Genomic DNA, 72,089 nt, shown 5'->3' with positions numbered 1-72,089 from the left:
CTCAACACATTGGAAGACAGAAGAGAGCATCAGTTCCTATGGATCTGACATTATAAAGCACCTATGAACCAAGCAACATGAATTCTGGTCCCTGGTAATAGCAGTACCTGATCTTGAGGGCAGATCCATCTCTCCATCCCTTGATGTTAGTATTTTTTAAAGTCAAATATAAATGATGAGTGCATTTGAGTGCAAATGCTATTCTTTACTCACTGCTTATTACACACACACACACACACACACACACACACACACACACACACACACACACATATATATATATATATATATATATATATATATATATATATATATATATATATATATTGCATTGACCTTTCCTCATTTCTCTCCTTCTGCACTTCTCCACTACTGTCTAAGAATCAGCATTCTACTTTAGGATTGAGTCCACAGGGCTCAGTGGCAGTCTTCCTGAGCTTGGTACATTTCCCTTGATAAAATGACATTCACTGCCTTGCACAATGCTTCATACAATAGATTTTCATTCTTTTTTTTTAATGGCTGAAGACTATCCCATTGTGTATATGTTGTACATTATCTTTACCCATCAGTCAACTGATGGGTACTTTGATGGTTTTCTTCTTTGCTATTTTGACTGGTGCAGCAATAAACACACCAATAGAGATTTGTCTCTTTGATAAACTGATTTGGTTTATTTTCCATTTCTGTCACATGGAGAGGTTGCCAAATCACAGGATAGCTCTAGTCTTTGAAGACTTTCATGTTGTTTCCACCAATAGCATGGAAGAGTTCTATCTTGTCAGAGCTTTTATTTCAGTCATTGTTAGTTATTAAAGTCATTGTTCCTGGGGTAAGGTGCTATATGGGTGTGGCCATGGATGTGATTTCTCCCAATGACTAGAGACACTGATGGTTTTGCCCACCAGTTGCCATTTGCATGTATTTCTTTGAAAATGTCTCTTTGGGTGTATTGCCCAAGTATGAAGCAGATAATTTGTAGGTTTTTCCCTGTTTGGGCTTATTGCATAACCCAGATATTAGTCCCTTGTACAGTTTGATACACTTTTGGTTTGGAGGCCATCTCTTCATACTGAAGAGTTTTTCCTTATTGTGTATACATCAGTGAGGAAGATGGCATATCATTTGTTGGTGTTCTTTGATTTCCTCAGTGTTTATGATAATTTAAAACTTTTTTATGGTTGTATACTAACTTTTGGATGTTTTTCCTGTTTTTGTGATGAATGCTATTGGTATTTTGTAGTGAATATATTGTTATGCAAATTTTAATATATATATATTTTTTCCCAATAGACCAACACGGTATCATTTGCTTGTTGGTGCTAGGCAATACTGTCCTCAGTGTTTTATAGTTACCATTGCTGAGACCTTTGGTGAAATTTATTTCTATGGATAATTTAGTTTGTATCCATTGGATTTCTTTACTGGGTTTTATTTCAGATAACTCACTGATATTGTGCAGCTGTGCTTCTGATGGCTATAAATCAGTGTTGTATCCTGAGTTTATTTAAGATCTTGATGGAATACTTGGAGGTTTCCACTTTCAAGATCATACCGTGTGGAAGCAGTGAGAGTTTGACCTCTCTTCTAATTGAACATTCTTTCTTACTCTTTCCTGGTAATCCTGGATGGGATTTCCAGCATTGTAAGTAAAGAGGGAAAGTCCACATCCCAGCTTCCTCTCTCGTCTTGCCAGCTCTTCATTGTCAGCGATGTTGGCTGTTCACACGCAGCTTTTATACTTGACATTTGTTCCTTTCATCCTCAGCGTGGTCAGTGTCTTCACTCTAAAGAGGAGCTGGTTTTCTCATACAATTTGTCTCCGTCTCTAGAGAGACCATCTGTTTTCAAGTGCTTTCTTTTGCTGCACTTTATCATGTCTACTGATATGCTACGTGGGCAGAACAGAGCTGATTGTTCTGAATGTTTTCAGTGTGCTCTTGGATTTGGGTTTGAATGAATCTGTGAAGCCAGTTCATCTCCACCATTAGGCAGTAGTTTTCTCTATTGGTTGTGCCTTTGGTTTGGGTACCAAGGGCATGCTGGCCCCAAAACGTATAATGGGGACAATTCTTTTTTCTTTCATTTCATGAATAATTGGAGAATCTGGTGTTAGCTAATCTTAAATGTTTGGAGTCAAGTGGACCCTTCTTCCCTGACTTTTGCTTTGAAGGACTAGTTTATCACATTGGAGATGCTCAGCCCCTGCTGGAGACATATCTTTCTTTCAATTCCATTCTAGTTAGAGATATGTCTATTTACAAAAATTCTTTTTCAAAGAACCACTTCTCTGTCTCATCAGAAAATTGGATAATTTCCCCATGTTCTATTTATACTGTACTTATTTCTCAGTTTATTCTAATTGTTCTAATTCTTTCATATGCAATGATTGTTTATTTGAGATTTTTCTCCTGTTTATTTATTTATTGATAAATAGTTCACTCAGGCCAATTCTCCTGCTTCACTTGCTCAAGGAATGGGATTGTGTGTGACAGCCATCGTACCTGAGTTCGCTCTGCTTTTCTCATGTCAGCCTTCATCACCGTAATCTTTACCTCCTTCTCCTAGACTGGTACAACATACTATTGTATTTAAGCATTTTTTTTCATGTCAATGTTAACAGATATTTCTTCTTTTGGACCATAATCTCTTCTGTTGTTCATTTTATTTTCGCCACTTCACTGGCAACACGTTAACAAAGAGATGGATTGGCAGACCCGGGACTCTTTAATCAAGATGATTCAAATGGCTGTCACTTGGCAATTGTTTTGTGCTGAGACATTTACAATTTTTTACCCATTCTGATATTTGTAAAAGGTCGTGAACTGTGACTAACTGTCACTAACTATGCAGTCTGTGCCTTGTTTAAAACACATCCTGCCCTCTCACTTTACCCTTCCCCCATATGGTACTTAGCATTTTTCTGTATATATGAGTTCATGTGGCATTTGTCTTCTGCCTGGTTTGTCTCACTTAGTGTAGCGTGAATACGGTGCATTCCAGATTTTCCTTTTCCTCCTTGAGGAACTGATAGCATCTCTTTGTGGGTCTGTGGAGTGTGCTCTCAGTTACTCCTTCCTCTCCTGACTCCACCTTAAATATATTCTATATCTTGAGTGTGAATCAAACCATAATGAGTGTGGGAGCAACTCCTAACATTTATGTCTCTAATATAAGCATAAACCCATCATCTCTTCCTTCCTTTATGTCTCAACTTGGCATAATTAGGGCGTGGCCCTAGCAATAGGAGTGCCTAATGAGTTACCATACTTTTTCAAGTTCCAGTGTGGTCTTATAGTATACTTTGTAGTGCTGTGTAGGATTTTGATTCCCTTGGGGCTGACATGACATAGTTCCTGGCATCCGTGATGCATCTGTCACCTTTAGTCCCTACGGTTAAAGGACAGCAGTTTCACCATATCTAATGTACTTATTAAGTTTGTTTCTTTGTGTGGAGGTTAGTTCTGGTGATGGAAACATGGAACCCAGGATTTAGTTGCCAGATAGTCTACTGTTAAGATACATCTACAGCTCTGCCTCTTATTAATATAATCATAATATATGCATGTGATAGGAAGTACAGAGTTTTTTCCATAATTAGCACCGCTTATGTGATGATTGTTGAGGCATTGGTCTGTGTACTTTAGTGTAAAATCTGAACAGCATAATCAAGATGAACTACTGGAGAGTTTTTCACATCCTATAGAAGAAACAAAAACCACAGGGTGATATCAGGATGATTCATCTTTTGGATTTCCCTGTTGGTTTTTGCAAAATATAATACCTGCATGGTTTTGTACGTTATTATGCTATCTATCAGTGTGATAGCTCCTGCAGCCTGTGCACAGAAGGGCTGGTAGTCTTAGAGTCCAAACCTCTTTGCATCACCTTCTGGTTGTGCCCAACTGGATCCCTAATCCCTCATTTGCTTTATGTCTTTCTCTTGCTCTTTTACTTTTCTTTCATGTGAAGAAATATGAAGCTGCTTCTGTTTGTAAAGATATTTTAATAATACTCATTTATCTCTGGACATTCTCACAAATTAGTATTCATTACATTATTTCATATCCTAAATGAAATGAGTCCTAAGTGTAAAACGGCAGTAGCCTCACTCCCTTAGAATACCCCTAGTCCTTTTCATGGCTGTCAACGCACACTCCCATACCGTTATACATTCTTATTCTTTCTCCCATTCTCTGTGTACATGTTCCTAGAGAGAGGGTTTAACTTGCCTCTTGTATGACTTTCATTTCTTCATTTTGTTACATAAATAGACTTTCATTCTTTAAGGCATACAGATCAAATACATTTCTGTTTATGCATGAATGCAGTAGGTCCTACACCAGGTGCCAGAATGCATCTTTGAAGGCTACTACCTAAGTTTCAAATTGGACATACCAAAAAACTAGGTGATCACTTCAAGTTCTCATAAGCAACTTGAAATCACATGTCAATTCTGGATCTATCTCATGATATCTAGAGCCACAGAAAAATGGCTTTTCTCATGATGCTATCATGATATTGGCATCTTGATGCTTGGGGGAAAACACCATAGACAAACGGAAAACAAGGCAAGCTCAACCAATTCATGTGCTGGTTCGGAAACCAAGATAATGAAAGAAGAAATATCATTGCTATTCTCAAGAAATCAGAGGGTGGCAACCTCATTGTATATTCAATGCTTTAGGAAAGGAGTGTTTTGGCTGGCACTTGTGCTGCTGTGAGCCAACATAAACCAATTTGAATTGATTATCTCAGGCATTCTGTCGCCTAAGGATTTATCAGCATTGACAACACTTGTTATCGCATGGTTACTGAGAGGCAGGAAACCTGCTCAGTTTAATCCATATGGGTCAGAGGTAAGATGCTGCTTACCTCCCCCACAGAAGATTTGAATGATGGCCTGGAGAAATACTTCTGACCATGCTTGAAATGGAAGCAGTGAGAAGCTACAAGAAAGACAGCCTCCCGTCAGCAAGATGCCCACAAGGTTCTGATAGGAAAACAACTTCTCTCAAAGGTGTAAGTCAATAAAGCATAGACTCCGATCCAGAGAGTGTGGATTCTAAGAATCAAAGCTACATAAAAATATTATTGACATTCTTCCAGCACAGGTAGAGTCTTGAATTGTTTACTCCCAATTTAATTAGGCATCAATTTGGGATAGGAGATACAACAGTACAACCTTCAATTCGATGCAATTTTAAATCTATTCCTTCTGATGTCAGTCAGGATATAGATTGGCCCTGTCTGTAGAGGATGATTTTCAGGAAGATATCTGTAGACACTGGGAACCAAGTATTTCTGTTTGAGATTTTTGAAGCAGGGCCACTCTAGTCCAATTGGTTTCCAACTCATTACATAGCTCTGTCTGATCTCCAACATGTGGCAATCCTCCTGCCTCAGTCTAGATGTCCCTTTTTCTTAGAGTGGATGAGAAATGCTTCTTCTACTAGACTTTCTCATGTTTACACAGGATGCTTTTGAATAGCTCAGATGTCACGTTGCAAACTCAGGAACAGAATTGACATCAAAGATGACATTTCCCCTAATGCTGCTACAGGGGAACTTTCAAAATAAACTCATGCTCAACTGAAAATAACCTGTAACTTCTCAATTTTGCCAGAACTTAGAAATTTAGGATTATGTTTGATTTATCTCTCTCTCTGTCTCTCTGTCTCTCTGTCTCTGTCTCTCTCTCTCTTCAGTTTTAGAATGAATAACATCACATGAAACCTCAAGTATATATACATATATATATACATACATATACCTTCTGGCAGTAAAAAGGGTTATATTCCTTTAACTGGTAAATAGATAAAGAAATGAAAAAATGGAAGAACATTAGGGTGGTGAGAGAAATTAGCAGCTTGGCATCTGTAGCAGATATCTCTTTACTGCCAAATATTTATTAAAAAAAAAGTATTCTTTGCTGTCACATTTTATTAGTTCTTGCATTGAGCAGGGGAAAGGTCTCTTAGGAATATCACTTTTTGACAAGAAATGATCACGGTGTCATTTTTCTTTCTCTTTGTGGAAAGACAAAGTAAACATTCGTTTCAGTAATTGTGACATCTTCTAATTTCAAACATTCTGCCTATCAAAAATAAATTGTAGTGTAAAGTAGCATAGATACTAAGTGTCACTGCCCACAACTAATTCTCTGGTATTATACGAGGCAAAGCAACTGAAACTCAGACAGCCAATTTCAATTTCAGTATGATTTGGACATGTAAATAACCAGTGAGTGAACTGTGGGCTTTTGGGGGCTTGCATGGTGCATGACTGTGAGCATATTTAGCCCCATGAGAGTTTGGACTCTCTCCCACTGCCATTATTAAAGGAATTTGGTTGCTTGTTTGGTGATTAATTAGCCTTGTGTACATTCAACTACTCAAAAGTCATTATTAGACAACTATGAAACACAGCATTTACCAACTAATGTGTACTGATCCTGGGAAGTTCCCTGTTATCTTTCATATTTCTCCTTTCTATGTATTTGACACCCAGTGGGTATGTTCATTTTTTCACAATAGCGATGCACAAACTGAAGCAGGGTATTAAAACTACAGATCAAATCTTTTACTTCCAAGGTTATAGGAATCCTAACACCTCCTATCTAAGGTCAGTAAGTGGCAATTGATAATGTCATGGCAAATATTTTGACATACCATAATGAATCATCTTTACCTCTTCCTTACTGAGCACATTCGGTTGGGAATGAAGGTCCAAAATGATTGGGCATTGTTCTCTGTTCGTTGCAAGCTCATGGCTGGGAGCCAATAACTAATGCAATATTCCTGTTTCCTAACTCAGTTAGACAGGATGAAGGAGTTCTAGATCTACCATACCAGTAACCATTGGCTATGGTTACTTGAAATGTATGGCATACCTGTGAATTGCTGAAAGTAGATTTAAAAATAATCCACACAACAACAAGCATAGATATATGAGGTCATGTATACAGTAATTTGCTTGCTTTAATCACTTTAAATTCACAAAATATAAAGTTAGACATTTCAATGATACGTTTTAATTTATTAATTATCACTCAATAAAGATGAAAATGATCATAGAAGAGCTTAAGAAACCAATATTAAAATAAACAGTATAATATTCATTGCAAACATCTATTTCCTCACATGGTTTTAAAGGTGTTTGGTTCCTACATGGCATACATAAGTAGGCATTAATGCTTTCCAGTGTTCTCTTTTGCCATGTCCCCACTGCATCCCTTGCCCATTTCTTTAGTCCTCAGGTAGCCGGGACTGTCTACAAACACCCCCTCTAAAATACCTAGACTACTTTTTCCATATTAAACACATGTCTAATAATAATACTCAAGCCCATTTCCTTTTAATTCTATTCCTTTATATATCCCTCCTCTTATTAACCTAGCTTCCAGCATTACCTCATTCCATAGAGGAGTCATGACTCCATTTCCGCTTCTTCTCAGAAATTTAAACTCTAGGTCTTTAGCCAGATTACATTACAAATTTTACACCAATTTTGAACAATTTGGATACTCTTTTCCTTCATTCCATCATTTCAATGCAACACTAGTGTTGCAAACAAAGCCTACATCCCTTATAGAGTCAGTCTCATAGGTCGGTCTCAGACTGCTAGGGCCAAATAATCTTCCGGCATCATACATATGTGCCATGATACGCAACAAACTAGACTTATTTCCTACTGTTGGTGATACTTCCCACGGCCTTGCACTAGGTAGGCAAGGGCCCTAGTGCTGAACCACACTTTCAGTTGTTCAAATATTCTGTCATCATCTGAACCTCCAAGAGGAAGTATTGCCTTTTGGAAAGACATACAGCCGTTAAGGTTACCTTATTGCTTTACCTGTTAACTGAGACTTCTGGAAAAACTCTGTCATGCAACCTCCCACCCCTTTGTTGTTGTTGTTGTGAACCAATGAGATTTAGAAGAATTGAGGCATCCTCTAGTATATGGTAAGAATCTCTTATCCATATCCTTCTCACACAAGCATGGGAAATCTGAGGAGGTATGGAATGAAATATGGCCATTTTTTCCCCATGGAGATGTGACACTGTAGTCAAAGGCAAATAGTTATGATGAAGCCCACTCTCATAACTCCAAATTGCACGGGTGTGACTTCTGAGATTTCTCAGGCACTCATTATTGGCCTACCAGGCTGAAGAATATAGGGCAGTGGACCCTTCACCAATGGTTGGTGCTTCTGTGTTAGAAAAATGCTTTAGACACAAAGACAAAGGGAAGATGTCATGTGACAAAGGCAGGTTGGATTTGTACATATGTGAACCAGGAAATGGCAAAGCTATGCCAATAATCACTAGCAAACCAATAGAATTTGGGAGGGGACAAGGACAGGCCCAGGTCCAGATGCTCCATGGAGAGTGCTGCTTTACCAGTGGCTTGGTTTCAAACCTCTGTTTCCATGGTGTCTGCCGAGGCTGCTGAGGAACCCAAAATGAGCGCCACGAGCCACTCTATAATAAACGGTATATAAAGGGGAGATTTTCACTGTTAAATCAAAGTCTGGATTCTGACTTAGCACTGTGGCTTTAGACAGGTTGCTTACATAGTTTAAATTCCCTCGTGCAGAAATTTGCGAGTATAAATTGTAGCTTCTGCATAGGGATGCAGCCTGAAGAAATATAATAATGGAATGAAGTGTGTGTCATGGGGCTCTTGCTGCAGTTAAGAGGTGTGTGATGTTACCTACGACCCACTCTCGCTCTCTATAGATCGCTGCAGGACTTACTGCATCAGGCAAAGGCACTTAACAATATAAAACAGAACCACCCAACCTTTGCTTTCCCCACAGAGCAGTAAGAACTTTTGTGACTACACTTCTGAAAAAGAGTGACACGATTTCTTGGAGTCAAGCCAACAATCACTATTTCAGAAGCACACTGGCATGTCCAATTCTCTCTAGCAATAACACGTCACCTTGGGAATTGGATATTGCATAAAATATCACATATGCATTAGCTTGGGATGTAAGAAAACATCCTTTCCCCCTTAAAAGAAATCCCCAGTGCTGAATTCAAGAGATGTACATTTGTATGGCATATGAACCTGCACTGTGAATTCACCACCTTGTGAATTCCTACTTTAGTTCTTTCTTGATATGTTTCAAACAGGAAAGGAGGTTCGTATATATGGGATTCAGTCTTGGGGTGCTTAGAGAGACACAAGACAATGGAAAAAATACTGTGGAGGCTACCAGGTTCTTTTTCTAGCAACTTAATAGGACACCTCAGGAGATGGAGATTTCCCGGAAGGCATCCATGGTAAAGACAAGAGAACCAACTATAAGGCTTCAGCAAATTCCTCAGGTGATGAAGGCGAAGGAAGTGTGAGGTCACATTTGAGAGATGCTAATCTGTGTAAAACAGAGAGCAACTAGACACACACACACAGACACAAACACACACACACACACACACACACACACACACACACACACACACGCACATTGAGATTTGGAATTCTTATGTAGTCTAACCTGGCTTTCAATTCACACTTCTCTTGCTTCATCGGAAGCAACACTTCATTCAATACCAAATACTAGTGTTACAGACTGTAGACTCACACCTGGATTTAGTTTGGAAATTTTTTTTTTTTTTGAGATTTGTGTGAAAACCTTCCAGTCTAAAATACTGCAATTTGGGTCCAAGCTCGTAGATAAATAACATGTGTAAAGATATAGCAGCATCCTTCCAAGTGGTACCTGATTTACATCAGCAGGATATATGGATAACAGATACTAAGCTGCTAATAGTGCAGCTGAAAATAAGCCTTACAGATGAAGCTCATTGTATAAAGATGAAATCTGGTCTAGGTCCTAAAACATGTTTTGAAGGGTTGCTCTTTATCACTGCTATAGGTACAGTTTTCAAGCATTTTTTTAATCTTAGGCCAAATTAAATGAGCCTCTCTAGCTATGTAGACCAAGAGTGCAGGCTCCCAAATTGATTCTAATGGGTTTCCAAAGCTGAGGATTTGTGTTTGGACAGAACAAATTTATCAAAGTCCACCTGGCCAAAGATTGACCTTGGTTACAGAAAGAAGTTTCTATATTTATAGATACCAGCCCAAAGGATTCATCACACAACATCTGTGTATTCGCAAGGCAGCAGGGAATGACGTGGAGTGTTGTGCACTCTAAACTATATAAAAATATTATTTGTGGGAAATGGCCCTGATACAAAAATCTCAGAGGAAACAAAATGCTGCACAGATATCATTGCCCCCGTAAAAAAGGCAAAGAGAAGGAGAAATGTCGGCACAACTCTGAAATACATGTGACTTCTCTAAGAGGAAGGAATTAGCCCGTGGGACATTTATTTAGAAAGTAGCTCATTTTCTATGTGCTTAGGCATAGAGGCTGAATGAAATTGGGCTTACATTGTTCTTGAGTGAATCAAGATTTATTTGCACTAATAAGCAGAATACGAGTCTGCCTGTCAATTTTGTTCTTACTTTCTTTAATTATTGTTATCCCCAGAATATTTACACAGCTAATCCTATCATGATTGACAGGCTAAACACTGCCCCTTCTGTCAAGAACACAGAACTCTGTACACATTCTTGTCCTAACCAAAAAAAAAAAAAAAAAAAAAAAAAAAAAAAAGAATGGCAGGAAAGTTGATGATAACCTGCTCTGGTTACAGTCATTTTGAGATAGGAAGGTAAAGAAGAGAAATTAATTTGATCCAATAGAGGAACAGGTCTGATTCTAGCATGGCTAAGTATGAAGGGCTGTTGGACTCATGGGCCCTCGCTGGGAATTTTGAACACCTGTACTCTTAGCATGAGAGAAACTGAGGCAGGAGAATTACCAAGTATTTGAAACTATCCTGGGATATATAATGAATTCCAGGCCATCCTATGATACAATAGAATACAATTCCAGACTATGTCTCAAGAAGCAAAAACAAAAACAAGTGAACCACAGAAAAGAACTTAAGAAAAAAATTTAAGAAATGTGTGTCTCAGCCAACTAAATCTCTATCAACATACCTATATACGTACACAAGTAAGTGCATTGAAGAGTATTTGAAATAAAAGGTCTTCATTCCTACAATGGTGCTTTGTTTGAGCCAGTGATTTTACTTTGTGGGCTAAAGGATTGTCTGAGGAGGCTTAGAGGACAGGCTTTAGCCTTTGGAAGGAGAACAAGCTGTGATTCTCTCATCAACAAATACCCAGCATCCTGTGAAGTCTCCATGTGCTCTGAGATGCTGCTGCTGAGGGATCATTTCTAATAGTCAGCAAATATCTACAACGATTTATGGTAGAAAACAAACAAACAAACACACACCACACACACACACACACACACACACACACCAGGTCAGCTCCCCACGGCAGAGCAGTTTCACACAGGAACATTGAGTCTATGGAAGTTGTTGTCTGTGATTGTCTTCTTCCTCAAGCAGAGCTTACAGAGTTGGAAAACAAAACCAAGGACTCAGAGAAAATAAATGTATGGTCATTTATGGAACGATACAGAATAAACTGTGAGGATGTTAACCTTCCAAGAAAAGTGACTGAATCTCTGAGGTGGAGGATTCTATAAGCTACTACAGTTCTCTGTGTGGATTTATCAGAAACAAATGGTAAATTTAACCTTTAGTTATGAAAATGCTTCAAACTGTAAAATGCATTAAACAGTCTTATTTTTTTTTCTTTTAATACAGGTAAGCTCCTTTATGGTATAAACCAGAAGACTTTTGTACATTTACAGACAGTCTGGTAATGTCTAAAACCATGGCATACAAATATTATTGTTTCCTAAGAAGGCCAAGAATACTTATAAGCTTATAATGGGGATAACCAGTTGATGAAATCTTCACGTGAAGGGCAGCTTATGAAACACAGGGAAGGTTGCTACAAGGATTGAGCCAAAGGTATTTCTTATCTTCTGCCAAATGCACAACCGACTGCTTTAGGTACAATATGTAACATGAAAATGTGAAACAAACCTACCGTGTGTGTGTGTGTGTGTGTGTGTGTGTGTGGTGTGCGTGTGTGTTAGTATTTTTGTGGGTCTGTTTTGTGCATATGAGAGGGACCACCGTGGATTCCAGCCCTAGCATTTCACATTTTGAGGGAGGGGATCAGGTTGCTGTAGGCTGCATACACCAGGCTAGCTGGCTAGTGGACGTCCAGACACTCCCCTGTCTCTGTCTCCTTTCTCACTGTAAGAATAATGGTTTACAGGTATTTTCCCTTTACATGCTTGGATTTTCTTTCCTTTCCTTTTGTATTTAAACTTAGTCTTTTGTTTGCCTAGTACATATTTTCCTCACTGAGACATTATCCCATTTTTTTTTTGTAATTTAAAATCTGTCTCTGATGATTTAAATAAAAACAAAATTTAGCCAATTAGCCATGGCCTAGGTATTTCAGGCATTAAACAGATATTTAAATAGATAGGAGTATATTACGTTAATAATTAAGTTAAAATGCACTGTTTTACGTTTGCTTTAAATAAAATTGACTGGAAGAAATATATGAAGGGAGTGAAAAATTCATCTGAAATTTTGTTTAAGGGTAAAAAGCAGGTCACAAGATCTCAGAAGATAAAATTCCTACTTAACTGAAGTGATGACCCTTCTAAACTCGCAATATCTTGCTTATTACTTGAAAAAATGACACACAACCTGAGATGCTTATTAATTGATGTTTTATATTTGAACAATTTATGCATATAATTCGTGTTTATTGGCTTCATAAAACCACATCTGCGAGAAGTAGATACTTCTGTTAAATGCTTTCCATTTTATATTCTTGTAGACTTGCAAATAGCCAGCTAATCAAAGGTTGATTTATTTTCACCACACTTTCACTTTAAGCTCTGTAAGAAAGCAGTTTCCTATGGATAACGGTTATAGTCACCCAACTTCTCTAATAACACAAAATAAATCGCCATTTCTATGGATTGGGCTTCTTTTAAAGCAGATCAACCACTACCAGACCACATCTGCCAAATAGGTTTTATCCCTAGGTGAAGGCAGCAGTGGGGCATCTCGTAAGCCAACTTCAGAAGGTGCCATAAGAGAGGGAATAAAGAAACAGTGAGTGTATTACTACTTCTTAAAATGCAAGCATATGTGCAAATACACACCAGTTTTGGCAAATTATATGTATATTTTATTCAAACACTGATCATTTTTTTTTTTTTCAGGAAAGTATGGGAGAGAATCTGTACATTTTGCCTAACAGGAAAAAGAATGGCTCACAACCTTTTCACGGCAGGGGCAGGGTGGAGGCTAACCTTTGTTGTGTTAACTGTTAAGCTTAGTAACAACTTTCTAAACAGTGTGTAGTTAACAAAACATTGAGTAGCATACCACCATTAAAAGTGAGGTGTACAACGTTCTTGCTCTAAGAACTGCTGCTCCAGCAATTTCCAGAGTAAAAGGACTAAGGAGGAGTTCACCACGTGGAGAAACATCTTCTCCTTACCACCACATGTGCTTACACATTCGTTTCCTATCATTATCTTCACTTACTTAGATAATCAAAAAGATTTCCCACAGAAAGTCAAGAGCCATGTGCCATGTTCATCTTAACCACTTTCCTTCATCACTGAACATCCTGGGAGAGGTCCTCCTATTTTGGGGGTGTGATGGGCACTTTAATTATCTGTTTGACACAGTATACAATCACCTGGGAAGGGAGTCTGACTGAGAAATAATCTATATCAGGTTGGCCTTGGGCACATGTAGAGGGGATTGTCTTTCTTAACTGACTCAGCCTACAGTGGGTAGCATAATTTCCTGGGGGTCATCCTATAGTGGGTAGCATCATTTCCTGGGGGTTATCCTATAGTGGGTAGCATCATTCCCTGGGGTCAGCCAAGAGTGGGTAGCATCATTTCCTGGGAGTCAGCCTACAGTGGATAGCATTATTCCCTAGGGGTCAGCCTATAGTAGGTAGCACCATTTCCTGGGGAGTCAGCCTACAGTGGGCAGGATCATTTCCTGGGGTCATCCTACAATGGGTAGCATCATTTCCTGGGGGTCAGCCTGCAGTGGGTAGCCTCATTTCCTGGAGTTTGGGTTTTGGGAGAGCAGAGAGGAGTTAATCCCTGCATGCACCATCCTCTCTGCTTTTACTGTAAATGCAAACAGCGGCTTCAGGCTCTCACTGCTGTTACTTCCTGCTCTGATGGGCTGTAGCCTGGAACTGTGATCTAAAAACCAGCCTTTACTCCTAAGTTATTTTTATCACATGATTTGCTTTACAGCAACAGAAGATGGTACCAAGACAGGATGTCTTAAAGAGATCCTCAAGCATTTAGAATCATAATTATAATTTTAGGAGATGCTCACAGTTCTGGTTTTTTAATTAATCAATTTTTATTTTTTATGTATGTATTTATATTATTAAACATATGTACAACAAATTACCTACAGCAAGAAGAACCGTGACACAATCAGCAATCATACAAATGTTATTTTTAGTGTTTTGGCTATTTGTATTTGACAGCCTTGAAGAAAACATCTTTCCTATCCTGGTGCATTTAAAATTCTGAACGCAATTCAATATCTATCATATCTCATCATTAACAACTTAAAACAGCTATCTAGAACTAAAAGCATCTTAAGCCCTAAACAACGAAGCTTAAGCGTAAAACAAAACTATCTGGTCTTCAACCCCATCAGAGACTTGAGAACTAATGAAATTGATTACCTGAGTATCCTGGGAGTGCAGGGTAGCAACTTCCCAAATGAGAAGATGACAGAGCCACAAACACGAGCAATGCCAACCAAATACAATTTTGGTTTTTGAGGTTCCTTTTTATAAACTGCATGTGATTGGGATCCTCCATCACAGAGTGAAGGAATGTATTTGTCATTATTGAGCCAAATATTATTTTATTAGGAATCAATATTATTATACATTGATTATAAAAATATATTATAGAGGCAAAACGAGAAGTGAAGAGGGACAACAAACTGATTATATCATCTTAATATTTTCTGTTTTCTTTGTTAAACTTTTATTTTTTATTAATTCATTCATCTTTCATCTCAATAGTTATCCCATCCCTTGTATCTTCCCATTCCTCCCTCCCTCCCTCTTTCACCCTACTCCCCTCCCCTAAGACTGTGACTGAGGGGGATTTCCTCCCCCTGTATATGCTCATAGGGTATCAAGACTCTTCTTCGTAACCTGCTATCCTTTCTCTGAGTGCCACCAGGCCTCCCCATCAAGGGGACATGGTCAAATATGGGGCACCAGAGTACGTGTGAAAGTCAGACCCCACTCTCCACTCAACTGTGGAGAATGTCCTGTCCATTGGCTAGATCTGGGTAGGGGTTTGATGTTTACTACATGTATTATCTTTGGCTGGTGCCATAGTTTGAGCAGAGCCTCTGGGCCCAGATCCTTCTGTTTCCCCATTCTCCCATGCTTCTCTCACCTAGAATCCCAATAGGATGTCCTCCCCTCTATCCCACTTTCCTGATAAGTGAAGACTTTCATGGGACATGCCCCTTGGGCTAGTGTCCAGTTATAAGTGAGTATATACCATTTGACTCTTTCTGCTTCTGGGTTAACTCACTCATTATGATCATTTCTAGTTCAAGCCATTTGTCCAGAAGTTTCAGAAATTCCTTGTTTTTAATAGCTGAGTAGTATTCCATAGTGTAATGTACCACAGTTTCTTTATACCATCTTCTACAGAGGGACACTTAGGCTGTTTCCGTGTTCTGGCTATTATGAATATTCATAATAGTCATCTTAATATTTTCAAATTGAAATAAATAAACCTCAAGTTTGTGATCAAGAAAAGGTATTTTAAACAAGTCCATGTATACTAGGGGACAATGCTAAGAACCAGGTAAGTAGTGGAGGGTGTGAGTGTGTGTGTGTGTGTGTGTGTGTGTGTGTGTGTGTGTGTGTGTGTGTGTGAGTGTGTGCGCACAAGCATACAAGTGTGTCTGTTCAGTTGGATTTTCATTAATATATATTTTGCAAGTGGCAACGTTTGGGCTTTAATCTTTAGTCAATAAACATGCAGGCAGCTGTAAGAAAACCTTAGTAAAATAAGCCATAGGAGAATAATGTGATTGTACTATATGGACCAAAGTAATTTACGTAAAATGATTTAAGAAAAAATTGTATAAGTGATATCTTATATGCCTAACATATATTAAATATTTCTAATGAAAATATGGATTCCAGTGAAGTACAGACTCCCACTTCCATACACATAGCCAATATGACTAAGAGATATTTATAAAAGACCACTAATGAATAATATCATTAATTTTTACCTTAATTGCTGTAGAGACTCAGCAAATAGAATTACATTCAGGAAGGATTTTATATTAGTATAAACAGCGTGACATCTTTAGTGTTTTTCAGTATTGGCTTCAGATATCATTCAAATATAAGAAGGAACCAAAGAAAGAGTATTAATTCATCTAGAATAACATCTATTCTTAATTTTTCCTGTGTTGAGCACTTTCATGAAATTGAGAATACAAAGTAGACCTACGTATGTTTAGGGGAAAAACACCCAAATCCTGATTTGACATCTTCACATCCAGATTCCAAAGAGAAACTGTTCCAGACCATGCTGGCTATGAGTGTAAAACAACACGAAGACAGAAGGGCGTTTACCACTCTGAGGGGTGGCACGCGCCTGGGAGAACAGGGCGCACACACACAATGGACTGAAGCCTTGTGCAGTGGCCAACTTTACTCAGACAATCAGACAACTTATACTCGGAGGGCAAAGAAGAATCACACGAGTAGAGTTCTCATTAGTTCAAGCTGTATACAATCACAGGGACAAGCGCATGTGGCCAAAACATGTCTTTTCCTAGAGGTGTATAAGTGATATGGAGGCATATAAGTGCTGGTTTAAACATTTAACTAAAAGACAACAGCAAGCAATAACAAGCAATCTGAAGTAAAATCACCTCTATCTGCTACTCCTGGGAGGAGCATGCAAGCACATTCCAAGAACAATTCTGTGTTATGAGGAAACTGAGGTGATTCATGGCTTGCATTTAGTTATTTATTTGTTTGTTTATATATTTATTTATTTATTTTGCATTTTCTCACTAGCACTAAGTGATCTCCTTACACAACTCCACTCTTGGACTATGTTCTGACAGAAGGGTAGTGTAAAGGCCCCATGTCACTATTTCACTGTCACCTGACTGGTTCGCAAATTCACTGATGAAGATTCTTGGGGGATTGATTAAGCACCTGTGACTGCATCCAGAGAAACTCAGCTTCTGTTTCCCATCCACAAATCTGTGTCCACAGAGAAATCTTCAAGTATGGCATATTGGCACATCCCTGTGAATTCAACATTTAAAGTACAGAGGCAGGAAGAGAGCCCGGTTTCTCATAGTACTCCCCCACCCCCACGCCCCAACGCCTTCCCTTTCTTCCAAAATATATTGGAAGGCCTTAGATCCACATCTTCAGATGTGAACAGATATCGTGGCATAACTGCAGAAACCAGGAAAGTAAAAAAAAAAAATCATTGTTGGAGTAGAGGATGGGGTAGCAATTGAGAAATTAATAAAGAGTTCAAGAGTTCAAGGAAAGTGGAAGAAGGGGGAGGGGCTTTAATTAGGCATGAGGCAGGGGGATAAAACACAGAAGAAGAGAAGAAATAGTAAAATGATAGGGTGCCTGAGAAAAGTCCTGAAGAATCCTCCTTTTAACTATTTACCTAAAAATACATGGAATATCTAAGTAAGTCTGTATATAAATATATAGTTTAAATGAACATTTCTCTTCTGTGCTGAATATGCTCCCTCCAAAAGCCAATGACTACCTTAGAAAAACCAAACACCAGGTATGAGAAACCCTCTTCTGAGTTGTTGATCCGGGTTGTCCAAGAGAATCCCCAAGCATACAGGCCACTGGTATTGGCCTTAATTGTCCCCCAGATTAAGTCCCTGTTGCTGAAGACACCAGGAACTTAAGACACAGCCCCAGAGGCCCCTGAGATAGACTTGATCTAAATGTCTCCTTCCTGAGAACTAGCTTTCATGGCACCAGAAGGCACCATGCAAGGTTCCAAAAGAGGGAAGCAATTAACAGCCCTGCCCAGCTAGAACACCCGCAAACCTCAACAGTCAGCAGCGTACTCCACCTGGACGGTGCAGTAGTGGCGCACATACCTTGTCAGTAACCAACAACTCTTTAATTGGACTTAAGACTACTTCAACAAGAGGGAAATCAAATCTTTTAACACAGCCAGCTACCCAGAGATAGTGACGTCATGCATCTTACAGGAGAAGGAACAGCTACCACATATTCAAACAGATTAATCCCTAACTATATTGTAAATATATGTCCTTTCACCCACAGATAAGAGGGGTGTAGTCTTCACCCATCATCAAAGAAACTCCTTCTTGGAAACATAAATACATGTAACATTATACAGACTGAGCAGGCTATATTTAGGATATGCATCTACACACACATGCCCACACACACACACATACACACCTGTATACACATACACATTCCTGTAACAACAGTTAATGAAAAAGAAGCCACAGATTGAAAGGGCAAGGAAGGATCATGGGGGAAGAAAAAGAAAGGATATATGATGTAATCATATTAGAATATCAAAACATTTTCTCAAGAGCTTTCACCAATCCAGTTCCTTTGCATTCCACTCCTATGGGCGGGACAACTTCAATCAGAAGCTCTAATAACATGTACCTTCCAGAAATGGGGGCTGGATAGAGCACTTCCAGAGGACCCTGGTGTCCACCCAGGGCAGCTCACAACTGCCGCTAAAGATATTTGACCATGTCCCCTGGAGGGGGAGACCTGGTGGCACTCAGAGGAAGGACAGCAGGTAGCCAAGAAGAGACTTGATACCCTATGAGAATATACAGGGGGAGGTGATCCCCCTCAGGAACAGTCATAGGGGCGGGGAATAATGGGAAAATGGGGGGGGGGGAGGAATGGGAGGATACAAGGGATGGGATAAACATTGAGATGTAACAAGAATAAATTAAAAAAAAAAAAAAAAAAAAAGAAAAAAAAGAGAGAAAAAAAAAAAAAAAAAAAAAGATCTAGGGAATCTGATGGCCTCTTCTGTCTTCCATAGGTCACACATGTTTTTTAAAAATGATAATGTCAAAGGCCAAACTCTGCCAAGACAGGGTAAGCAAACCCTCAATGGTTCCTGCCTCACAAATATGTCTGTCAGATGTATTGGGCCAGAAGGCTGAAGAGGATGCTCCAACGTTACAGACAGTTTTGGGTGACTGCTAAGGCAGCAAAACTGTCTTCTCATTTGGGCAGCTGCTAACCTGTATTCCCTGTATGGTCAGGTAATAAATTTAATTCCTTCTCAAGTTTCTGAAGAGGTTGAAGACCAAACAGTTTAGATGTACAACTAAGCTTAGTTTTTTAAGGGTTAAGATGTTTTTAGGTCTAGATAGTTGTTTAAGTTGATAATGAGGAGATACCATAGATAGTGATTTACACTCAGAATTTTAGACACACCAAGATAGGAAAGATGTTTTCTTCAAGGCTGCCAAATACAAATAGCCAAAACACTATGAATGTAACATTTATATAATTCCTGATTGTTTCGTGGTTCTTCTTGCTGTAGGTAGTTTATTGTATAAATGTGTACTAATACAAATGCATATGTAAAAGAATAAAAAAAATGGTAATGTAATTACTGTCCCCAATGGACAAACTGAAGAGCTTTCATCCAATAATGGAAAACCCACAAATCTTCTCAGCCACTGTGGCTCTCTTCAAATGCATTAAGTTGGTGTTAGCCAAACTAGCAAGACAAAGCAGGAAGAAGGAATACATTTTAATACATTTTCACTAAAGAGCTTTTTTTGGGGGAATGTGGCAATGGGCCTTACTTTCTTGTCTCATGGCTTGAAAATTGACATAATAATTAAAAGTTGAAATGAGTGCCCAAAGTCTAGAGGAAATAAATGAAATTTGCATTATCAATATAAGTAATCTCGAAGGTTTATGCTGGCATTTAGAAACAGTTATGTTTGAGTAACATGAATGAGAACTTATAAGTACTGTTAATGGACAAAAAAAAAAAAAAAGGTTAATTTAAGCAAATAGTTTAAATCACACAGCTAAGGTCCCATCAGTGGTGAACACACTGCCTGTTACTGCACATATACTTGCAGGTGTTGATCTAGGAAAAATGAATAATATGTTCTCTCCAAGGATATCTTAAATTTGAAAGAAAATCTCTGTTGGAATTCTAGATGGATGCCCATAGGTGTGGTGGAATTTAAATGTAGCCTTGACTTCAAGCATCTTTCCGAACTTTTAAAAGGCACCTGACAATAGAGGAAGGTCTCTGTCATCTGAGATGATTGTAAATGGCTTTGATACATTTGGTCTTTCTCCAGGATAAAAACGAGAATATGGTCGGTTATCCTGGGCACTCAGAGAGTTAGCAGGAGCCTTGAGGATATGCTCAGTAGGGTCTCTCAGGATTAAAAAGGCATGATACACAGACCCTGCTCTTTGTGAGAGGGAAATGTGAGGAAGGGGTTGGCCTTCTCTGAGCCTTACAGTTTTAATGTTTGAGTTCAAAGATGTTGGTTCTGTATTATTGAGCTTGGATTTTGTAGTGTGCTTCTGGTCTCAGCACTAACAGAATAATCATCCTCAAGTATACTGAGGTGTAGAAAGGGCAAGCCTTTGCTTACAGATCATCAACTCTTGTATTTACATTTTAATGTTTTAAGCCATCTAATTTCTTGCCTCCCAGATTTGGATTTCTAATGCAAGACTTCCAAGGTAACTTAGTAAATGAAGCATAGTAATTAACACCTGCATCGTCTGGAGCTAGAGACTTCACTGCAGAGTCCAGGTAACATGGAGACTACTTTTCACTTACACACATAGGTGGGCAGCATTTGTTGTTACAAGTTTTTTTTTTTTATTAATTTATTCTTGTTACATCTCAATGTTTATCCCATCCCTTGTATCCTCTCATTCCTCCCCCCCCCATTTTCCCATTATTCCCTTCCCCTATGACTGCTCCTGAGGGGGATTACCTCCCCCTATATATTCTCATAGGGTATCAAGTCTCTTCTTGGCTACTTGCTGTCCTTCCTCTGAGTGCCACCAGGTCTCCCCCTCCAGGGGACATGGTCAAATGTGAGGCACCATAGTATGTGAGAAAGTCATATCACACTCTCCACTTACCAAGAGCTAACAGAACAATTCAAAATCACAATTACTTTGTGGTACGTGTGCAGGTACCTTTCAAAATTTCATCACCCTTATATATTCTTTTGACAATAATTTCATAAAAATATTCCTGGTCAAACTTAAATAATACTGCTAGTGTACTGTTGATGTGTACACATTTTTAATTGGTAACCAGGGGCATCCTTTCTCAAATGACTGAATCTGCATTACTTGATCCTGGACCCATAGGCTCACATTTTATTTTACCATGAAAAATGAATCCCATACATCAAGCAGGAATGAAAGGACCTCATATATAAGTAATAGGATTAGGAACTAGACCTTAAGCTGCATAAAATATCTGGAATAGATATGATAAGTGGGAACTGAAGTTACAGAAACAAGGTCACATCTATCTTGAAGGTTCTACACAGCTGATTGATTAGAACTGCATAACTGTAGGGCACCTGGGATGCTGCAGACACAGAGCCAAATTACCTTGAATTATCTTTAGTGCCCCTAATAACCATTCCTTGTCCACCTTTGTGCCTGCCTTAACATTCTTTCAAATGTAAAGTAAAACGTTTGGGCTATGTTCATACCAGGCCGATATATCTTCCAGGAGTCCTCAAATCCAGAGAGTGTCATCAGAGACCTACAGCCAAGATTTCCCTGATTTGCTGTATTTCCCAGGAAATCACCTTCCCAATATCCCAATTAACCTGCCTATTAATTGGCTTGATCTATGACTTTCTTTTGTTTTGTGACCATGGAAATTGGTGCATTGGTGTCACTTGAATCCACGATCTTGGGCTCTGATCACTGTGTTGGCAGTGAGATGGCACTTTACTGAACTGAAATGACTAAATCTTTTATTTTTGGCTTCAAAAATACACCAGGAGCAGTTTCTTCCATGAATTTTTCAACATAGCACTGTAAACTCAGAAAACATCTCCTTCCTCACAGTTTCATTCTTAACTGATGTTTTTATGAACCAACAGAGGTTTGCAAAAACAAAAAACAAAAAACAAATAAGGGAGCTGGCGGTGACTAAAAACAAAGTGTTTGTCATGCAAGCATGAAGACTTGAGTTCAATTCCCAGAAACCATGTTTTAAAAACAAAACAAAACAAAAAATACCCAGCATGGTGGGGCACACTCATCATCCTGTAATGGACCCACAGAGACAGCTGGATCCCTAGATACAACTGGCAGTCAGTCAAAACAGTGTTAGTGAGTCCCAAGACAAGGAGGGAGCCTGCCTCTTGCAAACTAAGTTGGAAAGTGCCTGAAGAATAACCCCTGAGTTTGGTCTGTGTCTTCCATTTGCACACATACATATATGCAAATGTACATTTTACACATACGCATATGCACACTTGTGCATTCATAAGTGCATGTGCACATGCATACACACATGGGCATACTAACACACACACACACACACACACACACACACGCACACACACACACACACGCACACACACACACACACTCATAAGCACAGACCAAAATCTCTCCCTACTAAAAAAATAATGAAAAAAAGAAAATGAGTTGTAAAAGCTAAACAAATTTCTCATTAGAGCTTCAAGAGGGCAGTGAGAAAAAGAAAATTTAATTTGTACCTGCCACCCAAATGCCAACACTTTCCCCTAAACGATCTATACATTCAGAGCCATCTTCCTATGATGATACATTATCTTAGTCTTTTGAAATTTTTTATTTTAATGGTTGCCATTTTCACAAGAAACTGATGCAAATGAATTTAACTAATTAGTATGAATAGAAAATTTTCTCTTCTGCTTCTTTTAAATTTTAAATAAAAATTCTCAAGAGCTGATAGAACCTTTACATTGAGCAAATGCACATAATGCTCTCCGGCTGCTGCAGACTTGGCAGTTAGTTCTGTGGCAGCTGAAAGTTGCAAAGTGAGTTTGAAAAGCGTTGTCATGAGCCAGGAGCACTCAGCTCACAGGCACAACCAAGACTGGTCCAAGGACTTCCGGACAACTGGATTTTGTTATTTGGCTCTGTAACAAGCAGAGTAACATACAGAACCTCATTTCCAAATGATGGTCCAGAGAGATTTCCTCAGTAGGATAATTTTCTCCGCAAAATGGTGCCATAGGTCTCATTTCAAGTGTTTCTGTAGTCTGGACCCTGTAATAGCAGCTTCCTCTATATTAAAACTTTCTGTCTTAGAGGGAAACTCCATAGGGCACAGGAGGTTAAAAAAAAAAAAAAAAAAAAAAGAAAAAGAAAAAAAAAAAAAAAAGGTTAAAGAGGAAGTAAAAATAACAGGGCATTGTAAGAAAAGATGCTAAAAGTGAGGCGAAACAACAGGATGTTCTAAGAGGAACAGAAACATTCCAACCCACGGGGAAACTCTTTAAGCCCAGGAAGCAAACAACTTAATGGCTCCAGGAAGTCCAAGGAATCAACCAAATGCGTTAGTCCACTCCCTCTCCAAGCATAGATAAGCAGTGTGATTGCTGGGAGGCACTCTCAGACTAGTGGAAATGTCTTGGTGAAACAGAGACCAGCAGAGCTATCTGAAAGAGGCACACTGTTTTGAGCTGAGCTATCTGGAAAGGACACTCTCCAACTAAGGTAAGATGTTCATTCAGAGCTACCCAGAAAGAGTATCCCCCAGCATGGTGCAGCCTGCTCTTACCATCACTTAACCTTATCCAGGGAAGGCTGAAGTCAACAAATGCACTTTGAACAAATCCTGGTGTATATTTCAAAAGCAGACCATGCCCTTTAAAAGTATTTAAGCTTCTTTTGATTAAAAGTTTTCCAATAAATATGTATTTCAGAGTATTATTTTTCAATGAAAGCAAAATCAATTCCAAAACTTCTATCATTTTTATTTCATTACCGTTCTATAGAAGAGGAATTTTAGAATACATTCCTACCAACTTCCTTTATTGCTTGAATAATCCAGATGTATATATACTTATATTTTAGAGCAAATACTCTGAAATCTAATTTAAATTTGGAAAAGCCTCTTCAGGCAATTTGAAGGGGATGAAAGTGCCTCCAATCTAAATTTGTACTTGGTTGGCAGGAGAAATCATGCTGTAAGGACAACATTTTCAGAAGTATTTGCCTGCAATATATTTATATATCATCAGCTATTTACCTGTGAAAAAAGCCATTTAAGTGAAAGAGTGTGAAGCAAGGACTTGAGTGTCTTTGAGAGACTTCATCACTAACATTCCATGGAAATTCATCACTGTTAACAATATTGGGCAGGAATAATATGAAACTGCAGTAGCATATATTAAGAAACAAGTTTCAATAATTTGTCCTACCCATTACTTTTTTCATATCTCAGTCAATAAAATAGTACTGGTGAAGTTTAAAATATATATAAAAAAATTAAAGTAGTAATATGGCTTTGTTGTGTAATGATTCTATAAATAGAGGTCATAAGTAAGATGTAGTTCTTACTAGTAAAAATTGTGTTTATTGATTTCTCACCTAACTTTATTACTTGGGAAAGACTTACGTTATTCAAAGCTAAGGAGAAATGCAGTCCAGGGTATCTTACTTACCCCTTTCTTGAATTAAAATGAGGCACCATTAGGAGACTTTTTTTCTGAGTAATAAATGGTACGACTTCACACTCAGGACTCAGGCCTGCTTTATTACTATGCCCATAGCTTAAACTTGAGGTCCTACAAGTTTAGAGAAAAATACAACATTTGACAATACAGTCTAAAAGTGCGAAAAATTGTGCATGCGTGTGTGCGTGTGTGTGTGTGTGTGTGTGTGTGTGTGTGTGTGTGTGTGTGTGAGAGAGAGAGAGAGAGAGAGAGAGAGAGAGAGAGAGAGAGAGAGAGACCTATGAATTTACCTGTCTTAGAATATGAAGCAATTTAAATGGCAGGTAAGTGAACTGCTCATGTCACTATTCTGATTCTAAACTCAAAGACAAATGATGAAAACTATAGAATAAGAAACTAGGTGGCAAATAAACACACTAATCTATACTTGGCCTTACAATTTGGAGGAGAGAAGCCAAAACCAACACCAACACTGCACTGTACACACTCTACTTATGCACATTTATGGCGTTTGTCAGAGAGTTCTCAGACACAGTCAATCCCTAAAGGCCAAAGTCTGACAAGACAATTTCTTCCACAGCTTGAGTCAGTGTCTGGCCTGGTCTTTAACCCTTCACACTTCACATGATTTGGAGAGAGAGTCAGGCTTTAATGAGTTTGTGGGACCAGAGAGATGCAAGGACATGGTTAATCTTTTTCACTTTCTTGGATGTAACAGTTTTCCCATTGTAATATAACTTTAAAATAAATAGGACTCTGTTGATCTGAGGGGGAAAGCCAAACCTACTATTTGCATATAAATTGAGTTATTTCACTACTTTTTATTGCACTGTTCTTAAGTATAGCAAAATGATCCATGGTTCAATTATGTTTGGTATAAAATGAAGGATTGCTTATTCAATCTTACATACAATTATTCTCTATTTGCTTTACTTATTTGTCCTAATAGCTCTAATAATTATATATAGTTTGTTGGTTCTCTTCCTCACAAGATCAACACTTTAAAAGCATACATTGATTATTTTATTCATAGCTTTATAGCCAATTATTATTGATGTAATAAATAAAGAAATAATTAAGAAAAGTAAATAGTTACATTGATAAGACAAAGATGTTGTTGTTGGGTTCACAGCAGTAGAATGTGCTAGACTACCAGATGTTCTGTACCTAGAAAAGCATATATTTGGGAGGACACTTCAAGAAGGGGTTAGGCAAATCATGTGGGTCTGATTGCTTTACTCTAATGTTGCTGAAATCTTGATACAGACCATATGAAGAACTTTTAACCATTTATTTAAAAATAAAAAATAAAATGAAGAAGTAGGCATGTTATTTAAAAAAGAACTTTTCACAATGTAACACAACCACATCTAACTCATTCTAGAAGAATCCATTGATACCAGCAAGGAAACCACTTCTTCATCTACAGCGCTGCCCAGGAAGAACACAAAGGCTTGTGATAGATATTTTTTACGAGTTTTGATAGCAAACAGACTGCAAGATAAAAACAGAACTGCAAAGAAGAAAATGAACTATAGAAACGGGGGCAAGAGAAATAATGGAAAATATCCTTCCAGGTTCTCTCACACAAAACTAACAACAAAAATAATTTATGAACCCATAACACAATGTAAAATAGTTACACACTTCCACAAGGCTCATACATGTTTATGTTTGCCCTATGTGTCACCTTAACATGAATATAGTGTTCTTTCTCCAGGTACATAAGGGACCTCAGCGTTCCACATAGCCCATTTAGCAATAGGGTCCGTGTGTGTGTGTGTGTGTATGTGTGTGTGTGTGTGTGTGTATGTGTGTGTGTGTGTGTGTGTGTGTGTGTGTGTGTGTAAAAATAAAGCCTGAGAGTATCACCTCCAGATGAATCAATTCCTGTAGACAAGAAGAATAACTCAACAAATGACAATATACTGTTGATAAAATGAGAGTTTTCGCATGTTTTCCTCTTGGCAGCTTCAGTTACACATCTATTATTATATAGTTGAGAGTGTGTCAAACATACACGATGAAGGCTGGAGGAAGATGAATGACACAGCCAACAAATGAATACACAAAGACCCATAAACAACCTCCTCTCTCTTTTCCTTCCTCCCCTCTAGTTAAATTTAATGGGAAATTATGTTCAAAATTGCAGATCAATGGCATGCGTTATGCAGCTGTGTCTTTGATATTGTGATTACCAGACAGGTCATGACTGTGAGACCTAAATGGAACTGATGCAAACATCGTAAATGAAAAAGTCAACACGAATAGTGATCTAGTGTCTGTTCCTTCATGAAGAAGACTGTGCTCATATTTTATTATTTTTTTAATGAAACTGTTTTTCATCATTGATACAACTTTCTTAAGCTATTTTTTGGGGGGGGGTTTGTTTGTTTGTTTATTTTTCCAAGACAGGGTTTCCTCTGTGTAGCCTTGGCTGTCCTGGACTTTGTAGACCAGGCTAGCCTCATACTCACAGCTATCCTCCTGCCTCTGCCTCCCGAGTGCTGGGATTAAAGGTGTGCACCACCACCACGCCATCTTAAGCTGGATTTTACGCTGAGGAAAGTAAGGCTTTTCTTGATAAGCAGTATTTGACATAATAAAAATACCCAACTCATTTTTCTAGACTTCTACACCCCAAAAGACTTCCAAAGGTTGTTAGATGATTGTGGTTCTTTATGGTAGTGACCCATGTGCCTTGCGATGATTTAATTATAGTAAATGCAAATTTTCTGTCTTCTCTAGTCTCTTTCCTTTGCTAAACTAGATCTTAATGGATAATACGAACCTGTCAACATTTTAAAGTAGTGAAAAGTTATTATCTGTAAATTGCATTTGCTGTGTATATACCGGTATATGATTTAAAGTTAGATATTTCACTTGATAATATAGGGGCCAGGGAGATGTCTCAGTAGATTACCAAATTAGCAATACAAGCCTGATGGCCTGAATTTCATCCCAAGAGCTCAGGTGAAAGGCTAGACATGGCTGTCATCATAGAATTCCTCCAGGCAGATGGGATATAGAGACCGGAGAATGGCCTACACTCATCCTGGAGTAAGCTGTGCCTAAACCAAAACAAGAAGAGGAACCCTGCCTCAATAAGGTGGGAGGTGAGAACTGTCTTCCCCGTATTGTCCTTTCAGCTCTGCATGAGTGACTTGGCACAGAAGTACGAAGCCTGCCACCCACACAGAAAGAAACCCACACTCGAATAAATAAAATGTCAAAAACAGTCATGAATATATGTACCGCACAAGCAAGATGCTGAAATGCCTGACCTATTTTGAAGCTGGAGGAATGGCTTAGCAGTTAAAAACAGATACTGCTTTTGCAGGGGAGTGGCCATCAGTTCCAAGGGGCCGTAAAGTCTGCTCCCAGGTGTTTGCAACTCTAGTGCCTGGGGATCGAGGACTCTTTTCTAGTCTCTGAAGGCCTGCGCACATATGCATATAGCTAAACAACTAAATGAAAAGAAATACTTTAAAGAATAAAATCATTTCTATTTAAAAATCACAATGGACTTTGCTTCACATGTGCGAGTTTAGCAATCAGACTATTTACAAAATTCCCAAAAGCCTGTGGATGAAAGTATATAAGGACAGAACTAGCCATGACCATTTCCTGTTTGCATGGGAGTGAGCTAGGCAAAAAGTCAGTTGACAAGGAGTTTCATTTACAATTCTGGACCAAATCCAATTCTGCTGAACTTCTAACCCTGATAGGAAAAGTCCACGTGTTTGGTCACTCAGGTTGGAGGGCCTCATCTCTTCCATGGGATGGGCGGTATTGGACGGCTTTAGGAAACTCACAGAATAGCTTTCCAAACCCTGACATACCAACAGCTGCTCCCTGGAATCTCCAGATGGATCTAAGCTGCTTCCCTTGACGCTGCTGTACATCCTGTCACATTTGTGTTTTCATCACATACCTGCCTGGCGTAAGTACGTCTTCTCCTCTTTCTAGAAAACCACAGGCTCAATTTAATCATCGCATCTCAAGCAATTGCTCACACACTCTGACTATTTACAGTTTGGAAATAATACCACTCATATTCCAGTCTGATTTGAATCATTTATCATATTCGTATTAATTAGTTTAATATTTTTAATTAAAATATTATTACATTACTTCTCCTTATTTTTTCTCCCTCCAGAGCCTCCCATGTCTCCCCCCACCCAACTCTCAAATTGATAGCCTCATTTTCTTTGATTATTATATTTATTTCAATCCTTTAAATTGCATCATATGCTACAATTCCAACATGGTCTGTCTAGTTAAATGTTCCATGAGATGACTTTACAAGCTGTGTTACTGGTGATGATTTACTTCACAGCGCCCCATATATTAGCATAAATCCACATTGGAATATATTCCGGTTATGTGTAACATGCACCAGTGACTTGACTCGTTGAAGAACTGATGACTCTCAAAATGTGATACCTCCCATATTTTTACTATTACAGCAGTTAATTGCCAGTAAAGTAAAACGGGAGACTAACGGTCCTTGATGTAGACAGATGTCTGTGTAGCAACAGTTATCCTGGCCAGGTGCAACCAGAGTTTCTTCATACATGTTTGGAGACCAAAACATGTTTGTTGTGCAGCATTTTTTCGGATGGTGAGGGTCTGAGTCAGGGCTTCTATTCCTGTAATAAACCATCTTTCTCTAAAATAACCGGGGAGGGAGGGATTTATTTCATCTTACAAGTCAGACACCACCATTAAGAGAAGCCGTGACAGGAGTGCAGGGAAGATGAAGGCAGGAATTGAAGTACGGGCCCTGGAAGAGTGCTGCTTACTGTATTGCTCCTCTTGGCTTGCTCAGTCACTTTACATATACAGCCCAGGTCCATCGGCCAGGGGTGGAGCCTGAGTCAGGTAGCCTGAGTCAGTTTTCACACATCAACCAACAAGGAAATGCCCTACAGACATGCCCAAAGCCAATCTGATAGAGGCAAATTTCTCAATTATGACTCTTTTCCAAGGCATATCTAGGTTTGTGTCAAGTTGAGACAAACTAACCAACACCGGGGTCAATCTAATACGTGAGTAAGAACCTACCATCCATTAGTTACACTCGGGTTACTGTGACTGTAATGATGACCAAATAGAAAAGAATTCATGGTCCGTCTTCATATGAAGGGGCTTAGAAAATTGTCCTGATAATTTCAGGAGGCAAACGAGACAAATTAGATTAGAAAATGTTTTAATACAGTAAATGCACCAAGTGAATACTTTTGAGTTTTATAGATTTCATTTAAATACTTTGTGTTAGTGTGTGCCTGGGTGTATGTTTGTATACCATGTATTTGAAGATGCCCACAGAGGATAGAAGAGGACATTCCATTGCCAGGAACTAGAGTGACACTTGGTTGTGAGCCATCCAGTGTGAGTACTGGAAATCAAACCCTTGTTCTTTGTAAGAGCAGCAAGTGCTTTTAACCACTGAGCTATCTCTTCTAATGATAATCAATAATGTCCTACAGATTAAAGAGATGCAGATTTTAAGGTCTCAAAGCACATCTACAGGAAAGGCAGAACATAATTTACTCAAGGTACAAAGCACTCAGTATCTTGAAGTGAAGCTCACTGTGCAAAGGACACACAATCTTTATGTCTTTACTTTATTAACTGACTGATAAAAATGGAATCATCCTTCATAAAAAAACATTTCTCTTTTTGAAACTATTTTTTGCCTGACGGAATACATAGAACCAAAGAAAGGCCCTTATATTCAACAGTACATTTTGCACTGATGGCAGACACCAGACTTGGCAGTAAGAGCCCGCATTGAAATTTTAAATATTAATTATAATTATCCATTTTAGTAAAGAATTTTAAAATTAAAATTTCATTCCCTAGGGGCAAGTAAGTTTGAGACATGATACAAGCTTTAAATGAGCACAACACAAGAAGGAAACCATCTCACTGCTGAGCATATTTTTAGCAGTATGATAGGGTTCGTAGCATGCCAGAAATATCCGAGACAACTATAAGGTACAGTGCTAAACATTTAGGTGGGGTGCTAAAATCAAGACAAGAGCGAAGTGCACATGTTAGAGAAAATATAAATCCTAATGGGTTTTATAATAATGCAGATTCTCAATGATAAGACTGACCTGATCCTTACATGGACTTTTTTGCGAAGTAATATAAAGATAGAGAGATTAGAAGGAAGTGTGGGGCTGTGTGCTCTGTATTGTTTATGGGAGAAACCCTCCCTTAGATGACATGTCTGACTTTTACAGGTTCTTAGTTTAAGGATGATAAGAGCACTCAAAGAAACTCCGGGATAGGTAGGAGGCAGTCTACCATGATGGATGCCTTGGTGTTAACCAGCAAATATCTCTAGACCTGTGTCATTACTTAGCATACGGTGGCTGTCCTGCCAAGCTTGTCCAGTTGCTTTTTGAGTTTACAATGACATTAGTCCAAGTTATCTGCAACTACAATTGTCCTATAACTCTGAAAGAAAAGATACTACAGGAAATGTATCCTGGGTAAAACACAGCTTAATTTTTGTTGAATTATACATGCATACTGTGAAGCCATTGCTTCCTATGAAAAGGATGAAGGAGGCAAAGAGGGGGCCAGAGTTGGAGAAACACTGTCTGAGAGAAGCCATTTGAAAGGCATAGTCAGCTTGACATCAACACATTATAATATAGAGAAAAACATTCCTAACCCCAGAGTATTCAGAGGGTGGTTGAAAATTATAAGCTTCTCACATCTGACGGGGCACTGGACGATCTTTCCTAATCTGTTTGGAACACCAGGCTGCCTGGAAAACACTGGGATGTGTTCTAAAGGGGACGCTGGCTTTTGGAAGCAAGAGCAGATTTTATTTTGTAAGGAATAAGGTATCTGGACCTGTGAGCCAGTTGCATTCGAGCCCGGTCACTGAGAATGCTCTGCTTCCCATACAATTTACAGAAATGAAAGTGAGCCTGTAGGATTTATATCCAGCAGTTTGCTTAAGATTATGAGAGCTGTGACCTGTGACTGAGAGTGGGAAGCAAGCAAAAGCTTGGTGTCTGTCAGCATACAATATGTTGGAGGAGCAAAGTCAGAAAGAAAGGAGAGCCATGCATGCAAACACTCAGAGAAGGGAGACACACAGTACCTTTTGTCTTACACATCATGTAGATCTGAGAACTTGGAAGACTCACTGCACGTAAGTTTGCTACTGTCCGGAACAGTATCAATCTAATCTTTAACTTTTTCCTAGTAGTGTTGGGTCCTTGCATTTTCTTGGACATAACTGTAGCTGAGACTGCAGCTAATGAGTTGATGAGAACAGGTCTTTGTGACAGGGACGGATAGCTATGAAGGTGATAACACACACCTAATTCATCACAGCCATTGGAACATCATTGCAGGGTGGGAGATGACTGTACCCTAACCAAGATGGCAAACCACAGAGACTCTCATTGTGGATGGCATGGGCCAGCAGAAAAACTAAAGTCATATCCTGTGGAAGAGAAGATAGTGGGTGTAGGGTCTAATGCCACACACCCTCTAGACTCTTTTGATGTTTTAGTAATGTCATATTAGGCTGTCATATTCCTTCACCAATGTACACAGGCACCTATACCCAGACATTTTTGGGGTGTCGAGGAGAATGAATCAGCTGAAGGGGAGTGAATGAAAGATTGATTGTGTGTAATCTGAGACCGAAATCTTCCAAGTTGCCTACTTATGTAGTGAGAGTGGCTTATCTGCCTATTGATTCCATATAGGTGATAAATGCAGAAGCTCAAGATACACACACACACACACACACACACACACACACACACACACACACACACACAATTTCTGAGTTCCCTGCAGCTCTTAAGGTTTAATTTTGGCAACAAGCTACTGGAATCTAGTTGGGAGGATATGTCACTTCCTAAGGGATAGTGTGATCAAAGAGGAAACATGGGGGAATTCAAAGTCACAGGACATGGCATTGAAAAAAGTGTGCATGAAATACAGTTAGGAAAAGGGTGCACACCAAATACCCCAGAGATAAAAAGAAAGAGGAAGATGACAGCTGGAGAGATGGCTCAGCAGTTAAGAACACTGACTGCTCTTCCAGAGGTCCTGAGTTCAATTCCCAGCAACCACATGGTGGCTCACAACCATCTACCATATATAATGTGATCTGATGCCCTCTTCTGGCCTGCAGGGGTACAAGCAGGCAGAGCACTGTAGCCACTTTGGAAATCTATCTGGTGCTATCTCAGAAAACTGGGAATAGGGCTTCCTCAAGACCCAGCTGTTCCACTCCTTGGAATATACCCAGAAGATGCTCCAGCACACAACAGGAAAATTTGTTCAACCATGTTCATAGCAGCCTTATTCATAATAGCCAGAACATGGAAACAGCCTAAGTGTCCCTCAGTAGAAGAATGGATAAAGAAACTGTGGTACATTTACACTATGAAATACTACTCAGCTATTAAAAACAAGGAATTCCCAAAATTTGTGGACAAATGGATTGAGCCAGAAATGATCATAATGAGTGAGTAAACCCAGAAGCAGAAAGAATCAAATGGTATATACTCACTTATATCTGCATACTAGCCCAAGGAGCATGTCCCACGAAAGCCTTCACTTACCAGGAAACTGGGACAGAGGGGAGGACATCCTATTGGGACTCTAGATGAGAGAAGCATGGGAGAATAGCAAAGTAGAAGGATCCAGAGGGTCCTAGAAACCTACAAGTAGAACATTATGAAAAGCAGATTTGGGCCCACGGGTCCCACTCAAACTAAGGCACCAGCCAAGGACAATACAGGTGGTAAACTTTAAACCCCTACCCAGATCTAGCCAATGGACAGAACATTCTCTACAGTTGAGTGGAGAGTGGGGTATGACTTTCACATGAACTCTGGTGCCTCATATTTGACCATGTCCCCTGGAGGGAGAGACCTGGTGGCACTCAGAGGCAGGATAGCAGGTTACCAAGAAGAGACTTGATACCCTATGAGCATATACAGGGGGAGGATATCCCCCTCAGGAACAGTCATAGGGGAGGGGAATAAGGGGACAATGGGAAGGAGAGAAGAATGGGAGGATACAAGGGATGGGATAACCATTGAGATGTAACAAGAGTAAATTAATAAAAAATTTTAAAAAAAAACGAAAAAATACATAACAAATAAATAAATCTTTTTTTTTTTTTTTAAAAAAAGAGGAAGATAACAAACCAGTAAATAAAGAAAAACTAATGCTATGTAAATAAATAGATCTGGATCAATTCACTGTGGATGAGGGAGAGCTAAGGAAAAAGAAAACAAGACAAATTGGGACTGAATAAAAATTATAAAAGAATACTTCCCTCATTTAAAGAAGATCACATTTAAAAAATTGAATTTCTAGAGAACCTTAATGAGAAGCATTATGAAACCATTGCTTCCTGGAATTTTAAATGTTAATGGCAAAGAAATGCAGAATGTAGGAAGGGAAAAACAACTGAAAGACACAAGAATTAGATAATCCCAGGATGGTCTACATCATTAAACCCTGCAGTAGATTATCCAGCTATCTCTAGGGGCTGAAGGAGTCAGTTTAAAAATTCCCTTCTAACAAACACATTCCACGTAACTATCCTAGAAAAATATTGACTGGACATAGACATGAAAAATAGAACGCGTTCTTTTCAACTCATTCATATGAGGACAGAAATCTACTGAAACTTCATAAGAAATTAGAAGTTATGTCATAACATAACATAACATAACATAACATAAAATAATCCAGGGGGAGAGATTTACTAGCCATGGGTTAAAGTAGAATCTACTACTTATCACATGTTGTGATAAGGTCTTTTAGGCATAATGTAGTTGATCTTTTTGATTTGTTGTATGTGGGAAACAACTCTACTTTGGTATTCATAGCAAGGATTTAAGGCATTGAGTGACTTAAGCTTGAAAAATGTAAGTTGGCTGTGTGTGTGTGTAGGGGTGGGGCACACAGGTGCTAGTGTGCATGTACCCTTTTTTGTTTGAAAGCACAAAAACATTAATAAAATAAAGTTAAATTTGGCTGGATGTCTTCCTTTTATTATATAAAATGATAGGTAAACATCTCAAAATTATAAATATAAGCATTTATAGTTATAACATCAAAATATGATGGAAAAATAGTGATAGCAAGAGTTCTCTAGGTCAACAGTAATTAAAACTGCATGGTACTGGCACAGCAATAGGCTGATGGATCAATGGAATCAAATCAAAGACCCAGAAATGAATCTACACACATATGGTCAGTTGATTTTTGACAAAGAAGCCAAATCCATTCAATAGAAAAAGAATACCATCTTCAACAAATGGTGTTGGTCTAACTGGAGGTCTATGTGTAAAAAATGCAACTGGACCCATAACTGTCACCTTGCACAAAACTCAAATCCAAGTGGATCAAAGACCTCAACATAAAACCAGAGACACTAAGTCAGTTAGAAGAAAAAGTGGGGAAGAGCCTGGAACATATTGGCACAGGAGACAACTTCCTGAACAGAACACCAACAGCCCAGGCCTTAATGTCAACAATTAATAAATGGGACCTCATGAGGCTGAGAAGCTTCTGTAAGGCAGGAGACACTGTCAAGAGAGCAAAGCGACAGCCTACAGACTGGGAAAAGATCTTCACCAACCCTACATCTGACAAAGGTCTAATATCCAAAATATATAAAGAACTCAAGAAATTAAACACCACCAAACCAAATAACCCAAATGAGAAACGGGGCTCAGAACTAAACAGAGAATTCTCAACAGAGGAATATCAAATGGCTGAGAAACACTTAAAGAAATGCTCAACCTCCTTAGTCATCAGGGAAATGCAAATCAAAACAACTCTGAGATTCCATCTTACACCCATTAGAATGGCCAAGATAAAAAATTCAAGCGACCCCACATGCTGGCAAGGATGTGTAGAGAGAGGAACACTCCTTCATTGCTGGTGGGAATGCAAACTAGTACAGCCACTTTGGAAATCTATCTGATGCTATCTCAGAAAACTGGGAATAGGGCTTCCTCAAGACCCAGCTGTTCCACTCCTTGGAATATACCCAGAAGATGCTCCAGCACACAACAGGAAAATTTGTTCAACCATGTTCATAGCAGCCTTATTCATAATAGCCAGAACATGGAAACAGCCTAAGTGTCCCTCAGTAGAAGAATGGATAAAGAAACTGTGGTACATTTACACTATGGAATACTACTCAGCTATTAAAAACAAGGAATTCTAGGATAGAGAAGTATGGGAGAATGGGGAAATAGAAGGATCCAGAGGGTCCTAGAAACCTACAAGAAGAATACTATGACACTCGGATCTGTGCCCAGGGGTTCTGCTCAAACTATGGCACCAACCAAGGACAATATGTGCAGTGAGCACCAAACCCCTACCCAGATCTAGCCAATGGACAGGACATCCTCCACAGTTAAGTGGAGAGTGGGGACTGACTTTCACATGAACCCTGGTGCCCCATATTCGACCAGGGAGAGGCCTGGTGGCACTCAGAGGAAGGATAGCAGACTACTAAGAAGAGACTTGATACCCTAGGATCATATTCAGGGGGTAGGAGGTCCCCCTCAGTCACAGTCGTAGGGAAGGGGGATAGGGTGAAAGCAGGAGGAAAGGAGGAATGGGAGAATACACAGGATGAGATAATAATTGAGATATAATATGAATGAATTAATAAAAAATTATAATGCAAAAAAAGAGTGCTCTTGGTAACTTCTGACATAGAATTTCATGCAGAAGTTAATGGTTTGCAATTCACATGTTGGAGGTTCAGTTGTTTCCTGTCACAGACTACTGTCTCCTGGAAGCCCTATGTACTGACCCTGGAAAACGCTTGTATAGCTTCAAATTCCTTAGCATACTGTTCATTCAATATTCCTCTAGTAAATTTTCCATGAATGGCTTGGCAGTCACCTCTGCTGAGCACACAGCATTCACAACATTTGGATTTAGATGTGTTTTCCTTTGTGTTTCTTTCACAGAAACAATGGTCCCCCTTACCAGAAAGTTGACACCCAGCAGAAGAGGGTATAATAACACAGCACATTGTTAATGGAAAATAAAGGGCATTCACAAATAGGTATTGACGGGAAATTCCCAGTACAACAGTACATGGGTATCTATGATACAACGGTGGGACACAGATCAGGTTGGCCATGCTGTCCTGAAGAGAAGACTTCATGTCAGGCCCATTCAAGCCTCAACAATGGTTGATGTGTATGCATCTGAACACAGAGGTCAGTTTTATTGAGCCAATGTATCGGTAATATTGGCAAGCCAGACATAAAAGTAAAGGTATAAAAATTGTAAAATAAAATATCAAATCGAGAGGTGTTATAGGTTGACCTTAAAAAAAAACACCCAAAAATATTCTGAAATTTACATAACTGCTCTTGGACTATTGATCTTGCAGTAAATAATAAAAACAGTGATTTAGTGAACTTAATTTACGTGATAAAACCCAGAAAAGGAATGGATTACTGGAAACCAAATTCCACAACGAAAATAAAATTCACACCTAAATGAGGCATACTATATAGCAAGACATTATTTTAAAAATTCATAGACATGAAAAACAGCCCATACAGGCAGCTTTTGTGTATGGCTAATGTCCTTTGGGCTTGCTGGTAACAAGTCAGAAATTTTAAGTATTCTAGAAAAGTTCTGAAAGTCTCTCTTCCAAGCACTGATTAAAAGAACAGAATACCAAATGCAACCAACAAATTTCTTTTGCATTTGCAGGCCACTGAGAATACTAGGCACTTTCTTGTCTCAATCACTTTCAAACTATCCTGCAGTGGCCTATCTATACAAATTCATCACTCTGGCAGCAGCAGAATCACGAATAAATATGCAGATAAGAAAACAGAATGGCATCCCTTTATCTTTTAAGTATGGGACATACATAAAAATAGATACAGGATGGCAGATTATTAGAATGAACAGTAAAAATAAGCAGTGTGCATCCTCTCCTAGCCTGAGAAGGGAGAGCAACGGCAGGAACCAGGTCTTGGGCTTGTGTGTGTCCATGGCCCCTCACTCCTTTGCAAATGAGCAATCAAGGATAAACAGTCAAGAAATCATAGGTTTGCTTCCTCTGTGGCTTTTATTACACAACTGTGGACTGCCAATACCCACTGTACCATTCAAGCAGTGGGAAGAGGCAGGCATTGGAGCATACAGGAGAAAGGCTCTAAAAGATGGACATTGAGTCTTGAGCTGACTGCCAAGTGATTCTTTTTGAATATCCTGGAAATGAACTAAAAGGCCAGGACAAGTTCAAAATCTGAGTAATTTCATCATCAACAGAATTTTATAGTGGGTGATCTAAAATGAATACCATGGAGAAGAGAGCTTTGCACCTAAGCATTGCTTTCCACGGTTGGAAATCATTGCTTAACTTCTCCCTCCTTCTGGGAATGTGTGTGTTTTAATTGAATGATATTTTTGTTCTATTTTGTCATTCATTAGCTTACGAATAAAGAGAATATTTAGTCTTTATCGTTTTGAGGTAAATATCATGGGAAAATAAACAATGTATTTAATCAAGAGATTTTTGAAAAAATACTCACTACTTTGTAAAAACATATTTAACATAGGTGATGAATAAACACCAAGCTATGTTACGGCATGGAACATCATTAAAAAAAAAAAAAAAACAACTGGCATAACACAAAGAAGTTGTTTCTTTTTTCTTTTTTTGTATTTACTTAACTTTGAAGTTAGCTTTTCTATATTGACTTAGGGATATCATCATAAAGCGCTCACTTCTAATTTCTCCCTCTCCCCAAATCCACAGGCGAGCACACGAGAAACAGCTGAGAGGCTCAAAACCTGAAAAGATTCCAGATTCTTCTGCCTAGATGTCTACTTTTTTTCCAAGCTCTGATGAGAACTAACTCAGAAAAGCACAAGTGAGGTAGGGAGCCACAAAGCTTCTTCCTGTCGCTTCATTGGGACCTCTCTAAAGCCATCTTCTCCTTCAGACTTCCTCAACACCAGGCCTGAGATGTAACATTTCATCCCTACTCTCTCCCTTCCTTTCTTTTTAACAAGTACTCAAGCAGAAAACAGAGGAGAGAGTGGCAGAAGGAGTCTCTCCAGATATGGAAGGAGGCACACATAAGTGGATGTGTAGCAAAACGTTTTGTCTTAAAGCTTTCCTTTTATGATATATACAAATATCAAAGCATATACCATTAACTTACTCTCGTGGAATACACACGTTCATTTCCATAAAGGTAAACATTTTTCCAAATCAGGCAAAGGTTAAATACTGAGATTTAAGACCTTTAAAGACACGACTTTTAGACTCAATACACTGGACACTATGATTTTAGACTATTTTTCATAGCATTGTGAAATTCATAATATGGCTTCTTTCTTTTCTTTTTGGATAACTGTAGATATATAAATAAATACCAGGTAAGCCCATACATCATAGAGAAATGATAGAGACATGATAAATGTATTGAATGATAGATGTTTTAAGAAAATAATAGTGTTGGAAAGATAGATTATACAGACAGACTGATAAATGATGGATTAATAAATCTATGATGGGTAGATGGTAGAAAGATAATATATATATATACAGGTTAAATAAATGACAAGTAATATGCACAAAGATAGATGGTAGTTAAATTATAGATGAGTGAATAGATAGATGATACATAGATAACTATTGATAATAGATAAATGATAGACAGATGATAGATGGCAGATAGATTGAAGATCAATCAACCTCTACATCATAGTTGATACATGACATTTCACTAGAAAGCTTTTGTTTTAAACATCTGTACTTTGTTTCACATAATTGACATTGAGAAGAACAACAGAAGCACACATGGCTCTTGACTGGGCCTTTCAGTGTCATAAGCAGACAACAATCACTGATATTTGACAACACATAATACATAGATACAGCTTCAATTTAAAAACCAATGAAGTTTGAAATTTTTACCTAAATGTAAAAATTAAAGCCAACCCTACCTTGTTTGTAGAGCTAGAGGCTGAATTCAGAGCATGGCAGGGCAAATTCCTGCAAACAAAAGACACCATTGAGTCAAAGGTATTTGCAAACTAAAATTTTACAACATAATAGGAAACTGATTGCTGACTCTTAAACATTTCTTTATTTTTCCTGGGGCTGATATATTTTTGTTGCCCTACAAGTTACTAAAGATAGAGACTCTGTATGGGGGGAAAGGGAGAGGGAGAGGAAGGGAGGGAGAGAGGGTGAGAGAGAGAGAGAGAGAGAGAGAGAGAGAGAGAGAGAGAGAGAGAGAGAGAGAGAGAGAGAGAGAGAGAGAGAGACAGAGAGACAGAGAGAGACAGAGACAGAAACAGAGACAGTGACAGAGACAGAGAAAGTGACAGAGACAGAGACAGACAGAGACAGAGACAGAGAGGAATCAGTCAATGGTGTCACCTATGTCTAAATGTCATATTCATTTTCAGTTGTTTTCAGGTCCAGGTACTGGTTCCATTTGAAATGTGAAATCTTTCACATTTTGAAGGAAGCCCAGAAATGATGTACCATGGTTAGATTTGTTGAGCTAGATATTTTTAATTAGGACTGGGCAATATTGTACCTGAACAATAGATTAGCTATACCAAAGTAATACAACGACATGGAGAAAAACATCCATATTTCTACAAACACACATAATATGGTTTGTCACAAAAATAAGGGTGATGTATTTCAGACTGTGATGTTTTGAAGAAGATAGACATAAATTTTAATTTAAGCAATAGATGTGTTGAATATTTGATGTCTTTTTCATAACTTTTCATGATTTTATTGTTTTTTAGTCATATATATGTGCATGTGTATGTGTAGATACATGTACACAACTGCAAGGGGCCAGCAGAGACCAGAAACATCAGATCCCCTGGAGCTGAGGTTATAAGCAGTGGTGACATGCTTGATATGGGAACTGGGAACCAAACACATGACTCATTCAAGAGTAGTGCATGCTCTTAAGCCCTGAGCCGTTTCACATGTTGAAAAGCATAAAGTTTACTTCTGTGGTTTGGAGACAAGGTAGGTGAGCTAATGTTGTTGAGAAGAAATGAAGTCTCCAATATGAATCCTGCACACTCTTTGTATTTGCCAGTGATTTCAGCAACTCATTCCATCTCTACATAGGTATGTCCCTCGATATATACAGAATAAATTGTATTGCATGTTCATTCTCATTGTAAATCTAGTTATAGGCTCAGTAGAATCGGGACTTTTGAAAGAATATAAAAATGATATTAAGCAGGTAGAGCCAGGTGGATTTGCTGATGTTAACATGAAAGCAAAGTTGTTCATGCTGGAGTGAAGATGTGCAGAGACTGAGCCCGTGTTTGAGGACTGAAAAGGATGTCCTGAAAGTCAGTGTCTTGCTGAAGGAAATGCGGCACATTTAAGACAAGAAATGCATGAGATTCTGTCATTGAAAGAACGATTGTCATTCAAGAAACTATTTCATGAGAAAGACTCCGCAAATGAACCTCCTGTAAATAATTTACTTGTGAACTTGCAATGCCCATTTGTGGAAGGAGCTGAGTCTAATGTGGAAGCGAGCTATATTGTGATACATGAAGATGATGCTGAAGTCTCATGCACAAATTATTTCCCACTAGATATTTGAATTTTTATACACCTTCTGCTCTTCATATTTTATTACTCGTTACAGGAATACAAAGTGAATGCTCATCTGTGATTCATGGATGTTTTAATTCCTCCTTAGCTACAGTGACAAGAATGGACTTCTAATTTCACACATTTACCATATGAGAGCTTGTACTTCCTCTTCCTGATTAAAAACATGTTTTGTGTATTTTGATGAAATATGTAGTTGGAAGGTGTGGTAATTTTTTTGGCTATAATGCTCTACAAACAGTACAAATAGAAGACTATCGAATCCTCTTTAATGGTAAGGACATTGAATGCATGACTGAAATTGCAGCACATTGGAGGAAGAGACAAGATGAATTCCTGAGTCTAGGGAGTGGAGTGTGTGATAAAGATGTCTCTTTACCAGAGGAAAAAAACCACTAGCCATTAATTTTACAATGACACTCTGCCTGGTAAAATATGCCCAATGGAGCGATGGTGGCTCAGTGGCATGGGAGTAACCAATCACTTTCTGAGTAAACAAACATAAGGCTCAGAGCCCATTCCTGGAACAGTGACCAGGATCAAGAACACAGAAAAGTAATAGGGGACAGTGAGAACCTACTAGTTTTATTCTGCCAATGGGATATAATATTAAACCAATTCCTAACAACTTCTCATTAGATCCATGGATTAATGCATACCTCAAACCTCATCAGACACCCTGTTTGCAGTCGCTGAGGATTAACTAACCCAAAGATCCTCAACTGGCCAAGGTACAGAGAATAAGTGACTGCTAAGTGCAATGCATAATTAAAAGAAGTGCTTTAAACAAGTGATTAGGTAAGCCATTAATGAATATTTCTTAATTACTAGCTATGGATTTTATTTGTTTTGCCTGAATATATATGGTTTAGTATAAGAAAGTGAGTTGAAGTGTGTGGACCACAACAGATTCAGTGTGCTGTTGTTTATCAATGTTGTATGGTTTTTAATAGCACACATTCATGTGAGGAGTACTGTGGATGCTGCCAACATGGCATATCTAGCCTTGGCCAGGGAATCTAGAAACATATTGGTAAACAGATTTTTAAGACAGTACATGTAGGGCTGACACCTAGAAAGTACCGCTGCCAAGAAATAAACAATATACAATGAACATATATGCAAGGAAGGGATACGTACTACTGGGCAGTGATAGGCTCCAACAAGAAAAATCGCAAAGGGAGGGAATTTTTTTTTTTTTTTTTGGCAGAGACACAAACTAAATTAATGATGTAAATTAAACTGACTGAAAAAAATGTAAAAGACCAATGGTATTTTATATTTCATCCTTACACAAAAAAATATTTGATAATTGGCACTCCACAGATTTCTTTTGTGTTGCGTTTGACATTAAGACATCCCTAGCATTTGTAAAGACGCAAAGAGATCTGTAGAATAGGTCCTAATTTTGTTTTTATGTTTTGTTTTTGAGGCAGGGTTTATCTGTGTTGTCCTGGACTCATTCTGTAGACCAGGATAACCTGGCACTCACAGATAACCCCCTGCCTTTGCCTCCCAGAATGCTGAGATTACATGCATGTGCCACCCTGCCCAGCTTTCTAATTTTTTAAAAGAAACATCTACAGATGGCGATGGGGAGAAAAAAAAGACAAGACTTAACTATCAGTTTCATAATTGTATATAATTTGGAGGGTATCCTAAATTTTAATTCAATTAAAAATTAAATCAAATTAACTCAAAGACACTATCTTACTATATGGTAAAGACCATCTCAAAACATTTCAACAGAAGGAAAATTAAGTTAATCTATCTGACTTTTATCTTGTAATTAAGAAAAGAAGAAAGTCCTGGCCACCATATAACTCTGAATTCGTTTGAGTGATTATGAAAAAATATAGTTGGATTTGGTAACAACTGCTGTGTCACTGCTGCCCTTGGGTCTCTAAACCCAATGGTGAATTGCATGTGAAGGTCAGCACACTGTGAGCACTGACATTGTGGGGTTTGTCTACTTGTAATATTTTAGTACACAGCATGAGAAACCAGCACCCAACCTCTATGGAGTTTCTCTAGTGCCCACCTGCTTCCTCCGGAAAGGACAACGGCATCAGATGGACAGCTTCATTTCCAGTCGAGGCAGTATGAGAGAGTATTGTAATCAGCAGGAGAAAAAGGGAACCCTTTTAAGCATCCCAGACAAAGGAAGGCAGTGTGACTCTCTCTGACCCTGCTGGGCTGAGATAAAAGTGAGTTTCAGCAGTCTCCTGAGCTCAGATGTTAGTCTCCTACCGTTGGGAAGGGCTCGCACACTCAAAGGCGTCATAGGCTAATTAAAAAAGTAGCCTCACACGTAAGTCACAACTTTCCTGTGGAAAGCGGTCCACATTCTTTCTCAGTCTGAGGAGGATCCTGTTGTATGGATTCGGAGTCTCTGGATATCAGGGAACCCTGTTTATTCTTATCTGTGGAACACCAAGGAACCTCCCTAGAGCCACATACTCATCAGGTGTCTTGTAAGGGGATAATAAAGGGCATTAGCCTCAAGACTTGGGAGCCCTGAGATCCTTCCCCTGTGACCAGGGCATGGCCCATTGTCACTGGCAGATTCACGATTTCGGCAGAACACCAGTCTAACCAACAGGGAAATTCTTTTCATTATTTACTATCGAAATCTTTTGGAATACATTGCACAACCCAGACTTAGAAAATAATTAACAGTAGAATAGGCTATTTTTTTTTTCATCAGTCAAGATTTCACAATGACAGATCTGAAAATCTTCGTATAATTACTAATAACATTTACTGAATGTTTCTAGTGATAAAATCTAATTAAAATATTTTTGACAGTATGATAGTAAATCGTTCTCATTTAGCTATTAGAACCATAATCATACAGTCACTGATGGTTCTATACAAGAAAGCAAGCCATTGAAAACGTATTCTTCCAACTATAGCATGGTAACTGCTTTTGTCCTCTAAACTTAATTAATTAATCTTAAAATCTCCTTTCATAGCTTGCTGTGTGCTTGGTGTAAAAGAAATGAAGGCACATATGGTTTCTGTGGCCCTATTACAAGAAGCTAAAACAGGAATATTGCAGGCCAGGTAGGCATATGGTTTTGCTGACAGAAATCTCGAATGCCAGAACACGGTTTCTTCATTGGGGCTTTTATTGCTGTGACAAAGGGCATGATCAACTTGATGAGGGAAAGAGCAATTCCAGCTTACAGTCCAGGTAACATTGCATCACTGAGAGAAGTTAGGGCAGGAATTCATGTCAGGAACCTGGAAGGAGAGCTATGGATGAAGGGTACTTATTAGCTTGTTCTTCATGGCTTCCTCTATCAAGGACTACCTGTATCAAGGAGGCACCATCCTGAACTCCCACGGGCTGCTTGTCCCCATCAATCATTAATTGAGACAATACCCCACAAACTTGCCTACAGGCCAGTTGTGTAGAGGCCTTTTCTCAATTAAGATTCCATCTGCTAAAGTTTGTCTACATTTGTGTTAACAAAAACAAAAACAAAAAACAAAACAAACAAAAACCATAAATACATAAAAACATCACACAGTGAAAACAGAGCACCCTACCTACCAACCATATTCATCCTTTGTGTTAGATGTATAAGGTCTCTGAATAGCTGTGCTTTGTCTCTCTAATATGCCTAGATGTTTGTTATCAATATAACAAGGAAGAGAGGAGGAGAGAACACGGGCTTTAAGACCACTTAGATATACGCTCGTGATGATTTTTCCACTGGGTAAGCGATGGCAATACATCGAGCATGTTCCATTGCTTAAGCTAAAGCTTCTTTTGTTCATATTAGAGAATTTTTGTTGTAACTTTGGTAAAACAACAACAACAACAACAAAACAATAAACAAATCAACCCTGGTCCAGTCAACAAACAGTGACCTTCATCTCTCTTTCTCACCTTGCTAAAAATCTGTGAGTATTTTCATTGCCCTTCTCTTACTCAAATGAAAGACCAGAATGCATTTTACCAATAGCTTGGTGGGTGGTACAAATGAGGAGAGAGAGTGAATGCAAGCAAGCGGCAGCACCACACTGAAGTGAACACGATGGACAGTAAAGTCTTGTGTGGGAAGTGATTCCATCACCAAAGCACAGAATCATGGCTCCTGGGAGAGTGAAATGGTAGTCACAGTGAGTAATTAGAGAAGAGATTGCAAAGCACTGCTCACGGTTTATATGGTGAGTTGAAATTCCTATGAGAATGTGTTCCCTGATTTGCAATTGTGACTCCCCAGGCTTGTGAGCTGGGCAAAATCATTTCTGCATAATACAGGACTTTGGGCGCATGGCCACTTTAAGCAGTCATTTCAACAATAGAGTTAATTCATTACTAGGCTGAGTGGGATTTCCCACATCACCAATAAAACAGCAGTTGCCCTGCCAGAGTGCACAGTGACAACACCAGGCTATTTACCCTGAGTGCATTTTACCCAGCCAAGCATCACCATCACTGTAGCACAAACTATGGCTTCCACCTTTTTGGAGAATGTGTTTAGCCTGGTTCTTATCATGACATTGTTCTATTTCTTTTAACAAGACATCAAGGTCCTCAGCTTATTGCTTTTATTCAATTCAATATATGTCACGGAAGCAATTTCACACTCTAAAATTAAAGATAAAAGCAAAACAGAACCACAGAACATTGCCCCTTGGGCTTTGTATCTTTTCTTTTAATTTGAGATTTCTAAAATTACCACATATTTGGTTTTGAATTGTAGTCAATGTTATCATATTTTTAAAATATATTAATGTGACATGTTGAACCTAAATTCTGGGGTTTAGAAAGGGTAAGAGAAAGAACTTCTGCCCATTGATATAAAGTCTGAACCAAAAAAAAAAAAAAATGCATATGTAAGAATTTTATGTCCATCTACATAAAAACACAAAGGGGTGTGTAACTCATTATGAATTCAATATTCATGTGGCAGACTGAAATAGATTTCCGCCAGTGGTTAATATTTGCCACTCCTATTTCATCTAGTCTAAGTCCAGTGGTATAATGCTATGTGAAATAGCTCACACTGAAAAAAAAAATCAATACAAGATAGAAAAGATAACTTAATAACCATTTTGTGTAAACTTACAATGGTGCCTTTATGTAAAAGCATAATAAGAGGAAGATGAAGAAGCAAACCAGGCGTTGTGGTTCATGCCCCCAACTCCAGCAGTCGGGATGGTGAGGCAGAAGGATCATTGCAAGTTCAGTGCCAGCCTAGGCTACCTAGTGAGGTACTTCCTCAAAAACAAAATAAAACAGAAAGGAACAGGATGAGAAAGATCGCTAATCCTCATTTGGATGTAGACCCCTTGAAGTCAGGGCATACCGAAGATGAACCCCAACCAAGTGAGTAGGTGGAGAATCTTTCCTTTTCCATGTGTCTGTACTTTACCATCTGAGTTCAGCAAAACCACGTGCAGCCTTGAGCATTCTCTCCACACCACTGTAGACACTGCGATTGATTAGAGAGGTCACTAGGAAGCCAAATGTGGTAGAACAGACCTACAGTCTTATACTGGAGGGACTGAGGCAGGAGCATCAAACATTTGAGGCTAACTGGTATTACATATGAGTTCCAGCATGGACTGGCCTACAGCATGAAATCTTCTCTCAATCAAAACAAATGGGCACTATAAAGGAAGGAGGATAAAGTAAGAGAAATGAAAGCCCTCTTTTGAAATTGTTTTTTTTTTTTTAAATAATAATCACCTATAATAATCACCAGCCATTACATGTTTTATAATAATCACAATCTATTACATTTCCTATCATTATACTATGAAGCAGAAATTAGTGTCAATCCTTCACAGTCTTAGGAGAAATTCAATGTGTTGGGTTTGAAAAGCCCAATTACCACACGTTAGCACGATTAAATAAACTGCAGGGAAACTTTGGCTGCCACGTCCAAGCCTAGTCATTAGTCATATTACACAGTCTCTGGTTTGAGTCTCTGTTGCTATGGTAAAACACTGGCCAGAAACAAGTTGGCAGAAAAGGCTCTAATTTTAATCTTATAAGTTATATACCATCAAGGGAAATCAGGCAGAATTTCAAGACAGGAAACTGGAGGCAGGAACGGAGGCAGAGACCTGGAGATACACTGCGTTTACAAGTGTATCCTACCATGCCCTGCCCTCAAATGTATTTATTTCCCTTATATTTTCTCTTGAGCAAAGATTTCAAATGATAATCCCACATGGATGCTAACTTTAACCCTTTGAATATTATTGTTATATTTTATTACCATACACACATACACACATAGTTTCATTTCTTTAACTGAAATTCATAGTCTTAGTTTACGTGATACATTGTCATTTGAGGAATTATGTATTTAGCTGATAGTTTCCAAAGGCATTGTCATATATATAAAATTCTATATGGAGACAGTTTTCATACCTCCTTTATTTCTAATACAAGGAATTAATTAGCTGACCTCTTGACCATTATATGGAGTCCTGGGACAGTTCAGACCATGGTAGATTTACTTGCAAACTGCTAAGAAATGTCAAATCCTAGGACAGTACCACAATATGAGAAGACAGGCTTTTCAAAAAAAACTAGGTCACGAGAGTATCTTAGTCCAATCCTCAGAAAGCCAGACAGGCTTGACTTTTAAAAATGAAGACAGAGCTTCCTTCTCCCCTGTGGGAGGGAACAAGACGAAGCTGTGATTGATACAAAATTATACTTCCAGCACTATGATGCATGCATTTCTTGGGTGCAGCGTTTGCTCCCTTTTAACATTTCATTTGGAAGTAATAGGCACTTCTAATATGGCAGATTAACCGATTTGCTTTCTAAATATGCTCAGATTTACTTTCTAAATATATTCAGATTCTGTTAAGTCAGTTAATCTCACTGAGCCCCTGCATCTGATAATACTGTAACATACAAACTTTTACTCAGAAGGAAGACTGACACAGGGGCCAACGCTTGTCACTCCAAGGTCAAACGCAAGCTTCCTTCTACTATTGAGCCACCAAGGGCTTGAACTTGTCTTTAAAAGAAAAAAAAAAAAAAAAAAAAAAAAAAAAAAAAAAAAAGGATAAAGAAATCAAAGGCTAGTAGCTCTGAGACTTCAGAGGCAGCAAGGAGAATCCAGGGTCAGCTTAGTAATTAAATCATGCAAGGTTACTCAGAACACTGGGACACCGCACAGGGCACCATGAAGGGGGCGGGTGTCTATTCTCTCTAAATTTGCTTTTCAGCTACAGCTATGAAAAGGGGACAAGGACTGATAAGATTCTTCTAGTATTCTTGCTCCCTTAGTTAAGATTTAATGGTGAACATATGCTTCTTTTCTGAGTAAAAGAATCCTCCGAGCTTAAATTTTGGTGCATTGATGAATAGAAGCCTACACAGGCACAGACTCAATAAAAGAAAATGGAGAATTTCAAATTTCTGGGTTTGCTTGAGAATTACACGAGACAAGGCATGCAGAATACAGAGCATATTTTCATCGTCTTTAATTATTGGAGATAATTTCCCTCCAGCATTTCCTCATCAGTTTGTTTGGGAAATAACTCGGAGCAGAACTGGAAAGTGTACAAAACATTTTTTTTTTTTTTGGCAGCGCAGAAGATTATAAAGATTATAAAGAATATTGTTTTGTGAAGGCTGCTGATTTATAATGATAATGTGTACCCTTTGGTATAGGGTGGCTGGCAGCAAGTCCTTAGTGATCACTGGTTCCCAGTGGAGTCTTACGTGATCAGAAACACTGAGAAGTAGTCACAGTCCCATGATCAGCCCTGTGTAAGAAGCAGCAGGTTTTAGCGCCTGCTATCAAAAAGCGCACAGTAAGTAAAGCACACTTCTTTTCATGAGGCTCTCAGGTGCTAAAGTACAGGTGCTTGCACTAACCCAAAGTGTCCTCAGAGCCTGGCACACCTTCTGCAAACTGGAAGTAAGCAATAAAAGTGAATGCAGTTGAAATAAAACATGAAATAAAATGGCCACACACCTACTAGCTCTTCAGGGCGCCATGTAAGCTCGAATTCTCTTGTATTGACAGGTATACTAGCACTCTTCAATTCCTTCTCATGGCAAAAGTCACCAAGACACAAACACAAACAAAACAAACAAACAAACAAACAAAAAACAAGAGGAGATTCTTTTCCATGGATGTGCTTTGCACAGCTCGGGCTACACAATTGTAATACAAATGTTTGTTTTCTCTCAGGAAAATTGGATGCTATTACCAAGCATGAAAGCCTTGATAATAGAACTTGAGAATAATGAATGTATAATATATCTTGTATATTACGGGCATGCTTCCACACAGGCATGCTTCCAGCAGAGGCATCTCTGAGTTTTACTAAGCAAAACTTATATGCCTTTCTTATTTCCCTTTTGGTCTTCATAATATATTGAGGAAAAATACATATAGCAGAGCAAACTTCTCACCACGTAGTATGAATCTCCTCAGATACGTTGGCATTTTCACTTTTGAAAATTATTACCCAGACAATGAGTTGTGCTGGGACAAACACTGTTGTTGTTAGCTTTATTTTTGTTTTCAGATTTCCCCACCTTGGCTGTTGCCCTTTGGACCACTACACAATCACTATGGTTATGGTTCTTGCTACTATTGGGAGGGGGGTGTTCTAAAGACATCATTTCTGTAGAGATTTCATCTTTTGATAGTGTGAGCCTCTCTCTCTCTCTCTTTCCTTCCCACTCCGCCTCCCTCTCTGTCTTCATGTCTTTTGTTTTGGAGACAGGGTCTTGGTACATAGCCCAGGTCCGTAGCCAGCCTCACCATCTCCCTGCCTCATTCTCTTGGAGCCTGGGGACACGAGCACCTGCCTTCATGCCAAAATGATTTGCCTGCAATAAACTCCTCAGGCTAAGTATTCCCAGTAAAAGGATGAGCACCTCTTTAGTTCCAGGGATCTAGAGACCCAAATCTATCTGGAGAACTCGATGGGAGTTCTGTGACTGGATAGAAACTGACCTAAGGCATATTGGGGCTTCAATGGTTACATGGATATCACTGGCACCTGCTTCTGCAAAGCCCCCCCCCCCATGCCCCCATCGCCTCCTTCACAGGTGGGGACATGTATGTCTTTGGAAGCCACAGCTCTGGTGATGAAGACCAGGACAAGGTGGGTTACAAATGATGTTGGTGTTCTTTACTTTAAAGAACCCATATTCTCTGAGAAAATATGTTTCTGACCCCATCACTGAATATAATAGATTAGTTTCTCATCAACCTGAGTGCATGAAATACCATCTTTGAAATCCTAGCTCTGATGCTTAGGAGAGACAGAAGCGCTTGCTCTCTTTCTGAGCACGGTGTTTTTAACCTCACCTCCACAGGTATTTATCTGATTCACTCCATTTTACCAGATTTCCTTGTAATATACATCATGTAACGTTATACAGATTTTATCTTCAGTTCTCAAATCAGCCCCCTCTCAAAAAAGCCCCACACAAACAAACCCAGGCTTTAATTAAATATTTGTTGAACACATAAATGGATAAACAAACAAATCTTAGGCAAGTGGCAATGAATGAAGACCCTTGGCATTTTTTTTTCCTACCAGCAAAAGACAGGAACAGCACAATATGGTCAGATGTCCTCAACCTTCCACAGAATAGGGTGGTAGACAGTACTTTTCTTACAGGGCGAGTCAGAATCGCCAGCGCAAGAAACACAGCTTTATACTAAAGGCAGCTCAGAGCTTGGTAAAAGCACAGTAAATGTATGAATTTAAAACTCTAACAAAGACTAATATAGTGTACCTGCACGTGTACCCAGTTTTCCAGATTTTGCTCTGTATTCTAGTTTTTTCTGGCAGGTCCATTCTGCAGCTGGTCTCTCAGTTCAGATAGTACCACCGGGCACGTGATGGTCACAGCAGGGCCTTGTTTCTCACTGTCATTAATCCTAGAGTAAGAGAAACCTTCAAGGCACAGCACAGTTACACCTCCCCCAAATATGTATCAGTTAAGAGTAAACTTTGTTCGAAATGAAAAAGCATCCAAAACCTTTGCTAAGCAGAAGGGATTTGAATGGTGGATATAAAAGAACACTGAGGGATGGCGAGGTATATGGATTAAGAGGTAACATACAAGTTTGGCTATCTCTTAGAGACAAAACCCTATCAATTGAAAGAAAGTTAGGTAGGTACAAGCTTTAAGATTCTCCACCAAACTGTCAGCTGAAGTCTGGGTTCAGCTTTGCAAGGAGAGAAAATGTGACATAAATATCTGTGTGTTTTCCTGACTCCACCAGTGGCGAGAGGCTGGAGAGAGAGAGAGCAGAGAAATTACAGAAGCCAGAAAGGAAATGTAAGGCTCTTTTCATCTCGACTTACTCACTCAGTTGTATCAACCAGTGTTTGCTAATTAATAAAACAGAATGGAAGACATACTAGAGAAATTAGAAAATTGTGTATGTTGGAAATGAAGTAGGAAATGTGTGTGATTGTTTGACCTCAGACTTGAGGGAACTTCACACTTCCCACTACTCACTTTTTATACCACCTGACTTTTTCTGATTTGGCTCAATGCATTTTCTATTAAAAAAAAATTGGAGGATTATAAAATAAATGTAGCTCATTAAAATAATATGAAAAGCATTAGAAATAAGCAATTGATATAGAAACTAGAGAGAAATGCTAACATTTATAATTAGAAATACAATTACCCTAAAAGCAGTGACCACAAGAGAGTGAGATTAAGCAAGGTAGAGACCCCATAGACAGCGCAGAGGAGATGGCCTTGTGTTCAATACTCAGAAATAACAGGAATTTTCCTTCATCACCAAAGATTGCAAGAAGTATCTGAAGAAAGAATAATTGCAGACAGTTTATGTTTTCATGTAAAGAATAAATTTAATAGTAAATGAAAAAAGTCATAAAATGGTACTGCTTAGGAAAATAAATTGATTGATGGATATAACTAGACCTCTGGGCACAGTATGTGTCAAAGAAAAATAAATAAAAGAAAGTGTGCACAAAGTCATACCATTTGTACTATCTTAAAATGAGATATGTAAAAGCAATGAAATATTTTAACTTGTCATATTTTCCCAGCTTGAATTCTGTAAGGTGCCCATTGGCTTTAAGTATGACCAACCAATTTTTAATCATTGTTTTTATTATTTTCATTAGTGTAAAAGGTGGAATTATATGCAAAATAATGATTCCTGGCCTAGTAACATTAATTCCATTTAATTTATCCTTGGGTCTGTTGAACCCCCATGTTTCGCAGTCTTTTGGACAGTGAGTTGTTTGCAAAGCCCCAATAGTTGAAAGAAGTCTATCCCAATGAGTTTGAATACTATAAGAGAACCATTAACTTGGTTAGGCTAAATTTCTGATTTACCAGTGGCAAAAAGGTAAGAATTTCACATAAATATGAAGAAATTTTTCTGAAATATTTAAGAAGACTGGATTCACTGCCTATAAAAGCAAATCATTGAGATTCATGGAGGTGAGAGGCATGGAAAAGCACCTGCCCATTGCTAGTCTTTACAGATTGCTCTATTTGAGGACATTCAGGCCAGCAGTCCTCTGATCCATGAAGAATGGAGTGGGGTCGTAAACTGTTTATCAACTGAAAATTCTAAATTTCTGTGTCTTCTGAACACAATTTCCTTCCCATTACTGGAATACATTGAGCTCTTATCCTCTCAACATTTGGCAATATTTGGATTTGAACTCTGCTTAGGCATTTGCTATAAGCAGCAGGATCTATGGGAGGGAAAACGGAAGCAGAAGGGAGTGGTGGGGGTAAGGGAGGGAGAGACAGAAGGAGAATGGGACAGTGAGAGAAAGGAGTGGGAGCCCTGTGTGTACACAAAGCTTTGTAGAGACCGATTTGAGGAGAAGTATCCCCATCCCTCACAAGGTTCTTAGTAAAATTATGTCCTTAACCTGGTGGCTATTGAATGAGCTCAGTTGTAATCATCACTAGACAGTCGTTTTTTTTTTTTTTTTTTTTCATTAAGCATTTAAAGAAGATGCTTGCCATCCATAGGACTATATGAAGATTCTAAAGCCATATGGTATATAAAAGATGTCATTCACGGTTAGCTCCGCATTAATCTTGTATGATGATTTTTGCTTATCATTACTCTTCATATCTCATCGTGCTTAAGTGGACTATCTTGAAAACTCTGCAACTGCATTTGCTGTGCGCTAGAATCTGAGCAGGAAAATTGCACATGGTCGGGAACTGGATGTGCATGCCCTCATCTCTTCATCTTTTGTTAAAATTTTAATTACAAACACCAGAAATTAATGAGGAAATTCCTGAGGAGTTGGAAGGCTCCTGCTGCTTACAGCCACTTTAAATGGACCTGTGAAAAGATGACTAAATTGCACACAGACAAGCTTTGATCACTGAAGATCTTTACGTGGTTCTCCTTTCCTGAGCGCTGTCAAAAGCGTGTTCTAATGCCTGCCCACCTGAAGACCCAGCTCTTGTGCCTCTGATGAAAGAGGCTCACACGTTAGCCAGCTTGGGCTTCTCATTAGTCAGAACATGCCTTGTGAAAGAAACCAAACCAAACAGTATGAATTTAAAAAGGTTTGCGAAACTTTGAAATGTACCACCTCATACCTCAGCAACTTACAGAAAGTGAGTAAAACTCTGATTGACACGAACACCACTCACGCCCAATGGCATTAACTCTAGGCCATGAGTCACCCAGTGCAATAGCACTCAGCACAGGAAGTGCATAGATACAGAAGGAAGTCATGATTCTTCCTGAGGGTGCAATTGATACAAGGCGAGTGTAGATATCCACTTTCCACAAAGTTTTAATGTACAACGTTCACCTGTAAATGAGTTTGAGAAGGATACTTGCTTTTAAACCTGAAGTTCGAAATCGATGATGAAACGCTTGAGGAAAACCACCTGGCCCAACTAAAGAGATTGGTACAATCTGAATTTGAGATACATTTATTGCTTCAACAGTTTACTCTGATGTCACAGTTTGAAGATATTTGTCAGTGAATACCTGCTGGGAAAAGGAAATCAGTTTTCTCCAGTGGAATGTCCCTTCTTATATAAACTACACTCCAGGGGAGCACTATGCCCATGTGTAAGTGCCATAACAAAAGAGACTCCATGTTTTTCTGTATGTGTGCTTTTTGCTTTGTTTTACTGTTTTTGGTTTATTTACCTTTTGGTTTCTATTGTGGCTTTGGAGGGCTTTTTTTTTTCTTTTTGAGAGAGAGAATAAGAAAACAAGCTTGGGAAAGGAGGGAGGTTAAACGGGTCTGGGAGGCATGAGGGGAGGGGAAATAAGATGATGTTGATCAAAATATATTTTATAAAACAACTTTTAAATAAAAGATAAATTAATTTAAAAGTTTTTGTGAAAAGAGCAATTCTAAGAAAAAAAGGATGAGGCATGGTTTCCTACTTTGTATTTATATAAAGTCATGTATCTGGCATGTATTATTAACTTCAAGTATATATTTATTTTAGTAGGCTTAATTTTAAAAATAACATGCAAAACACCATGTCTACTTTGTAAAACCATTTAACCATTGCACATGGTGCTGAAATAATCAACCACACTGTCTTTTAACAAATTATTTCATTCTAAGGAGCAGAAAACATCATTACATTTATTAAGATATGACTCTACATAGCACCACTTTCCTCTCTTAAAGGCACATTGCTTTTTGAGTCTTTTGGCAGATGTCAAACATTTTTTAATCAAATTTGACAGAGAGAGATATTAATAATATTAGGTGAATTGAGGTATCATGGTACTTTATTTGTTTTAATTTGAGAAACAAAGATGATTATTGGTGTTTTCCTCACGTCCTGGATATGGGAGACAATTCACATGGGCCTCAACCCTAAGAAGAACATGCTCTCAGAAAGAAACAGCCAAAAATGAGGAAGACTAGAGATCAGGGCTTCTTTTTATTACAGGACAAGGAACCCAAAAACCTCAGGCTTCAGAAGAAAATGTATTGAATGGCATTCACAGAAAGTAAGTCCACTGTGTGCCATCTCCTCTTGATGGTCAAATCACGTGGATCCAGAATCAACAGACGCCATCCCTTTGGCTGTTGCCATCCCTCACAGGTATCAGAACGCAACTTCATAAACCTGACAGAATGGAATGAAAACCACCATGCCTTGTCTCCAGAAAAATCTTCCATCGATCCTGCATGGCTAGCTTTACTACCTAGTCCCTATTACATGACAATCTAACATAATCTTCTTTTAATACCCTCCCTCCCTCTCTGTCTCTGTCTCTCTGCCTCTCTGTCTCTCTGTCTCTTTGTCTCTATCTCTGTCTCTGTCTCTGTCTGTCTGTCTGTCTGTCTCTCTCTGTCTGTCTGTCTCTGTTTCCCTGTCTCTGTCTGCCTCTCTGTCTGCCTCTCTGTGTCTGTCTGTCTGTCTGTCTCTCTCTCTGTCTGTCTGTCTCTCTCTCTCCCTCCTCACTTCTCTCTCTCTCTCTCTCTCTCTCTCTCTCTCTCTCTCTCTCTCTCTTTCTCTCTCTCTCTCTCTCTCTCACTTTCTCATTCACTCACCCTCTTGCTCACTTTCTGTTGTCCTGTTCCTCTATAGCACGGTGCCTTATGTCTTATGTAGCCAGAAGTTCTGGAAGAATGTAATGAACACAAGCTGAGCATAAGTAATTAATAAGTTTTTGACAGGAGGGCAACACAGCATAACCAAGATGCCTGTGTTGGGACCTGGTTTTGATGCTTCATAGGCAGAAAATACTAATTTAGAGGACTTGACCAATAGTGTACTTGCAAGAAGGATGTGGTGAGTAGAGACAGTGAACTGAGATCCTACCTTCCTTAAGCTGTAAGCCGTAACCATAGAAAATAACACAGCTGATGGCTGAAGAAATCGGTGACTGTCTCTGCTAAGATCAGAATTGCAGGGACATATGCTTTCTGCATGTTTTTATTTACTTACTCCCTTCTGGTTCAGAGACAACCCTGAGAGAAGTGCGAATCCTCCAACTTTCAGAAGGATGACCCAGAAACACTCATGGTCTGTTCTGCTTCTGGGGACCACAGGCGAAGCTTCAGAAAACCACTCTTCCCACCTGAGAAGGGAAGGGGTTGTCATTTTCCAAAAGCATACTCAGGGGGAAATTAGAAAAAAAAAAAGCACCCTCTACTCCTTTTCGAAACTACTAATTTCAGTTTTCCTTTCCTTTGCCATCTGCCCCGTGCTTTTCTGAATTTTAAGATCTCAATTACTTCAAAAGAATGTGATATTAGAAATTAAGAGTGATTCTGCATACATTAGGTGATGAAGACATACACAGCTTTGCCACCAGTTTGCTTTTCTCAAAAGAAATTCTACCTCGATTCTTCCCATTTTCAACCAGAATGGCCAAATTCAAAACATGAATAATCTATCAACAGAATTCTTTATGTATGGCTGACATTTGTAAAGTTCTAGTTTGGTAACAAGCTTGGTGAATATTGATTACCAACCACCACAAATCTAGTGCACGTTGGCTTTTAAGAAGCATGCTATTTTTTCAGAACAGAACATTCTGGTAACGTGTTCTTCCTCTATATGTGAAGCAGCTGAAAACTGTTAAACATGCATAAGGTTTAATCTGGGCCTTTGGCAATTCAAAAATACCTTTGGATATTGATAGTCTACATTTCAAACCAGGCTTTAAAACAACAACAACAACAACAACAACAACAACAACAAAAATCTCAAAAACACCCTGTCTCTGCTGATCCTTATCTTGTGACTGTACATGGGATGTTTGCCCTTTGTGGTCACCATCATTTTATGTATCTGTGCCGCTGAAGCCTTGATGGAAGACTCGCCAGACAGCAGTTCCATTTTCTGCAATTCTAACATGCATCCAAAGCGTGTGTACCCACATCCTAGAAGACTTAAACATTGGTATCTTATCCTTCAATGCGATTTTAAAATTCATATAGATGCATTCACATTTCATAGCCCTTCCTTAATTTTTAGGTTTGTTCCTTAGCTTTATACACCAGAGATGCACTTTTGACCTTAGGTGTATACTTTGTTCTTATGAAAATTTGGGTGCTTTTAGCACTACTTTAACTATACTAGAAATTCCAATAAAGTCTCTTAACATAAAAAATTTACCCTTTTCATTTGTTAAAATTTATTCACATTACATCCCAATTATCTCCTTGCTCATATCTTCCGGTTGCCATTCTCCCTCCCTCTTCTGCTGTATTCCGGTCCCCAAGACATCTGAGAGGGGGGCCCTCCTCCCCATAGCTGACCACAGCCTATCAGATTTCATCTGGATAGCCTGCATCCTTTTCCTCGGTGTGCCAGCAAGGCCTCTCTGCCAAGGGGAAATGGTCAAATTGTGGGCACCAGAGTTCCTGTCAGAGGTAGTCCCTGATTTCCCCCAACACACACACACACACACACACGCACGCACACGCACACGCACACGCACACGCACACTGTGAGTCATCCAAATGGTTTTTATCCTCCGTCTCACAGCATAGATTCAAAGTGGTAGAACTTGGACCAATCTGAGTTAGTAAATATGTGCCGATTGGACACACAGAAGTCTAAATATCTGTTTTCTCTGGGAAGTATCAGACCCACATCATATGTCCATGTTCTAGAACAAAGTCAAGGACCACAGTAAGTCTGAGCTGTGTGAATAATCCACCAGCCAGACGTGGACTTCCCCAGTGCTTCTACGTCTTACATGAGGCACAGTTGCCTTATCTGACACAAAAGCTTGTTTCTCCCATTGTTTCGGCCTACCATCTTGTTCCATCATCTGGGTACCTCATTCTGTGCATTCATCTTGTTCCATCATCTGGGTACCTCATCCTGTGCATTCATCTTGGGCTACCAGCTATCCACTCAGTCTACATCCATGAAGATGTGACCACTGGGTTTCAAGAACGTCTCAATCCTACCTTTTCCTTGGACTTCCTTTTATTACCTGTACCTTTTACACATAACACTTATAATCCTACTACATTGTATTATTATAATGACATTAATACATATATGAATATATATGTTATAATAATCTCCTTGTCAAAAGGTCAAGCTCTCTCAAGTTTCAGTCCAGCCTCCTTTTTCCTTTCAAATACATGAGAATAAGGATACAATTAATATTTGTTGTTTGATTGAAGAGGTGGATTTTCTAGAAAAATAAAACATTTGGGAAGACACACATAATCAATTTCATATGGATCCCTTAATTGAGTAATAAAAGCTTTTTGACAATTTCTGTCTCTTACAAATGACTTGTAATGGGTTCCTGTCAAAATTATGAATTAGCAACAGTATTGGCAAGAAGAATAAACCACATATTTTACTTCATCTCCTGCCCAGGCATTTCGTTATTCTGGAGTGTTTTATTTCCAACTATCCTTTAGGACCACTTTATCAAATAAAAACTTAATATTTATCTTAGACATATAAAGTTATTTCAAAATCACACTTGGAAAGAGTTGTGAAGTGTGACATTATTGTGCTCTGACATCAGTCTTTCTGAGAGATTTCTTCTTGTCATTTTGTAAATGTTTTCACGGTTATATCCTGCTAGACAGAAAACAAGTCATTTATTTCCCTGAGTCACTATGTGACTTTGCAGTTACTTTAAGAATAATCAACACTCAACTGTAAAATTAGGCCTGTACTCCACTGAGAGTGGCACCATGGCGATAGCGATGATACAGGGCCCTGGTATCTATGTGACACTGCGATGTACCTTGTATGTGAATAAAATTGTTCTTTCTCAACCTTTTACCAAAGCTCTGCAAAGTAATTTTAATCAGCTCCATTGTGGTTGTCAAGGAGACTCAAGCAATGATAATTCAAACAACTTTTTTTTTTTTTTTGGACCATGGAGACAGTACTGGAGGAAAAAAAGAAAGAAAAAAAAAAAAAAAAAAAAAAAAAAAAAAAAAAAAAAAAAAAAAGAAAAAAAGAACAGCCCTTGGCCTTAGAAGTGGCATGCATCACCTTCTGATCTACCTCTGACATTAATTCTTGTTCTAGACTTTGACTTTCTTTGTTCAGTTGGATTCTAAAATGAATTATAGCTTTTGTCCCCCCTATCTGGTTGAAAAGATAATCAAATCACAATAGCACATTAATGTATCTGACGTGTTTTTTTTTTTTTTCAACCCCTTACAGTAACTTCAGTGTCCTGGGCTTTACACTCTACATTTTGAAGGCAGTGTAACACCACCCACTGTGAGCTCTGCCACACAGCACTGGAGCACAGTGGCTTCTGCCTCTGCTGACTATGTGACCCACCGGTTCCGCAGAGTGAGCGGACTAGAGCATCAGAGTATCAGTGGCTTCCTCCACTTCCCTCACCTATTTTGAAAATGATATCACTTCTATGGGTTCCAGAATCAGTAAGTAAATGTGAATCTCTGTCCCATTACTCACCCTGAATTTTTGTAAAGCACTAAGATGGAAACACAAATAAAGCCACTAAGATAACCCTTTCTGTGATTATATAAAGTTTTGTGTTCTAATTACCTGTCAGTGTATGCTATGCTTTGTAGACTTAGGAGTATCTACCCGCTTGAGTAATCTGTTTTCTGTGCTTTAGGGAGCCTCAGCACGGTGTGTAGCATTCATTGTTCAGAAATAAGAAAGTTGGGAGTCACATCCAAACACTGGTCATGCCAGGTTCAAAATCAATCTGCTCTTCCATTCATCTTAGAAAACACAGAATGGCAGGAATTTCAAGTTCTGAATGAAATATTTTTTATGGATTCGGTTATGGTGGGCATTTTAGTATACGTGAACTATTATAGCTTCCTCCTTGCGTTTGAGGAAGTATTATTGCTTTCCTCCACCAATTGCTAAAAGCAGCACTTACAAAGTTGGGGAAATTAAAAGGTCCTGAAAGAAAGATGAAGGAATATGAGTTGATATCTGGCATCCAACTCACATTATGGAGACAGATCAGAAAAGAAGAGAAAGCACGCCACACTTGTACCCTTGATGTTTTGTCTGATACAAAGAATTCTTGGCCTCAAGCTAACTGACCATGGCCTCTTGTGCCAACAAAACCAACCAACCAAACAAACAAACAAATACCATTGCTATTAATTTCCTAGAAAGCTGCCTTCTTTTAAACCCATGTATCACATATGAGTATTACTAAACTCACATTTCAAATGTGGATTCTGTGTGCGTACTCTATGGGCCCTATATCATAGCTCAGCTACTTTGGAAGACCCTGTAATAACTCTCAAAACTGTGCAAAGGAGAATTAAACCCTTTTCCACAGGTGATTGCTTAAGCTCTTATTCTCATGTTCAGAAGGTATGAAGGTCACACTTACATTGCACTCCATGAATATAAATTTAAAGGTCCATTGATTTTCATTCATAAACCAGTGAATCCAAAATACACACAAAAAATGAGGGATTGAAACCTTATCAAAATATAATTCTACTTAAAGGAAGAACAATTAATTTTTAGAAATAATATTTTATGCATAAGCTGAAATTCTGATATTTAGGTAGATGATTTTATTATTACTATTGAGTAAACCAGTGATTTGATATCTATGTCATTAATGTGTGTGGGGACTTTTTCTATTCTGCTGTTTGTCCCTTCTTCCTTCTGTGTCTGTTACTAAGGACATGTAATAGATATTCATACAATATTAGATTTATTTCCAAGTTTAACTACAATTCTAAACATTCTCAGAAATCAATAGAAGAATAGAGTGGTCTATATTATGAAGACTTACATATAATTTACAGGGTGACTACAAAATTTAGAAATATAGAAAACACTTTAATTGGAATAAAATGATTTTTAGGATATACTTAAGAGGTTTGGAGCTGGAGAGCAGAGATACTGGGAATCTATTTAGAAACAGTAAGATATTACAAATGTTGAGTCACATTCTTAATTACTATGGTCTTAGAGTGAGTTCTGAAATGAAGAAGTATGGATTTTCTAGACGTGTTCTTAACTTAAACAGTCCTGATTACTCTAGGCCCTTGAGTTTCTGTATAATGTTTATGATCAGTTTGCCAAGTTCTCTCACATAGACACACATACAGTCACCAGAGATTGCATGGCATCTCTAGATCAATTAGGTGCTATGTTGATATTTGAATAATGTCCTGACTTTTTTTTTTCAGTTCCAGTATACCATGCAGTTATATTTATTTAAGTATTCTTTGATTTTGTTCAATTTTTTTGGTGTTATTATAAACACAAGTCCTCATTTTATTTCATTTGGGGGTAATATCTGCTAATGCACAGACTAAGAGTGGAGAGTCTATGCCAGTGGCAGAACAGTTTCCTAGCATGTCCAAGGCCTTGGCTTTGATCCTTACCAGTAAAAAGAATCCATTCAGTTATGGCTACTGGTGAAGTACTATGGCATCCCTGGCAAAATCTGAGGTTTGTCAAAAAGCTATATTGTAATTTATTTTGACCCCAGGACATTGTCAAGTAAACTCATTTGAAACATTTTCCTTCCCATCACTAAATAACCAGAACAATTTTTCATCTACTTGAGCCTCTGTGGGTTATTATATTTATGATTCTTCCCTCATGATTTGAGCCATATTTCTACCTCCTTTCCATCCTCTTTCCATCTCTCCCTCCTTCTCTTCCTTCCTGTCTCCCCTTTAAAAATATGAATTCGCTAGAATTGTTTTAAGTTTCTTAATTAAATCTTAACCTCTTAAGGTGTTAAATAAATAATTACTCAGGGTATCCTTACCCTCAGACCCCTTACTAATAGGTGTTTTTCAAATAAAGATTATATTCCGTGAAATATGGTAAGCTCATTGCATACGTCATAAAATTAGATTTTTATAAAGTGATATGAGATGGACACTATTTTTATTTATGGACTAGTTGTGATCAGAAACTTGGCCTACAAGACAGTACATCTTGGAAATGTGCACTTTTATCGAGTGACTAAATATTACTGATGCTGAGAACATTGCCAGAGTATGGGCAAGGGGCACAGGAAAGAGCGTCATGATGGAAATGAGGCACTTGGTGTATAAAACTGGTGTGGTTCCATTTCCTGTACCTCTCCTTCCTTGTAACTCAACAAGCTTTGCTTGGGCAAAGCAAGTACGACTTAAAATAGAAGTCATTGCTTATGTTGATGCTCAAGTTTGACTTTCTGAGCAGGAGAGATCAGACTGAGAAAGTAGGGTTGGGGGTAGGGAGGAGGCTCAAGGATGAAGAGACCATACTGCTCTTGCTGAGGATCTGAGATCAATTCTCAGGGTTACAGACATTTTTTAGTCTAGCTCCAGGGGGCTCCAACTGCTTCTGGCCTCTGTAGGCACCTTCCTAGGCACAACAACTCATGCACACATACTTCCTACCGACATACAGATAATTTAAAATAATAAATATTTTTTTTAAAAAAAGAACTGGTTTTAAAAAATATTTTCCTTTAGACAGGAGAGTTTACATTGGTTAGAAGTAAGAAAACCATAGCATTCTGAGTATAATTCAGAGAAAGGAGGCTATAATCCGATGGTTCAAAGCAGTTTGTGCCATTCAGCCCAATATTTCACCTTTCTAAAGGGTGAGACACTGAGATAGGTGTAGACTGACAGGACAGAAGGCCTCAGCAAAAATCTGTCTATATTACTATCACTAGTGTCCCATTGGCTAATAATCTGTTTACATGATAAGAGTTCTCCCACCAGTTTTATTTTTTTTTTAATTTTCTATATTTTAATTTTTGGCATATACATTTATATTATTACATATAAATAAAATAAACTACACAGAGCAAGAAGAACCACAACACAATCAGGAATTATATATATAATGTTACATTGATAGTGTTTTAGCTAATTATATTTGGCAACCTTGCAGAAAACATCTTGCCTATCTTGGTGAGTCTAAAATTCTGAGTATAAATCACTATCTATCATGTCTCATCTCTACCAACTTAAAACATCTGTCCAGACTGAAAAATGTCTTATCCCCTAAACAACTAATGGACATCATATATTTGCAATGCACGATAAAGTGTTTTGATTTAGGGTGTCTGGGGAATTAGAATACTCAGTCCCCCATTTCCCTCACAGCATCACCCTTCCTCACAGTAAGTAAGCCCCAAATTCTCTCCTCTAACTTGGCGTACTCAGTAAGCAGCAGGTAAATACCTGATTCTACAGCAGAACAGGACACCAAAACTTCCTCTTTCTGTCCTACTGGAGCACACTGGCCGAGGACATAGGCAGATTCTCTATAGTCCCTATAATCCAACAAATTCATTTCATGATTTGCCCCAGTAAGATTTTACACTTTGATGTACTACTGATGGAGGTATTTGCTAAAGACACCATCACGTTTCATTTAGGAATTTTGGGAAACAAAGAGAAAAGGTGATTAAGGCTACAAGTCCAAAAATAATCTTCTCTTCCTTTGTACTAACCTTTGAACACATAGGATTTGGAGCATCAAGCAGAGTACACCAAGAAAGGTATGGACATGGCCTGTCAGGATGTTATAGACATGGGCAAACTCAGGGCCCTTTTATCTTTATGGCATGACTGGAAGATGGTCCTTAAAAGTAACCTTGACTCTTGGTTGAGATAATTTATGAGCTATCACCCCTGTTCACACTACTTTTTTTTTTTATTGTTGAGTTATAAATTTTCCTGTTAATGAGTTCTGAAGCTTTCTTGACAACAAGAATAAGACTGAATGGTACCTCTCTTTGAATTGTTTAAATGATAACTAATACTGGAGATCACAGACTCTGAATACAGAAGCATAATTAACACAGTCGCATAACAAACCTCAAAGGCTCACGGTGCATCATCATTTGTAGAAATGAAAATAATGAAAATAACTTTTTCTTCTTTTATGCTTTCTATAATCGCTAGATTATAAAATTTTTTTTCAAATAATTTTTGTCTTACATTGAAAACAGTGGCTGAGAAATATGTTGATTTCCATGGCTGTTTCTCCAAATGGTTATTGCTTACTTACAAATAATTTTAAGTCAGTGTTCAATTTGTTATAATAAAGACAAATGTTTAAAATAACCTTACTAGACATAGTATGTTAGACATAACTGTATTTATTTTTATAGTTAGGTAGAGCTGTGTGAAATATAAAAGGATAAACATCTACAGTTCTTTAACAACCACACCATACTGTAACTTTTACAGTAACAAAATAAATATTAATAAATTTTATAGTCAGTTAGAGCGTAATATGATTTACTTTTCATTTTGGGACACATGTCTAAACAAACAAACCTGAAAACTGGAAAAAAAAAAAAGTAAGTGTACTGGGAACTAAGAGCTTTATAAAAATTTTATTATATTTGCAACATGCTGTAACTGAATAAGAAATCAAGAAAATATTATGTGCATACGGTTTGCCTTTTTTGCAGGGGGCATAGCATTTTAACACATTTCCTTAATGGATGTTTATCTAATGTGCTAAAAGACTGTGTAGTAGCCCACATTATCCACATGAATTTCTAAGGCCAATGCATTTCACTAACTCTGAGAGATGAAAGTCAGAAACGGGAACTTACTTCGTGTGCATGCTCATAAAAACTCTGAATAAAAACACTCACAAAACAATTGGGTTAATGTTATCTTCTCTGTGTTTTCAATTTCATGTTGAAAATTGGAGTTGAAAATTAGTGTCTCGTTAAATTTGCCACTGACAGAGACATACTGGAACCCAGAACTGTATCACTTAAAGAGCACACTGAACACACTTTCAAAGGTGTGCATGGCATATTATGGTCATTTTCCAAATGACTAGCCAGGGCGTGCTTGTTTCAATCGCAGCAGTGGGCTCTGTGGCAGTGCTGATTCCCAGGTGATGGCAGGGACGGGCTTCCACTCTACATTGAAACATAACTAGCCAGGCCCATATTAACTGTGGAGAATATGAAAATTTTATGACCCAATAAACATTGTTTCTGAGGCCAAGACTGGTCTATTTCTTATTAGTTTGCTAAAATCAGAGCACACACATTCCCCCAAAGACATTAGGTGGTAAACAAAGGATTGTAGAAAGTAATGGCCTTTTCTCCATGAGTGCTGAATTCATCAACATTAGCAAATCATCCAAGAAATAGCTTTGACTTCCAAATTTGCAGACTCAAAACAGCTCAAAACTCATTTAAAAGCACTTAAGATGAAATATTATAGAAAGAACTAAGAATGTTGTTCATAATTATCACAAGTTCATTTTCCCTTCTAATGGGTAAAGGGAACTCTATTTCACCAAAGAGTAAGACTTGGATAAACAGTAACAATTGACATGAACTCAGCTCTGATAAATAAAAATGCATGTTATTTGCAACACACTTTTTTCTCTATTTCTTAATGGACAGTGGTATTTATTTCTGGCCCTTGCAATATGTAGGACCATTTGGGGGAAAGACTGTCAACATGGACTGAATATTTAGTAAAAGTCTGCAAAGCGGTAAGACAAAGTCACGTGCCTTTCAGGAAACGCAGCACAGTTCAAACATTGTTTTTCAATTAAAACTTAAGTTAACAGATTTTATAATGACATAGATGAGAAAGTTGAAGGGGCATAAAATGTACCCATATGTAAGAGAAGTTAGAGACTAGAATGCTCATCCCAAGTTTTCCCACCTTGTCATAGTAATTAGATGAAGCAACTCAGTGTGCCAGGAAATAATGATGATAACTCAGTGAGAATCATCAGACTGAAATTTTTTTGTACCTATTTCTGCTCCCATCTGAGTGATCACCCTTAAAGCGTGAGTTTCCTCAACTATCCTTGTGAGGATAATTACCCTCAAGCTTTAGAATCCACAGGGGAGAAACCTGAAGATTTAAAAACAAAGTACAAGGAGTTGGGGGTGCAGGGTAGAAGAACCTAGAAGCAGGCAAGCTTAGCAGAAAGAAATCATCCCTACGGGGAAGAGGAGCCATAGAGACAAGAAGAATACGTTCATGAAAAAATATAAGTCAGCGTGGGGGAAATGGACTCATACAACACTCACCTGGGATTTGGAGAACAGGGCCTTAAACTCTTCCTTATGTTCAGTATGAGAGTTGTTCAAAAATGTGTGCAGGGAAGGTTAAGAGTTTTCCCTACTTCAGAGAAACAGTCGCAGGAGCTGTAACTTAGTAGCATTTCAGGGTGAAATAAGCAGAGCAAATCTATTGGAACCTCACAAGGAGATCATCAAGGCCAATGGATCAGGGGGCTGCACCAACCAAAGACAACACATGCAGTAAACCTAGACCCTGTGTTCAGATCTAGCCAATGGACAGGTCATTCCCCACGGTTGTGGGGGAGAGCAGGGACTGCTCCTGACATGAACTCTGGCACCCCTGATATGACCACTTCCCCTTGGTGGGGAGGCCCGGCGGACACACAGAGGAAAGGGAAGCAGTCAATCCGGATGAGACTTGATAAGCTGTCATTATATGGTGGGGGAGGAGGACCCTTCTGTCAGAGGTCTAGGGGAGAGGAATAGGGCAGAAGAGGGAAGGAGAGTGGGACCGGGAAGATGCAACCATAGCTGTGAGGTTTTCAAGTAGGGAGTCATTAAACACAAGAGCAGGGTTTACACACTCAGTAGCTATTACTCAAGGCCACGTGGAATCACCCTGTGGAGAGGGCACTCTGTCATAGAAGGGGACCAACCAAAACCTACAGAGACAAATAAGAGCGCCTATCAGATTCAGTTGGCTCCCCAGAAACCCAACGGACTCTAGTCCCTTTAAGCTTGCACAGTTTATGGAGAAATGTATCTGATATGTGCACACCACAGATATATCCTGTTGGCATAAAGAGTACACTGAGCTGGAATCACCAGCGGAAGATTGTTTCTGCTCTACCCACACTCCCTGCCCTCAAGATATTGGTCTAAATGGGCAAAAGGAGCTGTGCAACCAAGGGAGAATTCGGAAGCCCGGACAAATACAAGAGGAGACTGAAATGAAAAGACTCTGGGATCAGCTTCGGAAAGGGTTATTTATATAGAACTCAGGGTAGGGCATAGGAATATCCAGGGTTGGTAAAAGTCATTGGCTGAAGGGCTAATACACTGAGATACTTGACTAACATGGAGAGGCATTCCACGAATCCCAGGTGCTTGCTAAACCGGGTTCTTATGGGGGAAAAGGAGCTTGGACCTGTAATTTCCCTAAGGACTATGTGGCATTCCTCAGGTAGAGGGTTGTGGGGCCCAGAATCCCCCAGGCATAGAAGAGGAAGCCTTTTTTGCACGGAGCTCAGGGCTTTCCGGTAGTGGCCGGGTTTGACCTTAGCATTAGCAGGATTTCCAGACATCTACCTTGCTAAAAGCAAGGCAGGAATTGACATATAGGTACCTTTCTCCTCCTGACAGGAGGAAAAAATTGTGTACCAAGCAAGGTAATACTAGCCCAGACCAGACGCCGATGACTCTACATCACTGCATAGCAGTGATCCTTCCTGAATGGATTTCACGCAGTCCATGGCACCAATGATTCAACGTCCGCACTCATTGTTTTTTGTGAAAGACACTGTAAGAATTGGAATTGAAAACCACGTAAGTAAAATGTAGCCAATACCTGGTGACTTACATATCTTTAAAAAGAAAAGAAAAAAAGGACTACTTTCTGAGACTTTATTTTTAAATAGTCATTTGTTGCAAGGGTCCAACCAAGCTCAGAGGTATGCAAAACAGAAGTCTATTGTTCCTTTTTTTAGAATCCCGATGTCTCAGAGAAACTAAAGAAAGACCAGATACTAATAACAACCTTATGACAGAGCCACGAAAACATTGAGAGGCGAGATTGCATTCAACAAGAGACCCGAGAACACTCAATCTTATCAGTGGGCTAATTTTCACACTGAAGCACTAGGCCGGGCCAATAGGAGAAGCACATTTGGAGATGGCACATTTAGAAAGGCGGGAAAGATCCCATTAGTGATAATGTCATTTTTGTCTTTGAAAATTAGCTGTTAACTTCTCCTCAAATCTTAGGAGCCACTTCTGGTGACCTTTGTACTTTTTTGAGTCTACATTTCTGGAAACACTCTAATTTTATATTTTATTGATCTCTTGAATAAGAATGACCCTTTATTCCCCTCCTTCTGTATCTGACCTTTCATCTGAGCACCCTGCTAATAATATTTCCATCAGTGACAAGCTGGAAGAATGTGTTTAATAATTTTATTTGTTCTGTATTCTCTAAAATAGAGAAAGAAAATACCAGGATGACTCATCTCAGGAGTTTATTTCAATAAATAAATGGGGAAATATATAAAACACTCTAATAGCATGAAAGAATGTACTCCTATTATTTATTTACTGGCTGATTGGGTACATAGTTTTCCTAAATTCTTCCATGGAAGTGGACATGATTCTTGGATGGTCTCAAGAAGAATAGTACTGTCACAGAGGTCCAGTGAACAAAGTGAACAAGCTCGAATTCATTATCTCCATAATTTGTGTTGTTTATATTTTGATTATATCTTTATAATCAACATATGTTAAGTAGTACTCAAAAATTTTTTAAATTAACTAAGTTGAAATTTCTTTGAAATCTTTTTTTTTGCAAAAGACTATGAGGATAATTTTGCAGTGGACAAAGATTTCAGAAAAAAACTACAGTGCAGAACTTTGCATATGTAGCAGAAATATGACGGAAGGCATTTTAAAAATCTATGCTCTTTTGCAAGAAAATTGTTCCAATCCAAATTTAAAAAGAGCAGGCAGAAGGTTTCCTAAGCATGGGACAGAAATATGGAAATAACTTGATCCTGTAAGATGGTGCTTTGTAAAGTTACTGATTTGCATCTTAGTTATAAAATGCACAGGGAAAAGTGGGCTTCAGGCATAGGGAGCAAGCGTGGCATGCTGTGTGTGTGTGAAACAACAAAGGAAAAAGTGGTCTAGTCTACTTCTGTTTTGTGAGACACGCTATGACAAAAGCTTAGAGAGAGAGGAAAGGATATTTAGTTCATGTTATCGTTCCAAGTAACTGAGAGATGTCACAGCTTTAGCTCAAGGCAAAGAACTGGAGCAGGAGCTGATGCAGAAACCATAAAGGAACACAGCTTACTGGTTTCCCTCAGCCCATACCTACCTGCCTAAGGATTTGCTACTCACAGTGGGATGGACATCAATTACCAGTTCAGAAAATGTCCCCCAGAAGTGCTCACATCTTATCAAATCAATTCTTCAGTTGAGATGTCTCTTTTCCAACCGACTTGAGATTGCATCAGGTTGAGCAGAAAAACTGATCACAACACCAACCAAAACGAACCAAAGCAAAAGCACAACCAAACAGAGGAAGGGACGTCAGAGAGACACAAAAACTGGCTGTTTCACTTTCAAAGGTGTCACTAGACAACTTAGGTCCAGCTACAAAGGGACAGAAAACCTTAGATGCCTGCTAAAGCTCACCAGTCTAGAAACCCCCTGCCCAGTTCTGCTAAGATCTCATCCCACACACAGACTGGAGGTTTAGGAAAGAACATTGCCAATGGGGAATCTTGCTGACAAGATCATGAACTTGATATGTTTTGAAATAAGCAGGACATAGAAGGTAGCATGGGCCCACGATGGTTTTTTTTGAGTACAAGGGCAAGGCAGCAGTTGGTGTCAAGCTTGTCAACACTTGATGAGTCCATGGAGAAGAAAGAGAAAAAGTGTTTGTGTTAGTTTCTAAATCTGATCTTAACTCTCAGTCATTTCCCTTTTGATGAGAAGCTAATGCTTGGCCTTCTAAAAATTTAAAACAAACTACCTCCCACTAATTCACTCATCTGAGTTTACCTTCTTATTATCAAGTGAGGATCTTTCTCTCCCACATGCATTCAAGCTAGGCACTTGGAAGTTAAAAATAAAATTCAGACCTAGGTCCATTTGTGCAGCCAAGACAAATTACCATCAACAGTAAGAATATAAAACAATATCAAATGACAGTACTGTAATAATTTAATTTTAAAAAGTTTTTTTTAGAGTTGTAAGAACATCAGATATAAAAGAAAATATACCACAAGGAAACTTCTCCCTACATATGGGCCTGGAAATGAGGGGTGTGGTGTTGTCTCTGAAACTCTAAGAGGAGACAGTTGGCTTGCACCATGTATCCAAATCTAAAACACACGGGTGAATAATGAACAGTTTCATGTTGAAGATCTCTTAGCTACCAACATGGCTCTACAGCAGTGGTTCTCAACCTGTGGTTTGTGACCCCTTTGGGTGGTTGAGGGTTGCACATCAGATGTCCTGCATATAAGATGTTAACATTGTGATTCGTAACAGTAGAAAAATTGCAGTTATGAAATAGCAATAAAATAATTTGTATGGTAGGGGTTGCCACAACATAAGGAACAGTGTTAAGGGGGTCACAGCCTTAAGAAGGCTGGGGATCGCTGCTTACAGTACCCTACTTCAGTTTCCTAGAACCCCTCTCTTCATCTTAACCATTTTCCAATTTCTTATACACATTAGTTCATCTCTCTGTACTGTGCAGTCTCTCTGTATGTGTCTACAACACAGGGTACCAGTAAAGAGAAGCTTGGATATTTACTATAACAGAACAACCAAAGTTTCAAAGCCACCGAGCTTCAAATCACCCAAACACTTAGAAAAGAGTGGAGCTCTTAATCCCCTTCTTTAGAAGTGTTTTCCCAATTTATGATTAGAGTGTTCATTCCAGCTTCACAGAAGGAATCGGTGTTAGCCTTGAACTATGTAACAGGCTCCTAAGGGACTCGCTCATGATTGACTCGATATCCTTCAAAATGTGGCTTTCTTGTGCCCACACATGGTTCCCAGGAGGAAGAGGTCCTGTCCCTTCTAATTCTTACTGCATATCCACAAATATTTAGGCTGTATTGAAATACTTAGAAGATAAAGCCAGGGTAATGGTAGCACGGGTGTGGTTCGAAAAGACATTGAGGAAACAGGCCACTTCTGTTGGGGCTGAGGATGATGGACTTTAAATACAATTCATCCAAACAACGTGGTGGGGAAAGTTTTGTATAGATGCACACAAATGAAGGACATTTCATTGTTCCCACACAGAAGAGGGATTCCCTAACGCTGAGCCATGTGTACCTTTGAAAAAAAAAATACATAGAAAAGGTGCTGCTAATTCTTAGAGAGAGGATATTCGAAGTAAGGTCTCAACTGTGTTGAGAAAGTCATGTTGTCCTGGATGTCTGTCACAGGAGAATCTCAGCTACATCATACTTTAAAAATATGCATGAAGTCTAAGCTTGACCCACAGATGCATGAGGACGCACGAGGGAAAATGAACTGCGTTACTGAACAAGATATTATACAAGGCATAGATCCAAATAAGTCCTTTAGTTTGGGGCATGTGAAACTTGGTCCCTCCATATCCAGAATTGGCTTGCTGTGGCTTTTGGAAGTGACAGGAACATTTTTCTTCACACAGCCACATTTGAAATCAGTTCTTCCTTACCGCTTAGATGGGATGGATGATCCCAGCACCGTGCAAGGTCTGAGGCTGACCTGCCTTAGCCAAGGTGTCCAGGCGAGCGTGAATCAGAGCGGCAGGCTGTCTCAAACAAACGAATGAATGGATGGATGGATGGATAAATATTTTCTTTCTAGGTTAATCATGATGGAAAATAAACTCTTCCATGAATCTACACTAAAATAAACTAACATGAACTCTCACGTTGCTCAGCTATTCATTGCACGAACAGCAAAGATGTTGATTTGACAACCTGT

Source organism: Acomys russatus, chromosome 11 (assembly GCF_903995435.1).
Source record: "Acomys russatus chromosome 11, mAcoRus1.1, whole genome shotgun sequence".
NCBI lineage: Eukaryota > Metazoa > Chordata > Mammalia > Rodentia > Muridae > Acomys > Acomys russatus.
The sequence above is the reverse complement of the archived record's forward strand: the minus strand, read 5'-3'. Positions refer to the sequence as shown.